Source organism: Capra hircus, chromosome 6, assembly GCF_001704415.2.
Source record: "Capra hircus breed San Clemente chromosome 6, ASM170441v1, whole genome shotgun sequence".
NCBI lineage: Eukaryota > Metazoa > Chordata > Mammalia > Artiodactyla > Bovidae > Capra > Capra hircus.
In genome coordinates this window covers 63807341-63879429 of record NC_030813.1, presented here as the reverse complement: position 1 = coordinate 63879429, position 72089 = coordinate 63807341, and the positions used below count along the sequence as shown (strand labels likewise).

The 72089-nt window shown below is 37.1% G+C and overlaps 2 protein-coding genes across 6 annotated transcripts in view; one reads left to right on the top strand and one right to left on the bottom strand.

The window, feature by feature from the left end:
- Positions 1–16660, bottom strand: part of GUF1 (GUF1 homolog, GTPase) — a 22535-nt gene extending 5875 nt beyond the window's left edge. For 2 of the 3 annotated variants that reach the window (XM_013964619.2, XM_013964621.2), the window contains exons 1-12: positions 16285–16660; positions 14351–14462; positions 14034–14182; positions 13676–13756; positions 12683–12760; positions 10932–11015; positions 5962–6026; positions 5020–5223; positions 3413–3552; positions 2207–2330; positions 1721–1853; positions 762–905 (exon numbers count right to left, since the gene is read on the bottom strand). In XM_013964619.2, coding sequence (XP_013820073.2) covers positions 762–905; positions 1721–1853; positions 2207–2330; positions 3413–3552; positions 5020–5223; positions 5962–6026; positions 10932–11015; positions 12683–12760; positions 13676–13756; positions 14034–14182; positions 14351–14462; positions 16285–16449 — 1479 coding nt within the window. In that variant the 5' untranslated portion in view covers positions 16450–16660. The remainder of the gene's footprint in view (positions 1–761; positions 906–1720; positions 1854–2206; positions 2331–3412; positions 3553–5019; positions 5224–5961; positions 6027–10931; positions 11016–12682; positions 12761–13675; positions 13757–14033; positions 14183–14350; positions 14463–16284) is intronic. The other variant, XM_013964620.2, reaches the window with a different exon arrangement.
- On the top strand, positions 32953–62749 carry YIPF7 (Yip1 domain family member 7). Of its 3 annotated transcripts, none has more exons than XM_018049416.1 (6): positions 32953–33063; positions 35290–35396; positions 36405–36521; positions 52209–52354; positions 59069–59250; positions 62329–62749. In XM_018049416.1, exons 2-6 carry the CDS (start codon positions 35363–35365, stop codon positions 62489–62491), a joined length of 642 nt encoding a protein of 213 aa, XP_017904905.1. In that variant the 5' UTR covers positions 32953–33063; positions 35290–35362; the 3' UTR covers positions 62492–62749. The 3 variants fall into 3 exon arrangements, with proteins under 3 accessions (XP_017904905.1, XP_017904903.1, XP_017904904.1); XM_018049414.1 differs by lacking the exon at positions 35290–35396 and adding an exon at positions 42144–42304 and having other exon boundaries at positions 32954–33063; XM_018049415.1 differs by lacking the exon at positions 32953–33063 and adding an exon at positions 42144–42304 and having other exon boundaries at positions 35328–35396.

The following is a 72089-nucleotide window of genomic DNA, read 5'->3' as shown; positions in this document are numbered from 1 at the left end:
TAATACAGGGAGAACCATTTTATATTTCAATTATAATATACTTCCTACCAAAACTTTTAACCTTTTGTTTTTAATCAAATAAGTCTCTTTTTAAATTATACAATATTCCACTTAACAATAAATCAAATTAGCTACAGGTGGAGTCAAGCTCTGATTTCTTATTTTACAAATAAAAGAAATTTAGATCCAGAGAAATTAAGCGACTAAAGTTACATCTTTTATGGGACAAGACAATAAAAATTCAAGTCCACTAGTCGTCACTTGAGAGTTCTTTCCAATATGTCAGAATATTTTAAATATGTACTTTCTCATGACTATATCAAATTTATGGATCAAATCATTTATTACAGTGTAGCAAGAACTAAAGCAAAATGAGGAATACCTTTCAATCAAAGGTCTCTAAAGTATTGTAATTATCTTTCAAATAATACCCAATTTCAAATAGTCAAAAAAGGCAAAAGGAAACTATATTTTTAGCTACTCAAGATGAAAAAAAGCATCAAATCTCTCTGCTTTAAGCTAAAATATAAATTCAAGATGATGAAAAATTCTGGCTCTGTTTTCTTATTTAAAAGTCAAAAATACTGTAATTATATGTATGTATATCTAAACAGATAAAATATATGAAGATCTTTATGAAAATTTCTTTTGTTCAATTCAACAGGCTCTGTAGAGACAGAAATCATTCAAAACCTAAGCTGGGTACCACTGTTTGAGAAGACTAAAATGTACTTTTATATCAAACTGTATTACATTTATACCTGGCAAAGCATCATTATTTTCCCAGTATATTCATCTGGTGTGATAATGGTGCCCAAAACAACTGGCTCCAAATATTCTATTACTTTTGACTTATCAGGGAACTGTGCAGGATTGATGATTGTAATCTCCTTTTCTCTGTATTCCTAAAAAATAAGAAAAATCACCAATAGTTAAAAAGAAATCTTAGTAGTTACCATGTTTTTTAATTTGCTACTAACATAGGTTAGAATTTTTGTTATTAAATGTGTTGGCATTAATAAAAAACAAAAGAATTCCTAAAGGTTAGAATATTATCTTATCACACTTTAGATTCAAAAGAGAAAAACTCCCCAAAATAATATTTAATAACAATTATTAATATATTCTGATTATTGATATTTACTAAAATCATTTTATATACCACTTAGAAAAAATATGATATAAGAATACATTTCAATCTGTCCCATGTACATCACTGTAATTAGTTTCCTAAGTTAATCTGTTGGAAAATATTTACAGATGCTAAAGTTAATATTTGTTTAAAACAAAGATATTGTAACTTACATTGAATACACTGTTGTTTCTACTGTTAACCTGAAATCTAAAATTTCCCACAATCATATAGGAAAGAATGCTTTACTAATCCTAAGATGAATTACTTATGCCCAAAATCACACTCTTATTTTTTGTGCTGAATTTAGAACAGTATTTTCAGAACTAATTATACTTTTTACTCTTAGTAACAGACTAGTGTTGATAATGTGGAGATTTCATCAGGTTAAGAAAAATATGCATAATTAGTTCTGAAGAAACTTGTCTATCATAAGTTAATTCAACTTTTATTACTATGAATCAATAAATATTTAGTTTTAATAGCTAGTCAGCTACTGGTATACTAAAATGTGTCTCATATTCTGCATATACATACACACACATATATTTATTTAGTTTTCTTATGTATGCTAGCTCACAACAGTACCTTTATCAATTTTGCTGATGAAAGAACAGCCTTATATGGAACAGTAGGGGTTGTCAAAATAACAGAGGCATTATATTCTTGTTCTAGTCTCTGGTTGAAAACTTCCATATGCAAAAGTCCAAGAAATCCTAACCTGAGAGAGAAAAAGCCAAACTCCAAAATGTTTATGTCCCATGGGCTCTATTTTCTTTGATTTGATATTACTATCTTGTGGGGGAAGGGTGGAATCAAAAGTCATTCAATCAATTCACATAATTAAAACCTAGCATAAATTCATTAAATAAGATAAAATCTTCCATTGGGATTCTATTTAAAGTAGCTATAAAACTAATCCATACAATAAGCATCCACAGGGAGAAACAGGCAGACATGTTTTAGTTCATTTTACACTAATATGAACTGATCTTCAAAAACGGTCAAAACCAGTAAGCCATTTAAACTTTATTTTCAATAAAAATGGAATCCTACAACATAATTGAAGCTTACCTCCAGCCAGCACCTAGAGCAAGGCTACTATCCCGATGAACCATCACACTGGAATCATTTAGTGTCAGTTTTTCTATAGCACTCTTCAGGTTATTATATTCAGATTGGTCTACAGGGAACACTCCTGGGGACACAGTGATTTCTAATTATTACATGTGACACTCTGCCCAGAAAACCTAATATGCATTGCTGCAAAGTTTAAAATTAATCAGTTAGCTTTTAAACTACTTTCTGTATTTCACTGACCAAAATATTGGTTTGCTAAGAAAACTATGACTATTAAATTAAATTGGCTTCAAAGTATTTTACAAGTTTTACAAACTTTGAATTTACCACTAGATTTATATTCAAAGTGATGTTTCTGCTTTTGCAAAAAGAATAGGGAAAACAAAAAAGAACAATGGGAATTACACCTAAAAAGAAAATACATCATCTTTATTTTCAAAACAAAAGTGCAAGATATCCCACAACCACAAAGAAAATCCCATTAGCAGATCAGTGTCTCTTTTACATCAAACCCAAGTCCTCACACCATTTTAGTCCTTCAAACTCTAAATGACTGACTGACTTTGTCTTAACAGGGGCATTAATATTAATTACAAATTAATATTTGTAATTCCCAATGAGATACAAAAGGGAGAAAACAAGGACTGGATACCCAGCACAGAGTAATCTGATAACCTTCAGTCAGGTCTTCCTTTTTCAAATGCCTGTAATATCACACAGAAGTAACAGGTTCTGAAGTTATGTATACATGAGGTGACACTCTTCTTTGCTATGCTGACACTAGCACAACAGTACAGTATTAAAGAAAGGCCAGCTAAGGGGAAGGCACTCAGAAAATGACTGATAATTAGTCATGAAAACACCCTATGTAGAAGAGTATTCAAATATAATGACCTACTCCCTAGTGAAACAAGAAGGAAATGCATATTACTGTGCTCCTCTAATTTATCAGAGGGCTTGTTTCAAACAGCTATTTTTTTAAGAGTCCTTAAATTTAGGAGGAAATGATCTCCCATATAAAGTTGTATCATATATATATAATTAACTGGTATCTAAATATCATACCCACAAAAAAAATTTTAAAAACAGAGTAGCTGTTATTTAAACAGAAATTGATTATTTAAAGTGAGTATTCCTAATAATTATTATTTCTGCTTAGAATAAATTGGCCCTTATCCTTTGAATATGTGAGCTCCTCACCTGCAAATACCATTGGCTTCGCTGATTTAAACCCAGGCAAGGGTTCCACTGGTTGTTTATGTAAATATAATGTATCTCCTATTTGTGCTTCAGTGACATCTTTCATCCCAGCAATCAGATAGCCCACCTGTCCTGCATATCTAAATAAAATTATTACATGGAAATATTTACTATTTTAGTGTTTCATATGCATACTCACAATTAGCTCTACTTCTCCAAGAAATGATTGCACTTTCCAAACAAAACCTCACCAAGCTAAAACTAGGTGCTGCATTCTAGTTAACGGTCTAATTCTCATCTCTAAGAACTGTCAGCAAAAGAACATCCCAAGTCTTACAATCCATGACCAAGGACCTCTGCAACGCAAGCCTAGGGACCTTCTTCATGACTCTGCCCATCTCTGCATATAAAACAATAGTGAAACTGATAGATACAGAAACATAAAACACTCCTTGTGACATTTAGTAGTGAATTATATTACAAATGTCCTTTAAAAAAGGAAGAAAAAGCAAAAACGTTTTTAACCTAGCAAATAAAAATGTGAACTCTCTACAAATCTGATACCTATTTGATGTGCCTCTTACAGGAAAAGAGCAAATCCAAAGATTTCAGAGTTTTAGCTTTTGTTTTTTTAAAGCAAATTTCCTATATGATAATTTACATTTAGGATGAAATACAAAAATCATACTGAAGATGCAATAATGATCAATATATGTGACAGAATATAGACAGACTTTGTATAGCACAGGGAATTATAGCTATTATCTGTAATAACTTTTGATGATGTATAATCTGTAAAAATAATCACAATGCTGTATACTTGAAATTAACATGATACTGTAATGATCAACTATACTTAAGTAATTAAGAATACAGACAAACTTTAGAAATAGTTGAGTAAAATTACAATAAACCTTATGACTTTCAATTACATAAAAAAATGACAAAATAGTGGTAGTTTTAGACATACAACATTAAGCTATCAAGTAAGACCTGGTTCAATCTTAAATTTGACAAATGAAGAAATAAAGACCTTAGAAAACTATTTGCCCAAGGTAATCGATGTTATTAGTTTCTAGAGTACTGATGGAACAGGCACTCAATAAATACTTTATAAGTGAACTCAGAACTCAGTTTTATAAGGTACACTACTATGCTAATCTCATGCCATAAATTCTAGTTAATCAAAGTTTTACCATGAATTCCATACTAAACAAAATAATTATCAAGTTTTCTTCACTATTCTATGCTGAAAATCTAACTACAAAAAAATTAACTATCAAAGATTGATACCAAGTATGGATATGCATGAGAGAACTCTCTCTTTCACTGTCAAATCAAATATATCAATGTTGGACCCAGTCGCAACTAGAAAATAAAATCAGTTATGGCCAAAAAGAATAAAAAACACATCAAATTCCTACTGTTCCTCACCCATGAGATTCTGAAAGAGCATTCACTACATAGCTGCATTAAACAATCAAGTTTTGTTTTTTGTTTTTTTCCTAAATTACCAAATTAGGATCATCCTAAAAACACCAAATTAAGAAAATCAGCAACAAAAACACATACCGAGTGCCTTTTAATTACTAATGCAGATTACTTACAGTTTATGAGTTGGCTGCTCATTAGGATTCAGAACTCCTACTTCATTAACTTCATATGTCTTTTGAGTGTGTGCAGATACAATTTTATCTCCTTTCGAAACCATTCCATCAAATAATGCTACACTGGCAATCACACCCCTATATTGGTCAAAGGTGGAGTCAAATACCAAAGCTCTCAGGGGATTTCTGCAATGTGCTTTAGGGCTATTAAAAATAAGTAAAGAACAAATACTAGTAATTTAAAATTAAATAATAAATAAAAATCTTAACAAAATGCCTAACTCAAATATTATGTTTAATTTACTCTAGTACTTGAGAAAGATTAACTGACAGCCCAAATAAAAGGACCTTTCTGTAAGGTATAATGCCTATATTTATATTCATTTTAATTCACTCTTGAGTTTTAAATACATTTTGTTAGTTGCTCAGTTATGTCCAACTCTGCAACCCCATGGACTATAGCCCATCAGGCTCCTCTGTCCATTGAATTCTCCAGGCAAGAATACTGGAGTGGGTAGCCACTTCCTTCTCCTGGGGATCTTCCTGACCCAGGGATGGAAGCCAGGTCTCCTGCACTGCAGGCAGATTCTTTACCACCTGAGCCACCAGGAAAACCCTAAATTACATTTTAAATAACCATTTTTAAACTATTTATGAAATGGATGAAATACATTTGTTCAGGATTAAATCAAAAACAATAATTACCAATGTATTCAAGTCTGTTACAATAATTAAGAGATCCCTATTATCTTTTTTTCCTATCTGTATTTGCCTTCTATGTGTTACTAGATATAAATTTAAAATGTATTCTCACTGACCACCAAGAGTATATTTGTCATAACAACTAAGTTAAAATAACTAAGTTAAAGTAACAGATCAAACTGATGGACTTTTACTATTAAAGATAAACAAGTAGTATACACAGAGCAGCAGAATACTCACGAGGGTATCCTTTTGATGACTGCATCAAGAACACTTTCAACATTCGTTCCAAGTTTAGCAGAAATCTGAAAATATGTATGTGAAACAAACACTTAAGACTTTACTTTTCTATCCTGTGACTGAGCTGTACGATTAGAAAAAAGAAACAACTCTAAAAGTCATCAATTTGCTTGAAAAGCTTGGTAAAAGGAAGCACACACCATATTATCTATTGACAACTGCCCTTCCATTACGGTTAGGTGGATTCTCTAGATTACGGTTAGGTGATTCTCTGATTTCTCTACAAAAGCATTCTGACTGTGGTACTGAAAGAGCACTGGACTAAGAGTTCAAAATATCTGGGTTATAACTGTGACTCTACTTGTAATACATGACTTTAGCCAATACATGTTTTCTTCAAGCTTCAAGTTCTTCATCGACAAATAAAGTGATTATTCATATTTTACATAAACCTCAAGGCTGCTGTGTGAATAAACAATATATGTGGATGGCATACAGCTAAGGCTAACTGTAAGGTATAGTACCACTATTGTTCTTACACTGAAAAGGCAGCCAAAACACTTAAAACATGCTCATCTGACTCACCTATGCCATTACCAGGAACTGAACTATCTCTGAAATCTTTATTCAAACTCAGTTCCCTGAATTCTTCCTCTTGCCCTTCAAAGTCCCTCTAGATCAGAGTTTCTCAACTCAGCACTAAGGACACTTTGACCTGGATAACTCTTTGTTTGGGGGGCTGTTCTATGCGCTCACTGCAAGATGCATAACAGCATCCATGGATTCTCAGCCACTCACTATTCCCCAGCGTGACAACAGAAAAGGTCTTCATACATTGCCAAATGTTTCCTGAGAGGCAAAACTACTTCCTAATAAGAATGATGCTTTAGACTCTAGTACACTCTTTGCAACAATCCTTAAAGATCACAATTTCTAATTTATTGAATGGACTTTTTTTTCATTATCTATGTTGCCCCCCTGCCTCTTTTCCCAGCTGAGACTCCAAGGGCCCACTATTGGTAATCATTCCATTCAACTACTTTCTATTGTCTCTCATAAGCATTTGGTATTAATAAAAACTTAACTGCAACTGCATCCAACTATGTGCCTTTTCTATGCTTATAATCAGAGCAGCTCAACATTACTGGAGAACAGTCAAGTAACTGGTCTGGTTGGTTTCTGTAAGTTCATGACACAGATCTCAGTGTGCAGTTAAGATCTGCTGGCTGTTCAAGGACACATCCTTTACTAAATTCACATTAACACTAATTAAGATAATTCACACCACCTTCCTTTTCAATCTACACACTTTCCCTGTGGCCAATTCACTCTTATTTGATAACATCACCTCTTACTTCATTCAAGGAAACAGAAGATATCAAAAACTCCTTTATTCAAATATACAAATCCATCTGCACTATATCCACAACCTCTTTGCCTTCTCTCCTGCTACAATTTGTTTTCCCACCTTTCTGAAAACTCAATCCTCACACCCTTATCTTCTGAATCCTACTCTAATCCTTCTCAAACTCTTATTCATAACACTCTACAAATTGAGAATAATGTAGAATGGTTTCTAGGATCTCTTTTCTACTTACATTTTCTCCCTAGGAAATGGCATCCATTCCCATGGCATCAATGCTACATACACACTATGACTTAAATATCTCTGACTCTACCCTCTCCACAAATGCCAAAATTGTGTAGATTTAAAGCTGGTTTTAGAAAAGGAGGAACCAGAGATCAAATTGCCATCATCCGCTGGATCATCAAAAAAGCAAGAGAGTTCCAGAAAAACATCTATTTCTGCTTTATTGACTATGCCAAAGCCTTTGACTGTGTGGATCAAAATAAACTGTGGGAAATTCTGAAAGAGATGGGAATACCAGACCACCTGACCTGCCTCTTGAGAAACCTATATACAGGTCAGGAAGCAACAGTTAGAACTGGACATGGAACAACAGACCGGTTCCAAATAGGAAAAGGAGTTCGTCAAGGCTATATATTGTCACCCTGCTTATTTAACTTATATGCAGAGTACATCATGAGAAACACTGGGCTGGAGGAAGCACAAGCTGGAATCAAGATTGCCAGGAGAAATATCAATAACCTCAGATATGCAGATGACACCACCCTTATGGCAGAAAGTGAAGAGAACTAAAGAGCCTCTTGAAAATGAAAGAGGAGAATGAAAAAGTTGGCTTAAAGCTCACCATTCAGAAAACTAAGATCATGGCATCTGGTCCCATCACTTCATGGCAAATAAATGGGGAAACAGTGGAAACAGTATCAGACTTTATTTTTGGGGGCTCCAAAATCACTGCAGATGGTGACTGCAGACATGAAATTAAAAGACACTTGCTCCTTTGAAGAAAAGTTATGACCAACCTAGACAGCATATTAAAAAGCAGACATGAATTACTTTGCCAACAGAGGTCCATCTAGTCAAGGCTACGGTTTTTCCAGTAGTCATGTATGGGTGTGAGAGGTGGACTATAAAGAAAGCTGAGTCCCAAAGAATTGATGCTTCTGAACTGTGGTGTTGGAGAAGACTCTTGAGAATCCCTTGGACTGCAAGGAGATCCAACCAGTCCATCCTAAAGGAGATCAGTCCTGGGTGTTCATTGGAAGGACTGATGTTGAAGCTGAAACTCTAATACTTTGGCCATCTGATGCAAAGAATTGACTCATTGGAAAAGATCCTGATGCTGGAAAGGATTGGAGGCAGGAGGAGAAGGGGACGACAGAGGATGAGATGGTTGGACGGCATCACCAACTCAATGGACATGAAGTTGGGTAAACTCTGGGAGTTGGTGATAAACATGGAGGCCTGGCGTGCTGCAGTTCATGGGGTCCCATAGAGTCAGACAGGAGTGAACGACTGAACTGAACACATAACACACCAGCAAAATCTACCATATCCACAAAACACACATCAAATTTGGCCACTTATTAAAATATCGGCATCACATACTTAGCCGCCACCATTTTGCCCCTGGACTACTACTGCAAACTGGTTGCCCTGTATCTTTTCTTACCCTTTACTAATCTATTCTCTGAATGATCAGTTTTCCTCTCTTGCTTTGTAATCCTTTCATTATCTTAAAAGTTTTCCAACTCTTTAGCATAGCAAAAATCCCAGAATAACTTGACCCCTGCCTCTCCCTACAAAGCCATCTCATCTAACTTGCCTTCTTTCTGTTCCTTAAACATGTCAAACCTTCCCAAACATTCCAAGCCTTTCCACTTGCTCTTTTCTCTTTCAGAAATTATTTCTCCCTTTCTTTTTTTTCTTCAAGTCTCAGTTCATCAGAGAAAAATTCCCTAAGTTACTCTGCATCATAGCTCTTCTCTAAGAAAAAGACTTTTTTTCAGTTAGGTATGGTAATTCTACCTGGAACAATACACTCTGTTGAATGTTCCTTGAAAACATTGGTCTCATTCACTAATTACTATACTTCCTTCTTTTTTTATTTAATGAGTGCCTCCCCAAGTAGAATATAAAAACAACAAGACAGATGTCTTGCCTGTACTGTTCACTGCTTCATCCCTAGCTGGGACACACCAAATTAAGTGTATGAATGAATTTTCAGCTAAATATACTTTAACATAATTCCAGTCATGATACCATAATTTCAGGACTGCCTTACAATGAGGTCCCTCTTAATAAAAAACATTAAATTCTATGTATGTATCCAAGGAAAAAAAATTATTGCTTTTTCCAAGTTGTATATAACCAACCAATGTGTTAAAGTTTAAAAAACAAGCAAAAAATCCACTTCATCAGCTGAAACTTGCTTTTTCAAAAGTTAAACATGCCTGAAAATAAAAGCTAAACATTATTACACTGATATACTTACTACACAAGCATGTAGAATAGTACAGTTTAGCTATGGCTATTTAACAATCACTGCACATAGTGACCGCAGCCATGAAATTAAAAGACACTTGCTCCTTGGAAGAAAAGCTATGACCAACCTAGACAGCATATTAAAAAGCAGAAACATTACTTTGCCGACAAAGGGCTGTCTAATCAAAATTATGGTTTTTCCAATAGTTAAGTATGTATGTGAGAGTTGAACTATAAAGAAAGCTGAGTGCCAAAGAATTGATATTTTGAACTGTAGTGTTAGAGAAGATTCTTGGGAGTCCCTTGGGCTGCAAAGAAGTCATACCAGTCAATCCTAAAGGAAAGCAGTACTGAATATTCACTGGAAGGACTGATGCTGAAGCTGAAACTCCAATACTTTGGCCACATGATGTGAAGAACTGACTCACTGGAAAAGACCCTTATGCTGGGAAAGATTGAAGGCAGGAGGACAAGGGGACGACAGAGGATAAGATGGCTGGATAGCATCACCAACTTGATGGACGTGAGTTGGAGTAAGCTCTGGGAGTTGGTGATGGACAGGGAAGGCTGATGTGCTTCAGTCCATGGGGTTGCAAAGAGTCGGACACAACTGAGTGACTGAGCTGAACTGATTTAACACTCAACTATCATTTAAAAGATAGATTTAAAAATTTTAATTTAAAATATTATCAACTTTGATTTACATTAAATATAGTTCTAAGAATGATATCTATGATGCCTTGAAATTAGTCTGACCCTACTCTTCAAGGAAAATATTTCCATAGAGGCAAAATGGCATATAAGAAATATTACAAAGAGTTGCAAAAGACCTACATTTTAGTCCTGGCACATTAGCTAACTAGATCTATAAAGTGATAAAATCTTTCAGTTTTCATCCTTTCAACTGTATCATAAGAGAAATTTCTATCTGTCCTAACCATGTAGTAAGGATTTTTGGCAAAGATCAAGTGAAATATCAGTGAAAAGAACTTTGTAAAACTATAATATTATAATTACACAATATAATAATGATGTGCTATCAAATACTATGAAATTTTACTTAAGCCAATTACCTGAGAGTTTGGAAAGTAAAATCAAGTCTTCTAAAAAAAAAATTTACCTTAATACATTCATCACCTGGAATATCAAACACCTTTTCAATTTGTTTTTCAACCCTTTCAGGGTCAGCATTCTTCAAATCTATCTTAAAAAGAAAAAAATCACCACGTCTTAATATAATGAAATTAAAATGTATTACATATTAATATTTGGAGATAGACACATACTTGCTTTTGAACTAACTGACCCCTTAACAATTTTATTTTCAAAAGTATTGATAGAAAAATAATGACAAAAAGGTAATAAAATTTTAACACTCATGGCCACTGAAATTAGAAGGCAGACAGCAAAGCAAGCAAGAAATTGAGGTCATTAGCTACTCAGAGCCAAAGAGATCAATAACAACATCATGTACACTGATTTTATGTTATATATAACTTATAACAACAAACTGTCTTTCTTTGCTCCCTTTAAACCTATCTTCAATATCAAAAAATAAAACTGAATGCAAAGCAGATTAATTAAGATTCTTGATTAATTTTAAAACATAAAAGTTAAGCTTTATCAACACTGTTCTCAGTTTAGCACTTAACTGTTAAGCATCCTGTGTTACACTGTTTCATCCTACTTCATAATGTCCTTTTCTTTTCCTCTACAGTTTAGTTTAACAGACTATTTGGCCTGCCCTGCCCTTTCCTACAGAAACAGCCTCTCCATCGCTCCATGTAATTCAGGGAGACTATCTTCTCAACTACATGCCAGGATACAGGAGTTAAGAGTTGAAATTTTATCATATGCAATTCAAAGAAATCCCAATATACAACTGACCTTGAATAATAAAGAGTTTCAACTGCATGGGCCCACTTATCTGCAGATTTTTTTCAATAAATATGTAAAACTACACTTGTAGAATATCAGGTGCAAGACTTGTATTGAGGTGGATAGCTTATCCCTAACAAAGGCATAAGTGATATTTAACATAAAATTAATAATGTGCTGGTTTTCAGTTTTATAACTTTGCTTTCAAGGAACTACATTACCATTCAGTATGCCTCTCATAATTAGAGAAAATATCAGCCTATAATTACAGATAAACATTTTTTACTGTAACAATGTTTCCAATACTGTTATGAATGTGACTATAATATTGTATACTATAAAAACTTTAATGAATCTTTCCTTAGTGTATACACTAAGTTACCATGAAGCAGTCACATAATGTCATAGCATAAAGCAATATTTCTGCTTCATTGTTATCAATGCATCAATCATTTACCTATAAATAAATGTGAAGTTCCTTTTCACGTTATCTTTTAATTGTTGACTTTTGTGTCAGTAATACATATAACATCTATGGTGTTTTGTTATCACATAAGACAATACTGATGTAAGTATTGAGAGAGGATTCACCTTATAAAAGATGATGTAAACTCAGGGTATTGATAAACAGAGTACTGTAAATGTATTTTCTCCTCTTTATGATTTGATTAGCATTTTCTCTATCTTATTGTAAGAACACTATATACAATACATATAATATACAAAGTATGTGTTAACAGCCTGTTTAAGTTATTGGTAAGATTGTAGTCAATAAGAGGATATTAGTAGTTAAGTCTGTGTGAAGTCAAAAGTTACATGCAGATTTTTGACTGCACAGGAGTTTTGTGTCAACCTCCATGATGTTCAATAGTCAATTCCATTTAATAAATGCCTGAAGATTTTCATATAAAAAATAGTACAAGTGATACTCAAACACTAAATTTACCTTTAGAAAGTAAAATAACAAATGGCACTGTTGTGCTAACAAATTACCTTGTTTATAACTGGAATTATTGATAGCTGTGCTTCAAAGGCAAGAAAAAAATTCGCTACCGTTTGGGCTTGAATACCCTATGAAGAACAGCAGACAAGAAGACAGAAGACACTAAGATAATCATTCTATTATCTATCACAAAAGCTGACATTTAAGACCATTCCACATATCTTCATCAAAAGCAAAGGTACAAGGTAAACTATGGTATCTATACTTGTATGCATCTGGATCATTCCCTGTGAAAATTCCTTTCAGTTCTAGAAACATTTTTTAGAGGGTACTGTGTTAAGCTTTGGAAACAAAGCAGTAACACATGGATCCTTAAGGACCTCGAAGCCTCCTAAAGGACTATGAGACATATTTTATAAAGCCAAGTATATGTATGTTAAGGTAGAGATTGACTGTCCTTGACAGGATTAGGGAGGATTTAACACAATAAAAAAATCCTTGGGTTTTGAATGAAAAGTCCATGAAAACTGAAGTATATCAAAAGCTTACTATAAATAGTATATCATGGCTCTTATACTATCACCTCAGTATGTTTTCATGGTTATGTTCACAACAGAGAACTTGGTAATGTTATTGACATGTTTCTTTAAATGTAACATTTCTCAAATTATTACCTTAAAAACACCCAAAATGACATCAAAGATAGATTTTCTAGTTCTGCTAAAAACTGAAACCACAGATTAAGTGCTTAAAACTGGGGTTTTTTTTTTTTTTGGTAGGATGTATATACGACATACTTCCAAAATCTTTTGAACCATTCCTCTGATGAGCTTAAAAATTTTAAAGGATGAATTAGTCAATTTCACAGGCCATTTTAGTGTAATAAAACTTAAAATTAACAAGACCAAAACATAATTTTGGTTAAATAATAAAATAATTCTTACTTTCTTCAAACACAAAAATTCTATTTCCAAACATCTTAAAAGAAAAATCTTGGAACAACAAAACAGCATATCACATCATATAAAATTAAATGTACCTACCTCATTTGCATCAACCACAAGTAAAACACCTTGGCAAGCAGAGAGTGACCTGGATACTTCATAACTAAAATCAACATGACCCTGAGAAACAAAAAATATTAAAACCTCTAAATGTTAAAGAGTTTAAATGTTTCTTAGGGAGAGGCATTTTGGCAAATCTACTGACTCCACTGAATAAAAAGTTATTAAGCTTCTTTTAGCCTATTCTTATGAAATAATTTCACTAATCTAAGAACACAGAGAAAAAAAAAAGCGAAGTGTTTAATGTTCAGTTTAAAAACTGAAAAAAAGGATTTGCTTGTACTATTAATACAAAGCTGACTTTAACAACAGAGACAAAATTGATATTAAAACTTACTGGTGTATCGATAAGATTTAAAAGGTACTGCTTTCCTTCGTAGTTATAGAAAAGAGATGCTGTCTGTGCTTTAACAGTGATTCCTCTTTCTCGTTCCACTTGCAATTTATCAAGAACTTGTTTATTATTTTCTGTTTTATCAATTGCCCCTAAAAATAGAAATGTGCATTGATATTTCTATAAGCTTTTAAAAATAGACAATACTGCATATAAACTTAAAACCAAAATTTTAAAAAACATAGTAAAAGTATGCTAGTAAAAGTAACTATCAATTACTCATTGCCATTAATTAGGTGTAGACTATAAAACGAAAATACCTGTTAGTTCCAGGAGCCTGTCTGCTAAAGTACTTTTGCCATGATCCACATGTGCAATGATACTGAAATTTCTAGTGTTTTCAACGGGAAAACAAGACATATCAATTTTTTCCTAGAAAAGGGGAAGGAAATATTACATTTATGAGTATAAATTATCTACAATATGAAACAAGTACACTAAATAAAAGACTACTCTTTTAGTCTTCTTTTAACAACTTTATTTATAGCATTCATATTGTTTATATTATTTCTCTGACAGTAAAGAGATGTATGGTTAAAGTCATATTACAAGCAATGGATTACAACAGGGCCCATCAAATATATTAGTTTTACTGACAAAGGCTTATGACCATATACAGACCATATGGTAAACAAAAGTCCCTTATAATATTTTCACCATTTCAAAGGAGCTGAATGTATTTTCACAAATGGAGAACACAAGATACTTAGAACTCCTCTACAGCCTTAGAGCACCTGGTCTAACAAAATTTCTTTAACTAAAAGAAGCTACAGAGAAGCTGAAAGAAAAAAAAATTTTTTTCTGGCCCCCATCACATATTTAATCAACAGAGTCAGTTCTACTTAGAAATTTGTGCTCCTAACAGAGCCTTCAAAAGTTTAATTTAGATGACTTTGTTACTTAACAACTTCTCTGGAGAGAGAAGGGGAAAAAATTATATTATCAGGAAAAAAAGGCTCACTTTCCACTTAAATTTTTAAAGTACTTTAAAAAGTTAATTTGTGATTTTCAGTTGCACATAGAATATGTCATTTTTTTGGACCCAGAAAGTTTCACTTTTCCAATCAAATTTATATCTCATAATGAGAAAAAAAAGTGAAATTACAACGAAATACAAAATTTTCATGAGGTTTCCTTTTTTTATGCCAGTAAGCGCTTCAATACAAGTGCAACTATACCTGAAAGATATTCTGCAAAAATCTAAACCTGAATTGTCTGCCCTGTGATTTTTCCATCCATCATTCAAAAGGTACTGCACCGTTTTTAGTCTTACAATTGCAACATAAATCCATTCTACAGGCATTTTAGAAAAGAGTAAAACTGAATAATGATAGTCTTTTTCTTTCTCCAGTTACTCATAACTTTCATTCAAGTACTTTACTGCCTAAACCGTTTCTCTTCACAACTATAACGAAGTATCTTTTTAGGGTTCGCTGAAGCTTCCCAGGTGGCGCCAGTGGTAAAGAATCCTGCCAGTGTAAGAAACACAAGAAACGCGGTTTCCGTGCCTTGTTCACCAAGATCCTATGGAGTAGGAAATGGCAACCTACTCCAGGATTCTTGCCAGGAAAATTCTGTGGACAGAAAAGCTGCGGGTTACAGTCCGTGGGACCGCAGAGTCGGTCGTGACTGAGGAGCTAAAAGCCCCACCTCCTCCAACCACGGCGACAGAATGAGCACGCGTCTGCTCTAGCTGAGTTAAGAGGAAATAATAAAGAGAAGCTAAGGCATACCCAGCACCTCTTAGATTCTAGGTATTGAACTAAAAGTTCTATGCCTCACTTCGCGCAAGTCTCACAGCCACTCAACGTTTTTTTATAAGCATCTCATTCAACAAATGAAGAAACAGAGAAAGGTCAGGTAACTTGCCTAGGTCACGTGGCTAAAAAGTCGCAAGAAAATGGAACTAGAAGCTTCCTCAATACGCTTTTAAAACTAAATACATGCTGAGAACAATCCCTCGCATAAACAAAGATCCTGATATTACCAATGAGGAAAGTGAGGACACGACTTGTCCAAGGTCACACTGGTGAGCACTGTGGTCCGAAACGGAAGCGCACCCCCGCGCTCCGAGCCCTGCCTCCCTCACAGCAGTGCAACCTGCATTCTCAAGCAGTCAGTACTAAGAAGCCCTCACTAATTCACCAGGAGCACCCTCCCTAGGTTTAAAATGTGAATGACTCAAGGCGGTCACCTTGCGGTTTGCAGAGCTGTAGCGCCGGTCCGGAGCCCTGGACTCGGCTGCAGTCCCCCGGGCCGGCGCGAGGTGAGGCCAGAGAAGCCCCTTACGCGCCGCCTCGGTGACCCAGGCCGCGAGCGCGCGTCCGCGCCACCAACCCTGACCTGCAAGCGTCCACATTCCCCTGCGCAGCGGAGGCGTCAGGAGAAGGTCCCGGGACGCAATGGCGCCATCACCCAGGCTCCGGTTTCTTCAAAACTGCCCCCTCGCTAAGAGGTGGCGGACAGGATTCAAACACACTTCGGCCACCCGCGGAAAAAACGTGAGGAACCAACACGCCACATCTAGCTGCAGGGACCAGACGACAGAGAACAGCGCCGCTCGCCGACGTTTGCACGACGCATTACGTCGTGACGTCTGCATACGTCAGCGCGATCGCTTGAGCGAAGGTTTAGCGCGGTGCGAGTTGTCCTCTTACGAAGGTTGCTTTTTAACCAACTGCCAGATGGCAACATACTAGAGTAATTTTTAAAATTACTGCTGCATTCTCCATGTTGCCTGCAACATCGCTAATGTTGAAATGCATCTGAATGGAAACGGGCAGTAAAATTGATAGCAATAATATATCTTAGGGCTTCCCTGGTGGCTCACTGGAGAAGAATCTGCCTGCTAATGCATCGGAGGCGTGTTCCATCCCTGTGTTGGGAAGCTTCCCCAGAGAAGGAAATGGTAACCCACTCCATTATTCTTGCCTGGGAAATCCGTTGGACAGAGGAGCCTGGTGGGCTACAGTCCATGGGTTCACAAAAGAGTCAGACATGACTTAGCAACTAAACAACAATGTATCGTAGGAAAATTTGGGCCGGAAGTGAAAGTGGAAAAAAGTTGCATCCTGAAAGTCCTGGAGTTTTCGTGACCTTTGGGTTACTAATTAAACAATGTTTACCTTGCAGGGGAGAGAGTTCTGGCTAAGGATAAAGATAAGAGATAATAAGACAGTATCTAGTGTCTCCCAGAGCCCCTGCCCCCCTCGCCCCATTTTCTTTTTTGCAATATTCAGGGGAAAAAGCGGCAACTGTTGAGTTCACCATTATATTGTTTCTAGTTCATTTAGGGGACTGCTATATATATTAAAACAGTAACTGTACATCACAATTTGCTACTCTCTTCTTTGTTAGAGAGTGAACTTAAGAACCACCTTGAAATGTATTGAGCACAATCATTCCTAATATAGTTCATATAAGTTAGTTGCCTGAAACTTCAGTAAGTTACTTATTATCCTTAGTGATTTTCACCATGTCCACACCTCTATTATATCCATAACATTTTTCTTTAAATCAATTTACCTCTTACACTTGAATGGGTTTCTTTTAAAAGAAGAAAAATGTGTTATTTTCTGTAAGTGGAAAAAGAGCTGTTAGCTGTCACAAATTTAAAAGTAAAAATAAGTATAATTAATAAAAAATGTGATTCAGTTTCAATAGATGTTACCTGACAAAGGCTCAGAATCTTTTTTGATTAAAACTGGAAATTAACAAGCATTAAGGAATTTGAAAACAGCACCAAAATGAGAGTTTTCTTCTTGACATAATCAGAAGTATTGAAATAAAATTGAAAGGAGAATTTTCTCTGTATGGTTCAGTGTCCTTAGTGTCAGTCTGTGTCTCACCAGAATAATCTTGGTACCTTCACTACTCCCACACTTTGGGAATACTGCAGTATGTTAGGTAGTTGATATTATACTCCTAGATCCACAGATGAAACACATGTTTACTAAAAAAAAAAATACTGAACATCACTGTGTCATGTAATGTGCTAGATGTGGAAACTCAGACAAATTAGACAAATTGTCTGAAATTGTATAATAGGTAAATGGAAAAAAATTTATGTTTGAATCCAGATTACTAAAAATCAAAGCTCAAACCTCTATAATACCTTTGATAACACAAAATGATTTAGCGCTGAACCTAGGAATAAAGAGGAAGTGGAATCATTGAAGTTTCAGAGTTGAGGTTTCATTTTTTTTTCCCCCCGGGCCTTGAAGGTTATAAAGTTTTTCTGAAAGAGATAACTGGAGCCTAATCAAGCAGAGTGATCATTTCCAGCATAATTGCACATACTATATATACACTTTGTATATATCAACTCATTTAATCCTTACAGAGAACGCTAGTGCATGTACTCTTATGATTCTTTCTGTAGTACACATCTCTGAGAAAAAAATATGGCGCTAGCTTTTTAAGTAACTGCCTAAGTTGTACATGTAGTTACTGGCCTCGGCATCAACACCCTTAACCATGCCCAAAAAGCTCTGCTGAGTGAGGATAAATGAGTAAAAAGGTATGACATATTGAGTTAATACTGAGAAAAGAAACACGGCCAGAATTTGGAACAGTGGCATTTTACTTGAGGCAAGGATTTCTGAAGAGCACACATAATTAAAAACTCGCATAAGCCAAGGCTTATTTCCCCATACAATGAATGTTTAATAGGGAAGCTACAGTCTTGCATAGTACACTAAACCACAGCTGTTTTGTTTATGCTTTTAAAGGCATTTAAAGGGTCTATTTGTTTGCTAAGGCTATAATAACAAAGCACTGTAGACTGGGTGGCATAAACAAATTTATTTTCTCGCAATTCTGGAGGCTACAAGTTCAAGATCAACATGTCAGCAGTGTTAGTTTCTTCTGAGGCCTCCCTCCTTTGCTTATGAATGAGGATCCTCTTCCTGTGTTTTCACGTGGTCTTTTCTCAATACCTGTCCCTTCTTTATCTCTCCTGATAGGGATATCAGTTGTATTATATTTGGGCCCACTCTAATGACCATTTTTTAACTTAATTACCTGTTTAAAGACTTTATTATTTTTTTAATGAAAATAAATTTGCAGGAGACTTGGAAAATACAGAACAAAGTTACATATAGTTCCACTGTATATTACAATTACTTTTTAAGCAGATAAATTAAGATTTTTAGTTGGAGTTTTAATATCAAACTCTCAAAAATTAATATAATGAAAATACAGAAAAGTAGAAAGATACAGTAAACCAAAAAATACTATGAATGAATTAAACATAATTAAGATTTATACAGTTTTCACACAACAGTAGGATGCAAATTCTATTTAAGTTCCCATAGACTGTAAACTAGGAAACACTGAAACATATCCAGGGATGTAAGACCAGGTACAAATATTTGATTGTCTAAATTTATTGAGATCATACAGAATCTGTTCTCATATCACTCGGTATTATTTTAGAGCTCAATATCAAAAAATATTTTAAAATAACCCACATATTTACAAGTGCAGTGTGACTTTTACCAAGAGAAATCTTTAACTAAGCCATTGAAATCTCAATAAAGTTAGAAGACTGAAAAAACAGAGAGTGTGATTGCAGAGAAGAAAACCATTTAAATGAGAAATTAATATCAAAATGAGAAATTACTATCAAAAATACTTTAAAAATCCCGTGTATTTGGAAATTATGTCCACTTTTAAATGATAGCTGTGTCTAAGATGCCACAAGGAAATAGAAAATATTTGTAATAGAATGAAAATGTAAAGAGAGTTTACCAAATTTTGTTGCATACAGCTGAAGCTGCTCAATGCAATTAAATGCACTGTGGAGTCTTGAATAAGGTATGAAAACAAATAATGCACACTAGCATAAAATTTTCTGAAAATTGAACAAAATCTTTAGTTAATAATACTCTGTCACATTAATTTCTAGCTTTTTTTTTTTTGTAACGGTATTTCTTTATATTCTTAGAATTGGATTGGAAGTTTTAAGCCTCATTCAAAAAAATTTTTAAATCACTTAAGATAAACTTTCTAGACATCTAGCAGTAATGCTGCTGCTGCTGCTAAGTCACTTCAGTCATGTCCGGCTCCGTGCGACCCCATAGACTGGCAGACCTCCCGTCTGGGACGCTCCTCCATCCCTGGGATTCTCCAGGCAAGAACACTGGAGTGGGTTGCCATGTCCTTCTCCAATGCATGAAAGTGAAAAGTGAAAGTAAAGTCGCTCAGTCGTGTCCGACTTTTTACGACCCCATGAATCACAGCACGCCAGGCCTCCCTGTCCATCACCAACTCCCGGAGTTCACGCAGACTCATGACCATCGAGTCAGTGATGCCATCCAGCCATCTCATCCTCTGTCGCCCCCTTCTCCTCCTGCCCCCAATCCCTCCCAGCATCAGTCTTTTCCAATGAGTCAGCTCTTCGCATGGGGTGGCCAGAGTATTGGAGGTTCAGCTTCAGCATTAGTCCTTCCAAAGAACACTCAGGACTAATCTCCTTTAGAATGGACTGGTTGGATCTCCTTGCAGTCCAAGGGACTCTCAAGAGTCGTCTCCAACACCACAGTTCAAAAGCATCAATTCTGTTTCCCCATCTATTTCCCATGAAGTGATGGGACCAGATGCCATGATCTTCGTTTTCTGAATGTTGAGCTTGAAGCCAACTTTTTCACTCTCCTCTTTCACTTTCATCAAGAGGCTTTTTAGTTCCTCTTCACTTTCTGCCATAAGGGTGATGTCTTCTGCATATCTGAGGTTACTGATATTTCTCCCAGAAATCTTGATTCCAGCTTGTGCTTCTTCCTACCCCACAATTCTCATGATGTACTCTGCATAGAAGTTAAATAAGCAGGGTGACAATATATAGCCTTTTCCTATTTGGAACCAGTCTGTTGTTCCATGTCCAGTTCTAACTGTTGCTTCCTGACCTGCATATAGGTTTCTCAAGAGACAGGTCAGGTGGTCTGATATTCCCATCTCTCTTAGAATTTTCCACGTTTATTGTGATCCACACAGTCAAAGGCTTTGGCATAGTCAATAAAGCAGAAATAAATGTTTTTCTGGAACTCTCTTGCTTTTTCCATTTTCCAGTGGATGTTGGCAATTTGATCTCTGGTTCCTCTGCCTTTGCTAAAACCAGCTTGAACATCTGGAAGTTCACGGTTCACATATTGCTGAAGCCTGGCTTGGAGAATTTTGAGCATTACTTTACTAGTGTGTGAGATGAGTGCAATTGTGCAGTAGTTTGAGCATTCTTTGGTATTGCCTTTCTTTGGAATTGGAATGAAAAGTGACCTTTTCCAGTTCTGTGGCCACTGCTGAGTTTTCCGAATTTGCTGGCATATTGAGTGCAGCACTTTCACGGCATCATCTTTCAGGATTTGAAATAGCTCAACTGGAATTCCATCACCTCCATTAGCTTGTTCATAGTGATGCTTTCTAAGGCCCACTTGACTTCACATTCCAGGATGTCTGGCTCTAGGTGAGTGATCACACCATCATGATTATCTGGGTCATGAAGATCTTTTTTGTACAGTTCTTCCATTAATCTTGCCACCTCTTCTTAATATCTTCTTCTTCTGTTAAGTCCATACCATTTCTGTCCTTTATTGAGCCCATCTTTGCATAAAATGTTCCCTTGGTATCTCTAATTTTCTTGAAGAGATCTCTGATCTTTCCCATTCTGTTGTTTTCCTCTATTTCTTTGCATTGATCACTGAGGAAGGCTTTCTTATCTCTCCTTGCTATTCTTTGGAACTCTGCATTCAGATGCTAATATCTTTCCTTTTCTCCTTGGCTTTTCGCTTCTCTTCACAGCTATTTTTAAGGCCTCCCCAGACAGCCGTTTTTCTTTTTTGCATTTCTTTTCCATGGGGATGGTCTTGATCCCTGTCTCCTGTACAATGTCACAAACCTCCATCCATAGTTCATCAGGCACTCTGTCAGATCTAGTCCCTTCAAAATATTTTTCACTTCCACTGTATAATCATAAGAGATTTGATTTAGGTCATACCTGAATGGTCTAGTGGTTTTCCCTACTTTCTTCAATTGAAGTTTGAATTTGGCAATAAGGAGTTCATGATCCTACCCACAGTTAGCTCCCGGTCTTGTTTTTCTGACTGTATAGAGCTTCTCTATCTTTGGCTGCAAAGAATAGAATCAGTCTGATTTCGGTGTTAACCATCTGGTGATGTCCATGTGTAGAGTCGTCTCTTGTGTTTTGGAAGAGGGTGTTTCTGTGACGGTGCGTTTTCTTGGCAAAACTCTATTAACCTTTGACCTGCTCCATTCTGTATTCCTAGGCCAAATTTGCCTGTTATTCCAGGTGTTTCTTGACGTCCTACTTTTGCATTCCAGTCCCCTATAATGAAAAGGACATCTTTTTTGGGTGTTAGTTCTAAAAAGTCTTGTAGTCTTCATAGAACCGTTCAACTTCAGCTTCTTCAGTGTTACTGCTTGGGGCATAGACTTGGATTACTGTGATATTGAATGGTTTGCCTTGGAAATGAACAAAGATCATTCTGTCATTTTTGAGATTGCATCCAAGTACTGCATTTTGGACTCTTTTGTTGACCATGATGGCTACTCCATTTCTTCTAAGGGATTCCTGCCCACAGTAGTAGATATAATGGTCATCTGAGTTAAATGCACCCATTCCAGTCCATTTTAGTTTGCTGATTCCTAGAATGTCGACGTTCACTCTTGCCATCTCCTGTTTGACCACTTCCAATTTGCCTTGATTCATGGACCTAACATTCCAGGTTCCTATGCAATATTGCTCTTTACAGCATCTGGCCTTGCTTCTATCACCAGTCACATCCACAACTGGGAATTGTTTTTGCTCCATCCCTTCATTCTTTCTGGAGTTAACAGTAGGTATTACAATGTTTCTTCCAAATGTGCTGTCATTCTAGTCAGAATCACATAACTCACCAAGTCACCAGGGTGTTCTCCAAAGGAAAAACTGGGTGCTGACAGGAAAGAAAAATGAACCTGGATACTGGGGAGCAATAAATGCCCATTACAAGAATAAAGGAATAAAGGATACAAGCCAAGAAAGTACATTCCTAAGTGCACAAATGCCAAGAAAAATAGATCTTTATTCCTGAAGGGAATTAACTTTTCTGTGACTACATTTATCTTAGAAAATCATATTAGCATCCAGCTATCATCTGCTTAATTTTTTGCTTCTCTGACATCTCTTATTCTTTCTTTGTGAATCATTATTTGCTTATTAATTTTCCCATTCTAATTACTTTGATTCTTAATATTAGTTTTAGATTTATTAAACACCTCAAATAAATATTTACTTATTTGAAAGGGAGTTAGTTATGTTTGGAACAGTATCTTTTCCAAAATTCTGCGATTATTTCTCTTTGGCAGTTGTGGAACATTTTCTTTCTTGCTCCCAAGGAAAAAAATTATCACATTAAAGAGAATAAGAAGAATAAACTCTTTTAAAGTTATTCTAGGAAGATGAAAAAATATACAACTGTTCAAAAAAAAGTATAAGACTCCACTGAAAATGATCTCTGTAGATTGCAGTAGATTTAAACTTAAAGTCAAATGTGTGAGCAGAAATATTGTTGTTGCTGACAAGTGTAATCATAATAATCATAACTAGTAATATTTATTGAGTGTTTGCAACTTGCCCCTGCCTGTGTTAACTGTTCCTGTTCAAAATTCGATTTAATCCTCACATTTTATACACATTTATATATACATGTACATATATGTTATATTTACCTTGATTTAGGTATATTATGAAGTTTAGGTATATTATGAAACACAGAGAAAAATAAAATTAAGTGGTTGAGATCAAGATAAAATACATACTACCTAAGAGACAGGTAGAAATTTTATTTTTGTTTTATGCATGAAGGAGCTGAATATCCTTGCAGTTAGATAACTTGTGGCAGAATATATGTAATTCCTAGGAAATTTTTCTATAAAAATTAATTATATCAGTAGGGTAAATTTATATTATATAAAAATTTATTACATTTTGAAATTATTATTATGAAAATGTACTAATTAACTACCACTCATATCAATTTTCATAATTTCAGGTGTATATTATGTTTTTGCTAACATTTACTCGCTATCAAACTGAAAACTTGTACATGTTCAGTAATAATTCTGCTAGATTCCGATTTTTCTTCTAAGACAAAAGTGGAAGCTAATAAGAAATAGCCAAATTAAAAGTCAAGGTAATTATGTTCATATTAATGAAGGAAAACCCTGTAATTTTCTTTTCGTGTCATAGGACATATTGAACTCTTTAAAATTCATTCAATGAAGCGGAATTTATGCCCACTTTCATGTGACTGTGGCTCATAAAATAGAAGCAGCATGGTCTTTAAAGGGCAGATGATCTTGAACAAATCTTATGTGGTATTAGCAAAAGGAGCATGTAGAGAACACTGAGCAAAATGTATTTTTAAAAAATTAATGGAACACAACATGTATTTTTTCTGCCTTAATAAGAGTAGTAATTTATAGTATAGAGACATTAAGCTGCAATATAGACTGCCAAAATAATTACTTGATAAACACTGATAAAAAACAAACCTATTTCTCTGTCACCAGAGGTAGAAAATGATGACATATCTATCTCTTGGCTCATTAGCAGCTCTGTTTAGCTGAAAAATATTTGCTGGAGGTTGTAAATAAATATTGTTTAATATTTCCAAACAGATACACCCTAACATTGGTACTTTAGATAACCATAAGTAGTCTTCTAAGAAATGAAAATTAATGAAAGGAAATGGGGCTGACAGAACTGAATTTCCACATTCGATCTGTTACACATTAAATGTGTGACTGTGCAGAAGTCACTTAACCTCTTTGAGCCTCTATTTTTATATTGAAAAATTGCAGTAATGAATGTCATAATCATATGTTATGCTTGCTGCTGCTAAGTTGCTTCAGTCATGTCCGACTCTGTGTGACCCCACAGACAGCAGCCCACCAAGCTCTGCCGTCCCTGGGATTCTTCAGGCAAGAACATTGGAGTGGGTTGCCATTTCCTTCTCCAATGCATGAAAGTGAAAAATGAAAGTGAAGTCACTCAGTTGACTCTTTGCGACCCCATGGACTGCAGCCCACCAGGCTCCTCCGCCCATGGGATTTTCCAGGCAAGAGTACTGGAGTGGGGTGCCATTGATTTACACAATTGAAACACTGGTTTCTGAGTAAGCTAAATTAATAGTAGTGATCATTCATCCATCTATGTAAACTTTCATCCTTTAATTTAACATAAATATGTATGCATAATTGTCAGATAGAGGGCAACTTGTTTCAGATATAGCTGTTGACCAACTCACAGTCTTTTGACATTTGACAGGTCACCAGAGAGATTAAGAAATTATGGATGGAAATTCTCCTTATTCCCACTGGAAGTTGCAGTCAGCAACCACAGAAGAAACTTTGTCCCTATTTGGCAAGTTACTGTGCCATTAATGGTATGATTTTTACAGTCTTGATCATGTAAACTTGTATGACCACCTGCTGGATCTGCTACTTTAAAAGGAGTATTTCACTTTATTGAATAGAAGTCCAAGTGGGAGAACACAGCAGTATACATCGGGGTGATGGCAGTTGTGATGGAGAGAATTAGTTAGTGGGAGATATGTTTTAGAGATAGAATCTATCCAATTCACCAAAGGATTAGATAATTTCTGATTTGAATGAGTGGCTTGTGATACCATCTTCCAAAATGGAGAAAACAGTGTTGGTTTGGAGAAGGTAGAAGGTAAAAGAAAAGTTTGGATTATGTTACAATTATTTGAATTGTCTATATGATATGAAATAGTTTGAAGCTGAGAAGATAGATGAGGGCTGCATATGTGACATGACTCTGTCTATACAGATGGTCTATCAAGTCAGGGGAGTGGATGAGATCACCTTAGAAGAGGGTTTAGAGAGAGGACAGAGAAAAAGGTGGAAAGATAAAGGGAAGGAGAAAGGGAAAGGAACAGAAACTTGCTGTGAATAGAATGTGGTGCTCTTTACATCAGGTGAGAATCCTTATTCTTATTATCCAGCTTTTTTGATCATTCAGAACCCAGAAATAAGTAAATGAACTAAAGTAATTCATTGATCATTATAATATCAATTTTAACTCTGTCCTTCAACATAAGTAAGTAAGTATTAGTTGCTCAGTTGTGCCCAACTCTGCAACCCCATGGACTGCAGCCCGCCAGGCTCCTCTGTCTATGAGATTTTCCAGGCAAGGATACTGGAATGGGTTGCCATTTCCTTCTCCAGGGGATCTTCCCAACCCAGGGATTGAACCCAAGTGTCCTGCGCTGCAGGCAGATTCTTTACCGACTAAATTACAAGGGAACATTGTAACAATTAGATGATTCATTAATGGAAAAAGATTTAAATGCATGTTTTATATACATATGGTGTTACATGTATAAGAGTAGTTTCAAAGTATTTTGATGTATGTATTAAAGGGCATGACAGAGGATGAGTTAGTTGGATGGCATCACCAAATCAATGGGCATCAGTTTGAGCAAACTCCAGGAGATAGTGAAGGACAGGAAGCCTGGTGTGCTGCTATCCATGGGGTCACAGAGTCAAAAGTGACTGAGCAACTGAATGACAACAGAAGTCACTTGTCAGGAGAGTGAAGTCATTTGGTCTTCAATGTTTCATACCTTATAGCTCACTTGAGGTTTAGATTAATTTCATTTTTATATGCCATGTCAGTTCACATTTTTCTGCAATTCATCTAATCAAGCTAGTTTCCATAAACTAAAAAAAACTAAGTTGAAAAATACAAAACCACAAAGTAAGTTTAAAATCCAACTAAATGAACTAAGATTGAAAATGTTATTATCTTTGGCAAACTTTTCAGTGACTTTATATGTCAAAAGAAAGAGGTACTCTGAGTCCTTGCTGTTATAGGAAGGGACCTTGCCGGGGTCCAGCCCTGGTGGATCCAGGGTGATTCGAAGGGGAGACAGAGTAGGCGAGGAAAAAACTTATTTATTTATTTAATCAGAAATATAAGATTAGATTAGGAAGAAATAGTGTAGTAGGAAAACTAAGTGGAGAAAAGAGGCTGAATAATTTGATTTACTTGGAAAGCCAATAAAGTTCCAGACAAGGAACTTGCACCATTTACGTTAGGCCGCCGGCGTCCTCTTGAGTAGTGAGGGAGTGCCCCATCTTGGGCTCCCTCTCTCGTGGATCTTAGAAGCCGGGGCAAGTAAGTAGACATGGTGAGCCTCCATGCCCCAGATGTGAATTCAGCCAGAAAATAGAGTAAAGAAGAGACACGGGGGAAACCAGTCCTTCCAATGACTGGTCCAGCCTCTATTGTCTAGAAAGGCCTTTTATACCTTTTTGATTGTACATAGAGATCAATGGGTAATACAAAATTATGCAGCGTTAGCAGCCCAGACTCTTATCAAAACCAGGCTTTTCTCTCTGCATACCTAGTTGTATATACAAGTCTTAGGTGATTTACATCATCTTCCGGCCAAAAGGGCCAATAAGGGTTTGTCAACCAGAAGACTTATTTGTGTTGTTCTTCTCAAAGTCTGGTGCCACTGTCAGAAAACACTAAATAAAGTTACATTCTTACATAGCAGAGATACAGCAGTTTATAACAAGTAAAAGGAGTACAGTGATTTATACAAAAGAAAAGTAATTAACTCAAAAGTCTAGTGTTGCTAACATCAAAACTACTATATACCTTTTTCCATATCCCGATTACATTGATTAATATCCTCCCAGGTGCCTAATAGATAATGAATATGGAGGCCTTGCAGCAATCATTGAGTCAACAGTGAAATCCATTAACAATATGATTTTTAGCTCTTTAGAAGAGGCTGTGTATCTTTAAGATGTTTTAATCTTTGTGCCTCTCGTGACTGGGGGGCTGTAGGCAATTCACAAGCTGTAAAAAGTCCAGGGGAACCTGTTAGGCAAGCTAGAGAGTTATCAGAGGGGGTTTGAACTGAAACATCCCTTTCCAATGCAGAAGACTAAAGCCCTGAGTTAACTTTTTCCAGAGTGTGTCAGAAGAGTGGAAAAGCACAGTACAATAAGGCAAGCAGATTCTGGTTTTGGGGGTACATGCTCAGGAAATTCCAGGGGGATACCCTGAGGCCTGATTTGCCTTGCCCATCAGGCCTCTCTGCATGACCTTGTCATGGTGGGATTCCTCACGCTGGCTCCCAGCAGGACCTAGCTTCTCTCATAAAGGCCTTTGAAAGAAGATATAGAAAGTATGATAATCTAAATTTGGCTACCATATAACAATCTGGCCTTTTTCCATAAACTTGATGCCTTAGGATGGGGAAGTCATTAGGATTCTATAAATTATCTTCAATAATTATCCCTCTCTTCTCCCTCTTGAAAGTTAAAGTCACTCAGTCATGTCAGACTCTTTGCAACCCCATGGACTATACAGTCCATGGATTCTCCAGGCCAGAATACTTGAGTGGGTAGCCTTTCCCATCTCCAGGGGATCTTCCAAACCCAGGGGTCAAACCCAGGTCTCCCGTATTGCAGGTGGATTCTTTACCAGCTGAGCCACAAGGGAAACCCAAGAACACTGGAGTGGGTAGCCTATCCCTTCTCCAGCGGATCTTCCAGACCCAGGAATTGAACCGGGGTCTCCTGCATTGCAGGCAGAGTCTTTACCAACTGAGCTATCAGGGAAGCCCAAGATAGAAAGGGGGGCAGTTTGTCTTATTTTTTTAAACTCCCATCTAGTCAAAGCTATGGTTTTTCCTGTAGTCCTATATGGATGTGAGAGTTGGACTATAAAGAAAGCTGAGCTCCAAAGAATTGATGCTTTTGAACTGTGGTGTTAGAGAAGACTCTTGAGAGTTCCTTGGACTGCAAGGAGATACCAGTCCATCCTAAAGGAAATCAGTCCTGAATATTCACTGGAAGAACTGATGCTGAAGCTGAAACTCCAATTCTTTGGGCCCCTGATGCAAAGAACGGACTCATTGGAAAAGACCCTGATGTTGGGAAAGATTGAAGGCAGGTCAAGAAGGGGACAACAGAGAATGAGATGGTTGGATGGCATCACCGACTCGGTGAACATAAGTCTGAGTAAGTTCCAGGAGTTGGTGATGGACAGGGAAGCCTGGCTTGCTGCAGTCAATGGGGTCGCAAAGAGTTGAACACGACTGAGCGACTGAACTGAACTGAACTGAGTCACTGAGTCATGCCTGACTCTGTGACCCCACGGACTGTAGCACGCCAGGCTCCTCTCTCCATGGATTTCCCAGGCAAGAATACTGGAGTAGTTTGCCATTCCCTTCTCCAGGGGATCTTCCCCAACCAGGAATCCAACCCAAGTCTCCTGAATTTTAGGCAGATTCTTTACCGGCTGAGCCACCAGGGAAGCCTCTTAGCCAATGGAAACTAAACCCTATAAAAATCTTCTTCCCATATATCTTTTGTACCTGATTGGTCCTCTTCATCTGCATTGGACCTTTCCCAGTTCAGACAACATCACATCATTTCCCTGGAATGAACTGTCTTCTGACTTCAGCACTGGTCTTGTCCTGATCCCTTCAATTCATTCTTCCCTCAGCTGCCAAGATTTTCTGCCAGTTCTCCCACTTCCACTGCTACCCTAGTCCAAGCTACCTTTATGTCATGCATTTGTTACTGGCACAACATCCTCCTAATGAGTTTCCCTTTTCAATTTCTGCATAAGATTGATCATATAGTGAAGTCACTCAGTCGTGTCCAACTCTTTGTGACCCGTGGACTGTAGCCTACCAGGCTCCTCTGTCCATGGGATTTTCCAGGCAATAGTCCTGGAGTGGATTGCCAATTCCTTCTCCAGGGGATCTTCCCAACCCAGGGATCGAACCCGGGTCTCCTGCATTGTAGACAGATGCTTTACTGTCTGCGCCACCAGGGAAGTCTTGATCATATTCCATGTTTAAAACCCTGCAGTGGCGTCTTATTTCAATTATTATAAAATCTATATTCCTTGCCAAGGCTTTTATGATCTGGCCTCTACCTCTACCTTTAACCTCATCTTCTTCAACTTTCCTTTGATTCAAAACCATAACCACATGGCTTTTTTTTCTAAGCTATAACCTGCCAATTCCTTGCCACCACAGAGTGCTTGCTTTATACCCTCTTCACATAGTCTTTCAAATGGCTTCTTCTCATCAACCAGGTCTCAATTCAAATGACTTTCTTAAGAGGACTTCACTGAATACCCTAACTTTCTCCCCTTTGAGTTCTCCATCTTAATAGTTTATGCTCACTTCTTGATAGATTTTGGCTAATTCCTGCCATTGTTTTGGATAGATTGTGAATTCTGGAGTTAGCCTACTAGGTTGTGAATAGTGGCTTTTTTCTACCTACTAGCTTCCATCTGGGCAAGTTATTTAATCTCTACTTATTTTTCTGTAAAATGGAATAATAATACTTTATAAGGTTGATGCACAAGTTCAATGACTTAAACCTTAAATTCAAAGACCTGTACCAGGCTGGTCATTGTTTTCTGTTGTAGATAGAGTAGGATTGATATTAAAATATGTCTGTTGAAGTACAAGTCTACTCCTACTTCGTAGTTTGTCTACTTCTATAACTCCAAATCTAGAACACAGTCTGGTATTCAATAGATCCTCAAAAAAAACCCACATGATTTATTGTGACCTGACTAGTGACCTGGTAAAAGACAGCTCGGATTAAAGATTTTCGAATTCCAAATTTTTAAACAGTGTGGAGAAATTTACTTTTCTATCTGCCACTGGCTCTAGCAGAAATTTCCAAAGTGCAACATAACCTTGAACAGCAGATTTCAGTTACTGAGAGCTAGATACATGAGAAATCTCAAGTACTATAAAGGAGAATCAGTAAGCAGATCACAGGAGAACTTGACCTCCAGCCTTGATGCTGATATTAGTGACGAAACCACCAGATCCAGATAGAAATTGGGAGTATTAGCCAGGTAACCTGAGTCAGAACTAGGAAGACGCCTCCTTGAAGTAATCCTTGAATGTAAAGGGAACCAACTCAGGCAGTTTCCTGGAAGAATGGATCTGGCAGTAAGTTATTTGTGGCCCCAATTCCAACAAGTTACAGGGAGTAAGTTTCTACGCAGCACCAAATAATTCTTGGAACATCATTTGGGTGTCCAACAATTCAACTCAATTCTTAAGAATCCTAATAGACTATTAGCTTCCCTCTCTACTCCCATCAAGTATCAAGTATCAAGTCTAGGTTGTGCCCTGTACTTCTAACCTATAAATTGGTACTTCTGGCCTATAAATTGGCTATAAATTGGTGGTTCCCAGGATTACCTCCTTCAGTTCAGTTCAGTTCAGTCTTTCAGTCGTGTCCGACTCTTTGCAACCCCATGAATCGCAGCACGCCAGGCCTCCCTGTCCATCACCAACTCCCGGAGTTCACTCGAACTCATGTCCATCAAGTTGGTGATGCCATCCAGCCATCCCATCCTCTGTCATTCCCTTTTCCTCCTCCCAGCATCAGGGTCTTTTTCAAAGAGTCAACTCTTCGCATGAGGTGGCCAAAGTACCGGAGTTTCAGCTTTAGCATCATTCCTTCCAAAGAACACCCAGGACTGATCTCCTTTAGAATTGGTTTATTAGCTAGAGAGGTTCTCAGAGAAGCCATATACTTACTGGATCACTGGTTTATTATAGAAGGATATAACTCAGGAACAGCCAGATGGAAGAAATACATAGGACAAGAGAGTGGGGAACGGAGAGAAGCTTCCACGCCCTCTCTATGAGGGTGCCATTCTCCCAGCACGTCCACCTTCTGGGTTTGCCAACCCAGAAGCTCTCCAAACCCCATCCTTTTGAGGCTTTATAAAGGTTTCAGTAATCAGCATAATTGGTTGTTATTGACCTGCTGCTGCTGCTGCTGCTGCTAAGTTGCTTCAGTCGTGTCCAACTCTATGCGACCCCACAGATGGCAGCACACCAGGCTACCTCTGTCCCTAGGATTCTCCAGGCAAGAACACTGGAGTGGGTTGCCATTGCCTTCTCCTGTCATTGACCATAGGCAATTAATTCAACATCCCAGCCCTCTTCCCTCCTCAGAGATTGAGAATGGGGTTGAATGTTCCAACCCTCTATTCATGTTATTGGCTCCATTGACAACCAGCCCCCATCATTAGATAGGTCCCCAAATCACCTGATTAACATACCAAGAGACACCTTTGACACTCTCAACACTTAGAAAATTCCAAGGGTTTTAGGAGCCATGAGTCAGGAACCATGGACAAAGACCAAATATAATGAGAAAGATGTTTTGGTCAACTAAATTACCAGATATATATTTTCCTTATAAAACACAATATCATAGATGTCTTTCATGATCAAGATTGGCTCAAAAATGGGGCAGAACATGCCCTATGAACGATCATATTAGTATATCCATCTTGGGCTGTGATGGAGAAGTAAGAAGCAGGGAAAAGATCAGATGTAGACTATGGAGAGTCTTTCTCAGTGTTGTTTATATAAATTGAATGATTCAGATTTGGATAAAATTGATCACACATTTTGAGATTGTTGCTAAGATTGTTATGTTAAGTTCATGTACCATATGTTGGTTTTTACCATGTTATTAGAAAATCTTGTGAAGGCTGAATATATTCTTCTAGGCTAAGAAGCAGAAGGAGTGTTAGGCCTCTTTATTGTTAGCCTCAAATAAATGATTTTAAATCAGAGTTCAATGGTACATTAGTCACACAAGGAAGCTGAATCTACCATTTACTTTATCAAATTGTCTCTGCACCATTCACTGTGTTTGTACACTGTAACAAGTGTTATAAAATACTGTGTTTGGCTTTTGGCAGCCTTTTTCTTTTTTTTTTTTTGGCTGTAGCATCTGTTCAGAGTGTCAGAGTACAAATTTAGAAGTTTATATATAGACTCAGCAGGTCATCTTTTCATGAGCTGATTTGTTAAAAATTTCTCAAGTAAAGCTACATTTGTTGGAGGATCTTTCAACATAAAATAATATAAAGGTATGTGTCTGATCCTTCTAAAGAATTTGGCATTTAAACAAAGTACAATTCTAGGTTATATGAGGACTGTAAAACCAATAATCATATTAACATAAAGTTTTGCATGTTCTGAAAACTTAGTGTACTTTCAGTAAAATTATTGCCTATGCTTTATAATAACATATTTTCATTGACTGAAAAAGTTTTGCTCTTAAATTCTAAATTTTTTAAATTATAAGTTATTAAAAGATTTTATATTCTCCAAGTCCTGATTTTAGTTTACATAATTTATAGCTACTTTTATGCATATTACTAATGAAAAATCTTGATTTATTATATCAAATGTATGAGTCTAATTTTAGAGTAGCTTTCTGCATTTTTACTGAGCTGAAAAGTGATATATTTGACAATTGTTACTTGAATATTTCTGATTAATGAGGCCCTTAGAGCTCAAGCTGTTTATGTAATTTCATTTGAAATGTATTATAAGTAGTGGACCACAGATTATTATATGAACTACTCCTAGTGATTTTCAAATTCTTCTTTTGAAATAGAAAGCTTTTCAAAGGAAAGTAAAGGTTAAAATGTTGAGTTGAAAAGATTTCTTACTCCATTTCTCTAATTTCCAAAGAGACACTATTACGCACTTCGCTATTACTTTCTTCCCCCACCTTTTTCTCCGTCAAGTCTTTCTTTCCACCCCCGCCCCCCCCCCCCCCCCCCCGGTATTCTAGCCCTTAGGTCTCAATCAAGACTACATGCACTGCTCTTCATTCCCAGTAGTGAGTAGAAACTATGTAGAGAGTGTATGAGTCGGACACGACTGAGCAACTTCCCTTTCACGCATTGGAGAAGGAAATGGCAGTCCACTACAGTGTTCTTGCCCGGAGAATCCCAGGGACGGTGGAGCCTGGTGGGCTGCCATCTATGGGGTCGCACAGAGTCGGACGCGACTGAGGTGACTTAGCAGCAGCAGCAGAGAGTGTATGGAAACAGGCTCTTTTCCTGTAGCCAAATCAAGCCTTTCTTCCTCTGACTCAGCAGAAGCCCTGGTGCAGCAGACAGGGCAAGAGAAAAAGAAAATGTTCCAAACACCATTTAAGAATTAGAAAGTGGAACTGGAAGATTAGTTTTGAGTGTTTTATCTTTGTTTTGGGGAGTAGAGAGGCTGTTAGCACACTTTAAAGCTCTATGAATAAATCAAGCTTATATATTATTATCAGCCATTTACTTCCTGGCTTCACAAAGAGTACAGATAGATGATACACACACACACACACACACACACACTATTAGGTTAGTGCAAAAGTAATTGCAATATTGCATTGTTGAACTTTGCTGTTTGATATTGGAATACATTCTTAAATGTGATTATGTTATACATTATTTTAATGTGCATTTATTGCTTTATGTTTTTTTGCTAATGACATTACTTTCTGTGTATTTTATATATATACAAATTGGGCTACAAAGTTTTGCCTCATCTGCTATATTCACCTGACCGCTTGCCAACTGACTACCACTTCTTCAAGCATTTCAGCAACTTTGTATGGAAAACTGGAGAAGGAAATGGCAACCTACTCCAGTATTCTTGGCTGGAGAATACCAGGGACAGAGGAGCCTGGTGGGCCAACATCTATGGGGTTGCACAGAGTCTGACATGACTGAAGCGACTTAGCAGCAGCAGAAGTAGCATGGAAAAATACTTCCACAACCAGCAAGGGGCAGAAAATGCTTTCCAAGAGTTCACTGAATCCAGAAGCACAAATTTTTATGCTACAAGAGTAAACCAACTTATTTCTTGTTGGCAAAAATGTGTTGATTATAATGGTTCCTATTTCAATTAATAAAGATTTGTTTGAACCTAGTTATAATGATTTAAAATTCAAAGTCTGAAACTGCAATTACATTTCTCCCAACCTGAAGTGAAGTGAAGTGAAAGTAGCTCAGTTGTGTCCCACTCTGCTACCCCATGGCTAGTCAGTGGAATTCTCCAGGCCAGAATCTGGAGTGGATAGCCATTCCCTTCTCCAGGGGAATCTTCCCAACCCAGGAATTGAACTGAGGTCTCCTACATTGCAGGCAGATTCTTTACCAGCTGAGCCGCCAGGAAAGCCCTTGCCCCAACCTAAATATGTATAATGCATGTGTGTGTGTAATACACACAAACACACACACACACACACACACACACACACACATATATATATATGATATATATTTTCTTGTGCTTAAAAATCACTGCAGGTGGTGACTGTTGCCATGAAGTTAAAAGGTGCTTGCTACTTAGAAAAGAAGTTATGACAAGCCTAGACAGCATATGAAAAAGCAGAGACATTACTTTGCCAATAAAGGTCCGTATAGTCAAAGCTATGGTTTTTCCCACAGTCATGTATGGATGTGAGAGTTGGATTATAAACAACGCTGAGTGCCTGAGAACTAATGCTTGTTGGATGAGACTCTTGAGAGTCCCTTGGACTGCAAGAGAATCAAACCAGGATTGCCTAAAGTAAATCAGTCCTGAACATTCTGAAGAGCTGACGCTGAAGCTCCGATACTTTGGCCACCTGATGTGAAGAGCCTATTCATTAGAAAAGACCCTAATGCTGGGAAGTATTGAAGGCAGAGAAGGAGATGACAGAGGACAATATAGTTGGATGGCATCACTGACTCAATGGACATGAGTTTGAGCAAGCTTGGGAGATGATGAAGGACAGGGAAGCCTGTAGTGCTGCAGTCCGTGAGGTCGCAAAGAGCCGGACATGGCTGAGGGACTGAACAACAACAAATATGTATATATATATATATATATATGGATATGGATATGGATATGTATGTGTATATCTATCTATATATGTATTTTTAAAGTAAGGAAATAACATTATTTAAGGGAAAATCTTCAAGATGTATACCAACTTTTAAACTTTTTCTCTTAAACTGCTGAGAACAAGGTATTAGGTGAAGAATTTTTTTTCAGATAATTAAAATCAATTTTGGAGAAGGAAATGGCAACTCTCTCCAGTATTCTTGCCAGCAGAATCCCATGGACAGAGATGACTGGTGGGCTATGGTCCATAGGATCACAAAGAGTCAAACACAACTGAAGTGACTTTGCACACCCAGAGGCAAAGTCAATTTAGTCACAGTCCTACTTAGTGAAAACTTCAGAAAAGTTAATTGGAGGTATATAGGTTTTGTAAACGGCTTTCTAGCATGCATTTCCATACCTTTCCCCCATTCAGAGAATACCTTGTTTTCTAATAGGAATCCAGCCATAATCATATTGTCTATTGATCCTGTAAATACCTCAAAAGAAATTTTATTGCTTCGAATCTTCTCCATTTTTCACTCATATTTTTCAGGATGTCAAACTGGGGACAATTTGACTCTGACTTTTACCAATCTAATTACACCATTGATAATCAGGAGCAGACTTGTAACGATTCTAATGCCTGTGGAAATCTTTATGGATCTAGAAAGTAAGTACTTGACATGGAGAAAATGTGTTCTCATTTTAAAAAGTCATAATATTTTGACATGGGTTTTCAGGTAGGGTGGTTTCCTTGGGGGACGATAAACCTCTCCCCATTATTTCTCAGTAAAATGTCCAAGAAGAAATGTCAGGAAAGGGCAGGGAAATGAATTCAGTTCTCCATGAATGCCTTTGATTGCTGCAGGCCCATTTATAGGTGAAGGGCTTGTCTCCTCTTTTCAAAATATCACTTAACAGGGAGTGTGAATACAGGCCTTGGGCAAACAAAACATTTTCTTTTTACCTGATATTTTCCAGGATATCCCTCAAGAAACAGCTTTTATTCAATTTAATAAATATTTATTTAGTGCCTGCTCGTGCGTCAGGAATTAAGGAAGGTGCTATAAGCCCAAAGATAAAGAAAAAATCCATAATCTTTTCCCACACAATATTTAAAAATTTATGTTGAAGGGGACAATTAAATATGCTATTATAATGCAATGTGGCAATTCCTGAATGAAATCTAGATATACATAATTCAGGATGTGTTAGCTATTTAAGTTGATAGTTCAATGTGAGTCGAAAATAAATTTAAAGATGATTAAGAATTTAGTATTTATCCTTTACTAATGCCCCAAATAGGGCAGGTAGGATTAGAAGAATTTGGTTTAAGTTCTGGCTCTAACATTCATTTTTTGTCGCTTTAAGAAAGACAACTTCCCTGACTGTCTTAAACTGAGAAATAAGGATATTAATAATGAGTTAATAATAAGTTAATTCTCTACCTCATGAGAATTATCTAAAAGCAATTTTGATAATGTATGGGAAAGTGTATGTGAAGGTAAAAACATTATAGAAATGTTATTTTTTCATATAACTATAGTTTGTAGAGGCAATGGATACTTTGTTGCAAAGTCACTTAAACATTGTATTTGGTTATACAGTTGGTTCTTTAAATATTCTTCTGTGGGTCTAGATTAGTGAAAGGTGAGAAGGAATACAGAGAGATTAAAGAACTTTTCCAAGGTCATATAGCCAGTAAAAAACGAGGTTAGCCTACTAGGCCTAGGCTATTGGATTAGAGCCAGAACTAAGGTAGTCATATAATTTATTATAAAATCAAGACATTCTGAGAGTAAAATGTGTGTTATTGGTAACAATGTTGATACAATAAGAATAAACGGGATCATCTTAGGAAAACTGGGATGTGTGTTTCTTATGCCATTCCAACAAGTTTAGGGCAAAAAACTTCATAGCAAACGTTTCAAATGTATTAATTCTTGAAGTTTATTTTTCACACACAGATAAGTACCTTGAAAACTTCAGAATAAAGAGAAAAAGAAAACAGAATAAATACAACTGGCAGTGGTGACTCTTCTGTTCCAACTACACTACACCCTGGACAATCTTGACATTGTTTTCATGGGCTGATGACTCCTACAGACACAGGCAGATACGCGCTGTTTTCAGAAGCTGTGTCTTAAGGGCTGATGCTGAACTGCTGCTGTGAAGCAATAGGGAAAACCTTTGGTCCATAACATTTTCTTAAAATGGTTAAAGTTAAATATTTGGAATTTTATCTCATTATGCCCCTAGTCTGTGTTGTCTAGCGTTAGTCAAGCTGCCATAAGAATTTCTTAGGATGAAAAAAATCCATCCATCTCTCTACGAAAGTGAAAGTGTTAGTCGCTCTGTCATGTCCCACTCTTTGCGACCCTATGGACTTTAGCCTGCCAGGCTCCTCTGTCCATGGGATTTTTCAGGCAAGAATACTGGAGTGGGTTGCCATGCCCTCCTCCAGGGGATCTTCCTGACCTAGGGATTAAACCCAGGTCTCCTGCACTGCAGGCAGATCCTTTACTGTCTGAGCCATCATATCTGAATATTACCCGGCAAATTAAATATATTTAAAATATTTATAGGAAAAATAAGGGAGAAGGAATAGGCTGTCTAGAATTGGCTCATTGCAAAATTATTCAACAACGGGAAAAGAACTTTATTTCTTTTATGACTTACGATTTGCAGTCAGGAAAAAACAGAAAAGTATGTGATGGCGCAGAAGTAGTTTGAGCATGAAGGTATTACAAGAGGGTAGCTCAAAATATATAACCCACACGAGAGCTATCTAACAGGACTTTTCAGCTCTGTGCTCCTGTTTTGTTGAAAGAATCCAGTCACCTGCTGTTTCTTTTCTCTCTTCTCCAGATGGAATAAGCACCTGGGTAGGGTCTGCAATCTACGTTTTCAGACTAAACAAAGCTAAAATGTCTGATAAAATAGAAACAAAGCTCTGTCCTTAATCAGGGACTCAAACTAGAGCCTTCTCTTCTACCCTACCCCACCCTGTTTGTTTTTTTTTTCCCATTTTTTTTTCATTGCCCATATCAACAGAAGTTGAGGTGACAAGAAGATGAAAATTAATATAACCGAGTGAGGACAAATTATGATTACATTATCAAGTTGATGGCTTAGCCTACTTCAGATGCTTAGCATTTAAATCCAAGTTCTGATTTGAATTGTGGCAACCCTAAATTCCAACCCATGCTTCAAGTCTCAGGAATTAGAAAAGGGTATATTAACGGTTGTACTTTTATGAGGTACATAAAACATGGAGTCAGGTCAGTGATTTACCAGTTTGCATCAGATGACTTGACATTTGATCTTTTATTTGTACAGTGAATAGTTCAATTAAAATATATCCCAAATCAGAACAAGATGCTCACCATACTGGCAAAAGACATAGGAATCCAGTAGTAGGTTATAATGAATATGTCTGTTTTTCTCATTCTGCCCCCTGCCCCATCCTCTCCTCTCCAATATGAAATCACATCCAAAAAAAAACTCATTCTGCTCAATGAATGGCATTGTGATCTGAAGCTGGTTGAATGTGTTTATTATGAATAAATATATTTGTATAAAGTTTTCTTAGTTTAATGTGGAGTTTTCTCACTAAAAAGCTTAACCGTCCAGTCATTCAGATAGACATTATTTTCAGTGCTTGTAGCCAATTATCTAGGCTGTATTTTCTCACTGTAGTTTTCCAGTTTTTGAAATATCTTCCAATTATTTAGAGTAATAAACTTGGTTTCTGAAGAAAGGTGACAACAACTGGAAAACTCCATTGAAAAGTTTCAGGAGGCCTTCAGCAAATACATACTGAATCAGCTTTTCTGAATCCCTAGAGATCTCTGTCAATGCCACATAGCTATGTGTACCTGCTGACTGAGCCAGGATCTGGGCATGTTAAACAAGCCAAACCCCCTGGCAACCATATCCTAAAACACACTGCCATCAAACTCACCATGTATAATCAAGGATACTTAGAATGTCTGTTTACTGGCTTAACTGGAGACTTATATAGATAAAATGGGACGCTGGGAGTCAGTGCACCCCCCGCATTCCCCTGGGATCAGACTGACAAAGGAAAGTAGCATCAATCAACCATCATGATAGAAGTCCATATAGTTTTGGACTTCCATCTAATAAAATATGTAGCTAGTGATCATATGATGGGACACAGAAACCTGACTACAAGAAACATAATTCTGCAACCACAGAAATTATAATGGAGTCACCTAACAGTGACCTTCTATCTTCCATGTTTACATTGGGAGGTGAATGTTAAGTCCTATTGCTACAGAAACAGGTAAAAACATTTTCCCCATGGAGGCCATGCCATATCTCAACACAATATCACCTAAGTAAAGACAAGTCTCTTCAGGCTGGTTGGAACTGTATAACCCCAGCTATAGGTGGTGAAAAGGGGAGTTCTGAAGAATTAGTGAGCACTCAGAGGGTTTGTATATGGACCAGGTATGGCCATTGCTTCAGGGGTTGTGGATAGAAATCCTGGCATGTGTATAGTGGAGATTCTCCTGGTAGGCAAACACAGGTTGGGTGGTATGTTGTGAAAGTCAGGGTGGGTGTTCCAGGGGAACCGAAGTGGGAAAAAGCTAGAGATGATCAGCACAGAAGGAATACAAGCTCTTGGACTCTGATTAATGTTGTTTTCTATGAGGAAGTGGCAGACTAGAAAACAACTACTTACAAATATAGAAAATGCTGTTCCAGGGAGTGAGGGAGGTGTCTAGAATGCTTCAGAGTCAGTCTCAGGAAGAGGACATACGATCACTTAGCTAATGTTTATTGATTGCTTCTTATATGCCCAGCACTAATCTAAGTGCTTTATTTATTTCAGATAATTTAATTCATAATAACCTTATTGGTTCTATTGTCCTCATTTTACAGATGAAGAAACAGAGACATAGGAGGTGAAACAGTTTACCTAAGAGTATAAAATTAGGATTTGAACGCAGGCATTTGGACTCCAGCAGTCCTGTTTGCTAACCAATTTACTTGGTTCAGAGTACATCCCACCATGGGACTATCATTACAGGCAGAAATATAATACATAGAATCAGAAAGTAAAAGAAGGGAAATGTGATCAAAATGTTGCCAGTTGTTCTAAAGGAACTTTTTGCAGTCACTTCGCAGTTGTTTGGAATGATTTTTAGAAGAGATGCCTGCTAACCAAGGTAATGTTTAAATCCCACCTGCCAGAGTCCAGTGTTTATTTTGGTCTAATTCAGTAATTTGGAATAATATGCTGGGTTTTAAATCATTGAAATTTTATTATTTACCTTCCCAAAGGGCTAAGATGCTCTATAATCAAGGACCATTCTTTATGTTTCTTTCCTTTCCTTTAGTTAAAAACAATTTGAAATGACCAAATAACATTGTAGACTAGCCCCCATTTCTTCCTTCCATTCTCTAGCTTTAAGAATTTATTTACTAAGATTATTTTTCTCACATAAATGGTAAAATAAAAAAAAAATAAAAGCACAATCAAGGAAATGTTGAAACATTATGTTTTGATAAAACTAAATCGCATATTTCAAGAGAGAACAGTGAAGCCAGCTATGAAAGACTTTTAGTCAGGGACTCAAAGATAATTTGATTGGAAATAACTGTCTGGGAAGGGCCAGAGCTTTTCTATGTCTCAGGGTCTATTTCTGTTTTGTAAATAAGTTCATTTGTTAGATTCCACATATAAGCAATATTACATGATATTTGTCTTTGTCTGGTTTGCTTTGTTAGTATGACTGTGATTTTTTTAAATTGCTCTTTGCCCAGATTTACAGGGAATGTCCTATTTGGGGATAGTTCCTGAAAATCAGTAGAAAAGGAGCATCACGTAGGGAGAAGTGCACTGCTCGGACAGACAGCTTCAGTTCACTGTCCAACACTTGAATTTTTTGTATGTTGCCAGACAAGTCATTCAGTGTCCATGAATCTGTATTTCTTTTTCTGTAAGATGAGATTAAAACCACAGTTTTTACTTTGCAGAGTATTAATTAAGTGAGAAAATGTGAAGGGTCCAACACATTGCAAATAATCAATGCATGTTAGTCAGTATGGATCATTCTTCTATAGAGTTTTCTCACAACTAGTTACTTTTCATTTTTTTGTTTGTTTGTTTAGGTTAAACTTTAAGCAAGTTAATTTTTTCATGGATAAATAGTCATAAAAACCAGGAGAAATTATAAAAGGAAAATTGTAGTTTCCTTCCTCGCTTGATCATGATATCCCTTTCTTAGATGTATCAGTATCAATATTTTCCTTTTTCTAGACAACAAGCCAGTGAGCAGCCTCAGCCTGCCTTTGTCCCAGCAGAGATGCTCGTGTCCTCAGCTTACTCAGGGCAGTTTTTTCAGCCAGCATCCAACCAGGATTATTATTCACCATCTTCTTACATTGACAGCTTTGATGAAGAGCCTCCTTTACTAGAAGATAAGTTAAGGAAGTGCTATTAATGTGTGTACAGCTTGAAGAATAACAGCAATAATCAGCACTTAATGCATACTATCAGCATGCTGCATATAGTGTTTTATATGATTGTTCCACATATAAACGAGAGTCTGCCAGACAGATACATTTAAACCAATGGGAGATGGTCTCCTGTTTGCGTGGGGAAAATCTGAAGTAGATAAGCGCTAACACTATGTTGGTCTCGCAGTTTTTAAATGTTTCTTCACTGTTTCTTACATGTGGACTCCCTGGCCGTCTCTAGACAACAGTGAACATTTTTGGGCAAAGTAATTATATCAAAGTAACCACTCTTCCCACCTAGTTAATGAAGCTACTTTATAGCTGCATGTTTTACTATTTTCTGCTATTGTTGCCTGCGGGCAACAGGGGTAGTTTCTCAATATACTTTTTTTGTTATCATGGAGAAGCAAGTCTTTTTTTTTTTTTTTTCCTCCTTCCTGGCTCATGTGAGCCCCCTCACCTCATCTAGGTAGGACTAAGTAAGGAGGAATATGACTCCAGTAAGTAGCACTGCTGGTGGCAAGGAAACCTGGGGACCCTTGCAGATGAACGTTTCCTCCAAAGATTTCAGGGATCTCCCATCCTTTGATTTTTTTTTTTTTAATTTTTAAGATTCAGCCAACTTATATCTGCTACTTCTGTTCCTATGGCATGTCAACATGATGCTAGAAAACTAAAATTCAAGGAGATTTAAATTTGGGAGCCAAGGAGAAATATTCACTGGCTAACTGCTCTCTTTTCTATGAGGGCCAATGAAAACAGATGGGCTAACATTCCCAGTATTTTAGATCAAAAGATTGCTGTTTGGACACAGCCAGCCACCTGATATTAAAACATTCTTCTCCGTTTGCCTTCAAAATTAAGAAGAGGGTAAAGATGTAAACTAGTCAGAAAAGTACAGAGAATTATATAATCAATTTGTTGGAACTTTAGAGGCCAGTTAAATTTTTGCATCTTTTATGCTTAACCATGCATTCTAAGTTGCCTCTACATCTGATACCTAACACCTGAAAGTTATAAGCTATTTTCATTAGGCATCTGCCATGACCCTGCCAAGATCTCTACTTAAAAAATAAAAAAAAACTTATCAATTGTCTAATTATAAAAGTAATCCATATACAGAAATAGAAATTTGGAAAATATAGAAACATATGAATAAAAATATAAAGTCACTGAAAATTTTGTTTCTGAGACATGACTATCATTAATGATTTGACAATATTTATTCCAGCCTTTATTCTATTTTCTATGAATATATATATATATACACACTTAAAAATGAAATGCTGCCTCTCTTTGAATATATATATTTGTAAATACTTAAAAATTGGATCATACTATGGATATGAAGGTTTTTTTTTAAGTTACCTTATATCATAAGCATTTTTATCTTTGCATTCTTTAAAGTCATTAAATATTGTTTGAAAACATGATCTATTATATACAAGTGCATGCATGGTCAGTCACTAAGTCATGTCCAACTCATTGTGACCCGATAGACTATAGCCTGCCACACTCCTATGTCCATGGGATTGTCCAGGCGGGAATAGTAGAATGGGCTGTCATTTCCTTCCCCAGGAGATCCTCCTGACTGAGGAATCAAACCCATATCTGCTGCACTGGCAGGCAGATTCCTTACCACTGAGCCACCTGGGAAGCCCATTCTATACAAATGTCATAACTTAAATCTGGCTCAGCAGTAAAAAATCCATCTGCAATGCAGGAGACACAGGTTCGATCCCTGAGTCAGGAAGATCCCCTGGAGAAGGAAATGGTAGCCTGCTCCAGTTTTCTGGCCTGGAAAATCCCATGGACAGAGGAGACTAGTCTGTGGGGTCGCAAGAGTTGTACACAACTTAGTGACTTAACCACCACCATAATTTAAATCTTAAATATTGTTCCTTTATAATAGATAATGCTTTGGTGAACATTACATTAGATAACTTTGACCTGTACAGAATCTGTCCTCAGGATCGATCTATAATGTTGGGATTGCTGGGTCAAAGGCATTTACACTGTCAGAGTCATCTGGAAAAATGATGAGCCGATACACCTATACAGTAGAATAGTAAATGTCTTTGTTAATTTGATAGACAAAACAGGCAAAAAAATAATACTTTTTATTTCTTGGTTACTAGAGAAGTTAGACTTTCTTTTCATGTTCGTTGACTTTTACATCTTTCTGCTTTTAAAATCTTAAGACTTTTCCTTTCTTTTTTATTTCTAGAGATATTTATATGGTAAAGATATTTATTATTGTCTGGAATATGTATTTCATGCTTTTTTCATAGATTGTGTTTGCCATCTAATTTATTTATGGGATATTAGAGCATATAGACATTTTAATATTTATGTTTTCAACCCCACAATATTTTTCTTTGTAACTTTTTTCCAATTGTTCTTTGTTTAGACTATATTTCTCCAGCTCTAAAGCCAAAAAGATATATCCTCTTATAGATTCCTAAATTTTTAAATTATCTTTTTGTTCTGGACTTAAATTTTTGATTCATTGAAAATTGTTTTAAGTAGTATGTGAAGCAGAATTTAACTTTTTTATGGTTGATCAATTTTTCCTATAGCATTTATTGAATATAATATTTTCTACTTGCCACAAATACTTCCATTCCGATATTCTAAACTATAATACATTCTCCTGTAATGTCTTCTCAAATTTCAAATAGTAAATATATTAGATTTCCCCTCCTCCTTTTTACAGCTCAGAGAAATTCCTAGAATTTTTTTCTCTTTGTGATTATACTCACCAAATATATATATTAGAAATAACAGTACCTAATATAATTTTCCATTTTGAGTCTATGAAATTTCTGGACTCTAATCCAATATGCTCTTCAGCCAGGGTGACTTTGTGAAGCCTTAAGCCTTATCTGTCTAAAAGGAATAAAAAGACCATATGCAAGATTTCTAGGATAAGATGATAAATGATATTCGCTAGTTTTTATTGAGTGTACACCAAAACAATCTATAAAATTATGAAGCTATAATAATTACCCCTTGCACAAAAACATGCTATTTGAAAATATGTTTGTTTATTCCTCAGTTTGCTTGCTAAAAAGCTCATTTTCGCTTGCTTTTCTGTAAGAATGATAACTTTTGCTATGTGATAATGTGCAATCAATGTGTTAACAAATGCATCTTGATAAATAATAGTCAATTCAAATCTGTCAGACTAGAAAAATTACTGTGACATTTGGTATTTATATTTGTAGCATAGCCTGATGTTCATATTTGAAAGGCCAATGCCATAATTTGCATAGAAAACAAAGGTATTAATTCATTTTTATAGCGTATGTATGGTATACTTTACTACCACTAGATGACAGCAAAACAATAAATTTTGCATTCAAATTTCATAACAGTTTCATCTTTTTTATCTTGTAAAACAAGGTGTTATATTAGAGTACTATAATTGATAAATACATATAGTCTCATTTGCATACCATGTAATAAATTTTAAAACAAAACATTATGGAAATGTATTTTGGTAAAAAACACATAAGATATTTTTTCTTTTTTTTTAATTTTACTTTATTTTACTTTACAATACTGTATTGGTTTTGTCATACATCAACATGAATCCGCCACGGGTGTACATGTATGAAAAAATTTGTTAGATCTTGTGTTCATTTACTGTTTCATGACTCAGCGTTGAAAAGTGCAAAAGTTAATTATGCCATTAAATAAGTGCCTGAAATCAGTAATAATGTCTTGTAAAACATTTTTATCTGGGTTTCTTCAAGCATAATAATTACACTTTTTGAGGAAAAAGTTATTTTAAATTAAAAGTCACTTTATTGTAGTAAAAACTGAAAGCACATTGTTAATGTAAATGTATAAATTGAAAATAAAATTTGAAAACAACATAAGTCTCAGGTGACATCAACTTCAACTTAAGCATTTGTCAACTTTTAAAATCTTCTGCTATTTTAAATATCACATTAGACAGCCTACGCGATTTTAAATTGACGAACTGCTCATATTTTCCAAAGTATATGTTCATTAAGAAGTATATAAATACACTGTAAAAGTGAAAAAGGAAGTTGAAATGTAAAATTGTTTGCTCACTATTAATTTAGTTCAAATTAAATTCATATTCTTTCTTTTCAAGTTTGGGTGGCCAGCGCTTGTCACCCTGGATGTGGAAAGAGTGAAAGATACACCTTCTATCCTAACTGAGGTCATGTCTGGCTGATATTCTGAACATGCCTAGGTCCCTGTTGGAGCAAGACCCCTCTATGCCATGGCAATCATTGAAATTTCATCTGATACCCTGTGTGTAGAATGTTAGCTCTGCAAGGTGTTTAGGTACATGCCACTATAGAAGAAACTGAACTATACCCTGTCTTTGACCAAAGAGGGTTACTAAATCCTGTGAAGGGAAGTTAAATGCCGGGTACCAATGATTTGGGAATACAATCCTTCACATGGGAGAACTGAGCACACTTTAAAAAATACAAACATTATCAGATTAGATGCACACTGACTCAATCAAAGCTATGGTTAAAAGGGTGGGTTCTTTTCTGCTTTTCTAACCTTTTACCAATCTCTTCCTACTTTCCCTACGCCATGGCAACCACTTTTCTACTCTGACTCTGTAAGTTTGACTTAAAAAAATTTTTAGACTCCACATAACAAGTGATACTGTGCAATATTTGGCTTTTTATTTCTGGCTTATTTCACTTAGAAAAATGCCCTCAAGTTCCATTCATATTGTTACAAATGGTAGAATTTCCTCATTTTTTATGACTGAATAGTAATCCTGTGTGTGTGTGTGTGTGTGTGTGTGTGTGTGTACACGCACATGCGCGCACTTAGTTGCTCAGCTGTGTCCAACCTTTTGTGACCCCATGGACTGTAGCCCACCAGGCAGCTCTGTCCATAGGGATTCTCCAGGCAGGAATACTGGAGTGGGTTGCCATGACCTCGTCCAGGGGATTTTCCCAACCCAGGGATTGAACCCAAGTCTCACACACTGCAGGTAGATTATCATCTGAGACACCAGAGAAACCCATGAATACTGGAGTTGGTAGCCTATCCCTTCCCCAGGGGATCTTCCCAACCCAGGAATTGAACTGGAGTCTCCTGCATTGCAGGCAGATTCTTTACCAGCTGAGCTACCAAGGAAGCCCTCCATAGTGTGTGTGTGTGTGTGTGTGTATATATATATATATACACACACTATAACTTTTAAATCTATTCATCCATCAATGAACACTTAGGTTGTTTTGACTATTGTATCCAATGCTGCTATCTTCACAGGTGGCACTAATAGTATATAACCCACCCTTGTCTGAAGAATCTCATGGACGCCTGGCAGGCTATGGTACATAGGGTCATTAAGAGTCGGATACAAGTGAAGTGACTTGGCACGTGCACACACACAGTGCTGCCATCAAAGTGGAGGTGCAGGTATCTTTCTGATATCCTGTTTTTGTTTCCTTCATATATATTCCCAGCAGTGGCATAGCTGGATCATATGGTAGTTCTATTTTTTAATAGTATTTGAGGAACCCCCATAGTGCTTTCCATAGTGGCTATACCAACTAACAGTCCCACCAACAATATTGAAGGGTTGCCTTTTCTCCATATCCTCACCAATACTTACTTCTTTTCGATGTTAGCCATTCTAACAGGTGTGAAATGATTTTGTGATTTTGATTTGTATTTTCTTGATGATTAATGGTGCTAAGCACGTTTTCATGTACCTCTTGGCCATTTGGATGTCTTGTTTGGAAAAATGTCTATTCAATTCCTCTATCTATCCTTTAAATCGGACTGTTATCTATTTATTTGTTTGAAAAGTATGAGTTCTTGGGTCAGATTCTCCAGTGCTGGAACCTAAATTTTCTATTACTGGCTTTGTGACTTTGGAAAACTTACTTTATCTCCCCAGACTTCAACCATCTAACACACAAAGTAGAAATAAACTAACAGTACTTGCCTCAGTGCCTGTCAGAAAGACCAACACATGTAAATCTTGCAGGGCTTACAGCAAAATTCAGTAAAAACATTCAGCTAAAAGATTTCCACTCTTTCCAACTGAAATGCATGTACTTTATAGTAGTTTAGCATCAGTTTTTCCTGACCCCCACCTCACTCTTATTCAAATTTAAAATGATAGCAGGAGGGAAATCAGCTAAATTACTGGTTCCTAAGTAGAAAAGTTACATTCTTCTTCCTTATAAATGTTCTTTTTTTTCTACATCTTAAAGTTTATCAGAGTGGTAAGAAAAGTAACTGATGTAATCCTGGAATTTATTTCATATTCAGTGTATGTCAAATGTCTGAGTGTTTTTCTTTTCTTTTTTTATGAAAAATATATAAGAGGAACAGAATCTAGCAGAGGGGTATGTAGTATGTAATGCGGCAGTCACAATTCTTTGAAAAATAAGGCACTGGAAAAAATTAGAAACATATAAATGAGTTTAGACTCACAGACACTGGGCCTCAGTGATTTTGGTTATTTTTCTTTTATCATCACTACTCAAAAAAGAGAAAGGTTAATTGTCTCAAGAATTCAGTCTCTGAATACACACACTCAACAACACAGAGCTTTGGCCTGATTAAAATACGTGTGCACACATGATTGCTGTTACTTGCTGAAAGAACCTTTTCTCTTCCATGGAGTTTTACATAGTTAGCATAGCATTGCTCATTAGGAAGAGTGGAAGTAAGTGTCTTCAGATTAAATAACACTGCTAATTGAAAATTAGATATCCTTTTCATCATACGGGTCTAGAATGCAAAAGTAGGAAGTCAAGAGATACCTGGAGTAACAGGCAAGTTTGGCCTTGAAGTACAAAATGAAACAAGGCAAAGACTAACAGAGTTTGCCCAGAGAACACACTGGTCATACCAAATACCTTCTTCCAACAAAACAAAAGACGACTGTACATGTGGACATCACCAGATAGTCAATACTGAGATCAGATTGACTATATACTATGCAGCCGAAGATGGAGAAGCTCTATACAGTTAGCAAAAACAAGACCAGGAGCTGACTGTGCCTCAGATTATGAACTCCTTATTGCTAAATTCAGATATAGATTGAAGAAAATAGGGAAAACCACTAGACCATTCAGGTGACCTAAATCAAATCCCTTATGATTATACAGTGGAAATGACAAATATTTTCAAGTGATTAGATCTGATAGATAAAGCATCTGAAGAACTATGGATGGAGGAGGCAGTGATCAAAACCATCTCCAAGAAGAAAAATGCAAAAAGGTAAAATGGTTGTCTGAGGAGACCTTACAGTTAGCTGAGAAAAAAGAAGCAAAAGGCAAAGGGGAAACAGAAAGATATATCCGTATTAATGCAGAGTTCCAAAGAATAGCAAGGAGAGATAAGAAAGCTTTCCTCACTGATCAATGCAAAGAAATAGAGGAAAACAATACAATGGGAAAGACTAGAGACTCTTAAAGAAAATAGACATACCAAGGGAACATTTCATACAGAGGTGGGCACAAGGAAGGACAGAAACCGTATGGACCTAAGAGAAGCAGAAGATATTAAAAAGAGGTGGCAAGAATACACAGAAGAACTATGCAAAAAAGATCTTAAACACCCAGATAACCACAATGGTGTGATCACTCACCTAGAGCCAGACATCCTGGAATGTGAAGTTGAGTGGGCCCTAGAGAGCATCATAGCAAACAAAGCTAGTGGGGCTGATGGAATTCCAGTTGAGCTGCTCAAATCCTAAAAGATGATGCTGTGAAAGTGCTGCACTCAATATGCCAGCAAATTTGGAAAACTCAGCAGTGGCCACAGGACTGGAAAAGGTCAGTTTTCATTCCAATCCCAAAGAAGGGCTATGCCAAAGAATGTTCATACTACCACACAATTGCACTCATCTACACTCTAGCAAATAAACACTCAAAATTCTCCAAGCTAGGCTTCAACAGTACATGAGCCGAGAACTTCCAGATGTCCAAGCTGGATTTAGAAAAGGCAGAGGAACCAGAGATCAAATTGCTAACACCCAGTGGATCATGGAAATAGCAAGAGAATTTTGGAAAAATATCTACTTTTGCTTCATTGACCATGCTAAAGTCTTTGACTGTGGGAATCCCAGCAAACTGTGGAAAATTCTTCAAGAGATGGGAATACCAGGCCACCTGACCTGCCTCTTGAGAAATCTGCATGCAGGTCAAGAAGCAACAGTTTGAATCAGACATGGAAAAATGGACTGGTTCCAAGTCGGAAAAGGAGTACGTCAAGGCTGTATATCGTCACCCTGCTTATTTAACTTAATGCAGAGTTAATTTCCTTCTCCAATGCATGAAAGTGAAAAGTGAAAGTGAAGTCACTCAGTCGTGTCTGACTTCGCAACCCCATGGACTGCAGCCTACCAGGCTCCTCCATCCATGGGATTTTCCAGGTGAGAGTACTGGAGTAGGGTGCCATTGCCTTCTCCATAATGCAGAGTACATCATGCTAAATGCTTGACAGAGTGAAGCACAAGCTGGAATCAAGATTGCCAGAAGAAATAACAATAACCTCATATATGCAGATGACACCACCCTTAGGCAGAAAGCAAAGAGGAACTAAAGAGCTTCTTGATGAAAGTGAAGGAGGAGAGTGAAAAAGCTGGCTTAAAACTCAATATTCAATAAATAAAGATTATGGCATCCGGTCCAATCATTTTGTGGCAAATAGATGGGGAAACAACGGAAACACTGACAGACTTTATTTTCTTGTGCTCCAAAATCACTGCAGATGGTGACTGCAGCCATGAAATTAAAAGATTCTTGCTCCTTGGAAAAAAAGCTGTGACCAAAGTAGATAACATTTTAAAAAGCAGAGATATTACTTTGCCAATAAGTATCCGTCTAGTCAAAGTATGGTTTTTCCATAAGTCACATGTGGATGTGAAAGCTGGACTATAAAGAATGCTGAGCACTCAAGAGTTGATAATTTTGAATTGTGGTGTTGAAGAAGACTCTTGAGAGTCCCTTGGACTGCAAGGAGATCCAATCAGTCCATCCTAAAGGAAATCAGTCCTGAATATTCATTGTAAAGACTGATGCTGAAGCTGAAGCTCCAATACTTTGGCCACCTGATGCGAAGAACTGACTCATTTGAAAAGTCCCTGATGCTGGGAATGATTGAAGGCGGGAGGAGAAGGGGACAACAGAAGATGAGATGGTTGGATGGCATCACAGAGTCAACGGACATGAGTTTGAGCAAACTCCGGAAGTTGGTGTTGAACAGGGAAGCCTGGAATGCTGTAGTCCATGGGGTCACAAATAGTCGGACACTAGTGAGCAACTGAACTGAACTGATCTGAAAATGATGCATGTTTCATAGAACAAGTTTCAAAAGTGTTAGCAGTTGGAAACACAGGAAAAAGGAATAACAAAATGTGCAATAAGATGGGACTTTTGGTTTGTTGCTGCTGCTGCTGCTGCTAAGTCACTTTAGTCACGTCCAACTCTGTGTGACCCCAGAGATGGCAGCCCACCAGGCTCCCCCATCCCTGGGATTCTCCAGGCAAGAACACTGGAGTGGGTTGTTAGCTACCATTATATTTTATATCTTTACTGAAAATGTCCATTTCTTCACTTTTGGCTAGATTTTAACCATATATTTGCTGAAGAAGGCAGAAATTTTTTCCTTGACTATGTCTCTAAAATATATCCTCTAGGACACTGTGTGGGAATATACATTCTTTTTGTTTGTTTTAAGGTTGCTCTGTATTATATATATTACATAGAACTTTAGACTAGGATGGTATAACAAACAGATTAAAGTGCTTTGTAAATTAATAAGTTAACTTTAATTAAAGAATATTACTCATGTTTATTTTTCTATATTTATGTTATCTCTTTTTCTTTTTTTGCAGAACTTGGAATTAATTTTGATCACATATGGCAAAAAACCTTGACAGTGTTAAACCCAATGAAGCCAGCAGATGGCAGCATTATGAATGAAACAGATCTCACTGGGCCCATCCTGTTCTGCGTGGCTCTAGGAGCCACCCTACTTTTGGTAATGAACAGCAGCCAGTTCATGATTTTTTTTCTTTTTTAATTGAGGTAACATTGGTTTACAGCATAATCTGAGTTTCATGTTTATAATATCGTATTTCTACTTCTGTATACATGACAGCCAAGAATCAGATTTTAATGTATGTCCTAATAATGTTATTTGTGGAAGTTGTCTTTGTAAACACAGAAAGTAGTATATCACTTTATAAACTGAAAATTGTTTGTTTAATTCATGACTACATTTTTTTGGTAAGAGAGACATATCTACTTGAACCATAATGGCAAAAAGAGACTGTCATCACTTCTTACGACAAATAAAAAAGTGTAAATTTAAATAGAATTGTGAAAATCAAATCACCAACTCAGGTTTTCAACAAAGCAGGAAATCATATAAATGATTTTCTTATTGTTAAGCCTTTTTCTGTTGTTTAGAAAAGACTATCAATCTGAAAAAGTTGAAGGAACATGAGGAATTTGGAAATAATAGGGCCGAAATTTTATTTCTTGCTTTCTGTGTGATTTCTGTTGTAACACTAGACAAATATCCGCTATTTACTCAATATTTTCTTTTCTGGATGGTGTCTCCAGACTATTGCAGATATTCTGTGAGGTCTGAGGTGAGTCTCCTTGTTTCTGGTTAGGCTACTATGATAAACAGACTTGCATTTATAAGCAGTGATTTGTTTGTTCGACCTGTATATTTCCCCCGTCATTTTAGTTTTCTGTTTTTTATGAAGGCATTTCCCATCCTAACTTCACCATTTGTCTTGTGTTTGGGTCTCTTTCATTCTTTAAATTTGGGAGCAATGACATTCAGTTCTTCAGTTCAGTCGCTCAGTCTTGTCCGACTCTTTGCAACCCCATGGATTGCAGCATGCCAGGCCTCCCTGTCCATCACCAATTCCCGGAGTCCACCCAAACCCATGTCCACTGAGTTGGTGATGCCATCCAGCCGTCTCATCCTCTGTCATCCCCTTCTCCTCCTGCCCCTAATCCCTTCCAGCATCAGAGTCCTTTCCAATGAGTGAACTCTTCACATGAGGTGGCCAAAGTATTGGAGCTTCAGCTTTAGCATCAGTCCTTCCAATGAACACCCAGGACTGATCTCCTTTAGCATGGACTGGTTGGATCTCCTTGCAGTCCAAGGGATTCTCAAGAGTCTTCTCCAACACCACAGTTCAAAAGCATCAATTCTTCGGTGCTCAGCTTTCTTCACAGTCCAACTCTCACATCCATACATGACCACAGGAAAAACCATAGCCTTGACTAGCCGGACCTTTGTTGGCAAACTAATGTCTCTGCTTTAGAATATGCTATCTAGGTTGGTCATAACTTTCCTTCCACGGAGTAAGCGTCTTTCAATTTCATGGCTGCAGTTACCATCTGCAGTGATTTTTGAGCCCCAGAAAATAAAGCCTGACACTGTTTCCACTGTTTCCCCATCTACTTCCCATGAAGTGATGGGACCAGATGCCATGATCTGAGTTTTCTGAATGTTGAGCTTTAAGCCAACTGTCTCACTCTCCTCTTTCACTTTCATTAGAGGCTTTTGAGTTCCTCTTCACTTTCTGCCATAAGGGTGGTGTCATCTGCATATCTGAGGTTATTGATATTTCTCCTGGCAATCTTGATTTCAGTTTGTGCTTCTTCCAGCCCAGCGTTTCTCATGATGTATTCTGCATATAAGTTAAATAAGCAGGGTGACAACATACAGCCTTGATGTACTCCTTTTCCTACCTGGAACCAGCCTGTTGTTCCATGTCCGGTTCTAATTGTTGCTTCTTGACCTGCATACAGGTTTCTCAAGAAGCAGGTCAGGTGGTCTGGTATTCCCATCTCTTTCAGAATTCTCCACAGTTTATTGTGATCCACATAGTCAAAGGCTTTGGCATAGTCAATAAAGCAGAAATAGATGTTTTTCTGGAACTCTCTTGCTTTTTCCATGATCCAGCGGATGATGGCAATTTGATCTCTGGTTCCTCTGCCTTTTCTAAAACCAGCTTGAACATCTTGAAGTTCACGGTTCACGTATTGCTGAAGCCTGGCTTGGAGAATTTTGAGCATTACTTTTCTAGCATGTGAGATGAGTGTAATTGTGCGGTAGTTTGAGCATTCTTTGGCATTGCCTTTCTTTGGTATTGGAATGAAAACTGACCTTTTCCAGTCCTGTGGCCACTGCTGAGTTTTCCAAATTTGCTGGCATATTGAGTGCAGCACTTTCACGGCATCATCTTTCAGGACTGGAAATAGCTCAACTGGAATTCCATCACCTCCACTAGCTTTGTTCATAGTGATGCTTTCTAAGGCCCACTTGACTTCACATTCCAGGATGTCTGGCTCTAGGTGAGTGATCATACCATTGTGATTATCTGGGTCACAAAGGCCTTTTTGTATAATTCTTCTGTGTATTCTTGCCACCTCTTCTTAATATCTTCTGCTTCTGTTAGGTCCATACCATTTCTGTCCTTGATCGAGCCCATTTTTGCATGAACTATTCCCTTGGTATCTCTAATTTTCTTGAAGAGATCTCTAGTCTTTCCCATTCTGTTGTTTTCCTCTATTTCTTTGTATTGATCGCTGAAGAAGGCTTTCTTATCTCTCCTTGCTATTCTTTGGAACTCTGCATTCAGATGCTTTTATCTTTGCTTTTTTCCTCTGCTTTTCGCTTCTCTTTTCACAGCTATTTGTAAGGCCTCCCCAGACAGCCATTTTGCTTTTTTGTATTTCTTTTCCATGGGGCATTAGGAGTCACCAAAAAAGAACATTTTTCCTCCCAAGTAAAGTTTAGAAGACATTCTAGCTCATACTTTAGAAAAATGTTTTCTCCCCCTCAAAATAGGGGAGAAAAAGAAGAAATAGGAAAGGTCTATGATTTTACATTAAGGAGGTAGTGACAGCACATTAAAAGCAGAGGATGAAAAAGATGGTCAAGCCAGTCTGACAAGTACAGTTTCATTAAGGCACAAAATGGTAAACTTGGCAAGAGAGATGATATAGAAAATTTAAGATGCTAGGAAAAGTCCTTAAATTAATTATTCAGTTCACGTCTGTTTTTTACAGCTATCCACTCCCCTAATGCAGCTATACTTCTCAAAAGGTAGCTATGAAATGTATTTGCAAGTAAATTAATTTTCACTTTGCATTACTAAACACATATTACTAATCAAAATTCTGGTAGAAATCTAGTTTGTACATTGTAACTTGGTCAATAAGTACGTCATGTTTATCCAATACAAGAGTACTTAGTTATGGAGTCTTATTTCTTCCTTTGAACTACAGCAAATGCAAATACCCTGCAAGTATAACGCTATATCAACTAGAGTTTTAATTTAGTTTCAAACGTTCCTTCTGTCTTTGCCACAGTAATTTGATAATATTAGATTAAGTTGCAAGTAAGACCATGTTAATTAATCAAAGAGTCAGAAACAATTAATTTAACATATTAACTCTTGTTTCTTTTTCAGGTAATTTGTAATATAACAGCTGTTGGTTTTTTTGTAGAAAATATTACTATTACCATCTCCTAAAGGAAAAAAATTAATCCCATTAAGATCTTTTTTGGGTACATAATGTTAGTTGGAATTATTTAAATATCCTCAGTTTTAAGTGTAAAACAATACAAAGAACTCAACTGAGAATGAAAAATTTGTATCTACCCCTAACTTTGCCTCTAGATAAGATCCTGAACCTTTTATTTCTTATTTCTAGGCCTTCATTTTTTTCACTTTGAAGACAAAAAAAAAAAAAAGCTTATGCAAGTGATTCTTAAGGTTCATTTCAAATCTGAAATTTTGGGAAATGTGTAAAAATTCATATTTTCTCAAAGATTTTAGGCAGCTAGTTTCACTTCAACTTTACCATCACATGCAGTTACTCCAGAATTGATTCTGATACATGTAAAACAATAAGGACCAAAAAACTCAGCTGGATATTAATAGAGCCAGATTTAACTCAGAGTCGATTTGAGGCTATTAACCCTGTTCTGGATATCTGAAATTAAAATGTAAAAGATGACTTTATGAGCTGGTAGTGCACTGTAATAAAGAAAACAAGACTCAATCCAGAAACAATATTCAAATCTGCTCATTATCTCCAGAGGTGTAATATTCATAGTCACATGCTCATCATTTTTATGATTTATGTTGATATAAAGCACAATATCTTTTAGTGGACTTTCTTCATGTTGCAGGAAGCAAACCAGAAAGAACAGCTTCAAACACTCAACACAGATTTAATTTTACTTATTCTTCTTCTTAAAATTATTTTCAACCCCGAAACCATATACACAAGTGTTTTAAAACTATGGCTCCATTTAATTTTTCTAGTAGAGCTATAAGTGTGATCTGGAAAAGGGATATGCATGGCCAACATAAAAGCATAAGCAAGAAGAAGAAGTATTTCAAATAAAGATGTAGTAATGGTACAAGGATGATCTCAAACATTTGAAATGTAAAAAGAAACTGAACATTTATCTTCCACTTCAATTACAAACCCTTATTAGAATTTGAAACAAATTAAAAAATGAGAATGGCCCCTGCCAAATGGAATTAAGCCTCAAACTGGATAATCTAACAAGAGAAAGAGATAGAGAAGTCAGTAACTGATATGAAAAAGGACAATTTTACTACCAAATAAATTTAATCCACCCTCTGTTTACCCCATTCACAAAACTGGTTAGGGTCACGAGCCAGCTATGTGTCCTTTGAGTGTAGGGAAGTTGTGTGTCACCATTACAACTATTTGTATCTCTGAATTATCCCATCCAGTTAAATGTCAAGTAAAATGTTACTCTAACACATGAAAGTTATTTGAAATTGTCACTATTTTCCAAGTGGAACAAACTCACCCAATAGTGCAGTACACAACGGATGTGTTTCTTTTAGCATACCCATTAGCATTATTAGCATTACTTCACAGAATAGCCAGAAGAACTTATTATGGCTAATGCAGGAGAGAATGCTGCGGCATAGCCCAGGGACATTTTGTGAAAGGATTTAGTAGTGATCAACTTCCCTAACTGCAGAGGAAGAAAAATTCAAAATAGCTTGACAGTTTTGAACAATAAAATGGTTATGATATTCTCCGGTAATTGACTACAAAATAAATATCTCTTTATTCTGTAAAGATATAAGGACTTATTCTGTAAGATATAAGGACTTCATGAATAACAGCTATGGAAAAGAAAAAATGACAGCTAAAAAAACTCTCTCTCTGTGGATCAGTTTTGTTGGTTTTGTATAATTTCCCTGAAAATCAGAGTCAGACTCTTCAATCTAGAATCTAGAATTTCTAACCAGCTTAATGTATATATAAAAATGACATGCATTTTTTACTGGAGATTTGGCATCCTCAGATAGCAAACATTAAAATATCTTCTGTTGAATCAACAATAGTTTGTGACTTTCCCTGGATGAGTTTAATGGAGCTGCTTCAGCAACAAGTCTCCAGTACTGTGTGGGTGACGGCTATCTGATGAATCCTCAGATCAGTGGTCTATCCTGAATACTTCAGTCTGACTTCCTTTAACAGTGCCTTTATGATTCACTATTGCTTGCTTTATGTAAATCAGTTTTTCATAAAGTCTGTTCAATTAAGCTGGTAACAGGCATTATGAAAACATAGGATTCTCTGGTCACGTAAGTTTGGGATATGCTAGCTTGCATGTGTGTGCATTCTCAGTTGTGTCCACCTCTTTGGGACACCACAGACTAAGGCAGCCAGGCTCCTCTGTCCATGGGATTTTTCCCAGCAAGAATACTGGAGTGGGTTGCCATTTCCTCTTTCAGGGAATCTCTCTGACCCAGAGATTGAACTCATGTGTCCTACATCTCCTGCGTTGGAAGATGTATTTGTGGCTCAGCTGAGAAAGAATCCGCCTACAATGTAGGAGACTTGGGTTCTATTCTTGGGTTGGAAAGATTCCCTGGAGAAGGGAATGGCTACCCACTCCAGTATTCTGGCCTGGAGAATTCCATGGAAAGTATATCCATGGTGTCACAAAAAGTCAGAGATGACTGAGCGACTTTCACTTTCATTTTCTTTACTACTGCGCCACCTGGGTCCCCTTGTTTTGTCACTTGTTGGAGCTTCTGCAGGTATTAAGGGCCTAAATTGTAGAGCCAGACTGCCTGGGTTCAAGCCAAGCCTCACTGCTTAGCATTATTTTATTTTAGGCAAGTTCCATAATCTCTTTGCACCTCAGTTTCTTCCTGTGTATAATGGGTACAACAATGATACCTACTCACTATATTGTGTGGATTAAATAATTTATGTGCAATCTCGAGAACAGGACCTAAGATAGTAAATGCAACAGATGTTTGCTAATATTACTATTATGTCTTATAAATCTCTAAGACTAAATCAGAATTTTTTTTATTCATTTATTCATTCATTTAATTGTTCAACAAATATGGGAAGAAAATATATCCTTACCTATGCCTAGTACCCCAACAGGCAATCTATAATAAAAATATCAGTCTGGGAATGTAAGAATGCTTGTGCCATCCCATGTATAGAGGAGGGGATTGTTTTCATGACCTGAATCCGTATCACAATCAGTGTTTTCTTTAGAGCTCCCAGTCTCCTGATGATTATACTCCAAAGGCATGAACAACATTGAGCTGAATAATTCGAAAGTATTCTCTGCTTTGTTGACAATCTGATTTCTTCTTGATGTTCATTGTGTATCCAAACTGTTTTCTTCCCATTGTTTCAGGCAGGAAAAGTCCAGTTTGGTTATGTGTATGGCATGAGTGCCATTGGCTGCCTAGGTATTCATGCCTTACTGAACTTGATGAGCTCTTCAAGAGTGTCCTATGGCTGCGTGGCGAGTGTGCTGGGTTACTGCCTGCTCCCCATGGTCATGCTCTCCAGCTGCGCCATCTTCTTTTCACTGCAGTAAGTGTCTGTGTTACTAATTGACCCCACATGCACAAACATCGCTGAAGCTTGCCGCATCAGTGCAACAGTTAACCTCTTTCTGATCATTTTAGTAGGAAGATTGGAGAAACTGGCTATTAAAAGCTACTTACAGTTTCGGGAAAGTAGGTCGGTTTTGGCTCAGGTGCTGTTCCTATTTCAATGATTTAAAAAATAAATTAAACCAAGCTATCTTTAAAGTTGGTACTTCGTTTGTAGTCACATTCTTCAATATGAACTATTGCCATGGGTAATATAACCAACTACAGAAAATTCACTTGTTTGAATTAGGAAGAGTAAGTGCCTGGTGAACCCTGACAAATTGCTTCAGCTCCCAGGCATTCTGCCTTCTAGGAGGGAAACAACTGTTCTTTCTCAGCTGGGCTCCTTGTAGTGCAGAATTCCCAGGAACCCTGGTGAGGATATTGATGCTAGAGAACTTCATAGTATATACACTCAGTCAATATTTTTTTTTCTTTTTTACTTCCTGGGCAGTTAGTATTTATAATTCAAAAATACACATAAGGATTCAGTGAATACACTTCTGTTGGGCACTTTCCTAGGGCACATACAGAGCACTACCACTTTGGGCTGGGGAGAGCAAGTAATTCCATAGTTCTTTGTCACCTCCCATGCTCCAAACACAATTAGAAATAAACATTTGCCACCAGTGCTCATTTTTCCATATAGACACAATTCACATTTTTTTCTTGGATGATCCAAGTTTTAGGTTATTAACACTATATTGGATAGGTTATTATATACAGACATTGTCAATGCCAGATAAACATTTTAGAAAGACTAATATTTTTGTTTAGATATAATCTCAGATACTTTCTTTTTAACATTATTGAGAATTGCATAGATAGAAGTGCTTTTCTGTTTTAATATGGTTTCATTTTGAAAACAACCGTCTTTTAAAAAAAAGATTATTGTAAGATACAACATTGACTTACAATGTTGTGTTAGTTTCAGTTGTACAGCAAAGTGAATCTGTTGTACATATATCCACTATTGTTTGCATTCTTTTCCCATATAGGCTAGTACAGGGTATTAAATATATCTCAATAAATATACCTCGAGCTCACATTGTGGGCTTCCCTTCCCAGGGAAGGGGGAACGATTTCCCTCTACAGAGCAGAGTTCCCTGTACTGTACAGTAGGTTCTTATTAGTTATCTATTTTATATGTAATAGTGTGTATATGTCATTCACAATCTTCTAATTTATATCTCCCGCTCTTTACCCCCTGGTAACCCTAAGTTTATTGGAAGTAACGGTCTTCAGAATAACATAGAGCAAACCCTTACTTTACCAGTGAGTACTCAACACTTAAAAAAGAGGAATACAATGGCAAATGGGAACCGTGAATGTGTAAGTACAATGTGAAAAGTGAATGAATGTCACTCAGTCGTGTCCAGTTCTTTGTGATTCCATGGACTGTAGCCTGCCAGGCTCCTCTGTCCATGGGATTCTCCAGACCAGAATACTGGAATGGTTAACCATTCCCTTCTCCAAGGTGTCTTCCCAACCCAGGGACAGAACCCTGGTCTCCTGCATTGCAGGAAGATCCTTTAGTGTCTGAGCCACCAGCAAAGCCCACAATGTGAGTTAGGTGGATATTTACTGGGCCTTGTCCCTGACTTTTGCATATCATTTTCTTTAACTAGCTCTTCTGTTTACCATGTTGTTTAATATGGATGTTTGACATGTTACTACAGAGTTCAGTTTTACAATTTCTATTTTGTCAGATGCTTTTGTCAAAGAATACTATAATGATCTGCCATTTGAAATTTTTTTTTTATGTTTTAGACATTATTTCTAGCAAAGGTGAGCTTTGGGGCATCTTAAATCACCCCAGATTATTAGAACAACAAAATAAAAACTACAACTTGAATTTTGAGAATCATCAGTAGTCTGATATTTTTCATTAGATTTTCATTCTGAAATGTATAGGATGATTTAAGAATCCATTAAGTTTTATTAATAAAGAACAAGTAACTGATCCCTAAAGACCATGAAACTGAAATTACCTTTTTGGGCATATCACTATAACATTCAAATGAATCATATATAATCTCACATTTTTGTTCACAAAAACTGGTAAATTGAATCCTCTAAATTTTATTTCTAACAGCATTAATTAAGCCAATAGACATAATATTTTTTAGAGCGCTTTAAAATATGTTTGGTTTATTTATCAAAGCCATTGCAAACTACACAGTGTACCTTTTCACTTGTTTTGCTTTGGTTCAACTATTAAGAGTAGGTATTTCTGTCATTCTCACAAATAATAAGCACAATTCTCAATTTCAGATTGAACCAGATCAGGTGAGGCAGGGCAAACAGAACAATATGCTGGGAGTTAGGAGCTCTTGACTTAATAGCCATCTTCTTGCAATTTTTGCCAAGTCACTTCGTTCTCCTTTCTTCCTAAAGAACCAATTGCCTCCACAGTTACTTTTTGAAGATACCAAATTGAACAAACCCATTTCAATATTATAAAAATCTACACCCACACCAACCAAAGGGATCTTCAGCAATGAATTGGGAGGCCACACACATCTGTGCCTTCCTGCTCCATCTGTTCCCTCCCTGAGCCGTGTCAGGCTTTGCTGTCTCAGACAAAAACCCAGGACATGGCCCTGGAGCACTGTGGGGTGGGAACCCCACTGGAATTCAAGTCCAGTCACTTTTCTGCTCATATAGTGGGTAAATTTAGGAAGAAAGCAGGGAATAGAAATTTGTAGTTATAAAAGAAGTCTCTAAACATAGTTCATATAAAAGAATTTTAGTAATTGCAATTTTGACTTATGAAAGTGACTGCAGGTCAATCCTATTTCCAGTAACCTGAGTTTTGACCTACCTATGAAATATTTAGCTTCTAATGGTGAACTTGACTCAAAATTCTAACTGGCCGAGGCCTTCAGTTCCTATGGCCCTTCACCCTCATTTTACAAATGGAGGAAATATACCAAGGACATTTTAGAGGCAGTGTGGTTCAATAACTTCTTTCTCTCCTGGTATAAGATAACCATCTCTTTGGTCTCTGCTGTAGGGGCACCTTTGGAACTGTGTCGGCACTGGTCATCATTGGCTGGTGTAGTCTCTCAGCCTCCAAAATCTTCATGTCAGCTTTGGCCATGGAAGGACAGCAGCTTCTCATTGCCTATCCTTGTGCCTTACTTTATGGACTCTTTGCCCTCTTAACAGTTTTCTGAAGAGTGTTCAAGATGGCATTACAGGATTCTATTTGTTTGCTGATGTTCAGGTTATCTTGGAAATGGTTTAGCATTCACATTTGGTCATATGATTTCTGTTTTTATCGCTGTTAAGAGAACAATAAGCAGAGAGACAAAACAGCACTTAAGGATGGGACTCTAATAGGCTGTTTGGTTTGAATGATGATTTGCTTTTTGGTTGATGCTAATTAAAACAATTTAAAATACTTTAAAATAAAAGGATATATAGTTGTTGTACTGATGGACTCTATTTTTCTTAATGGATGCATTTCTGAGAAATTGTAAGTAAAATCATATGCTGACTGGGTAGAGGAAATCTACACTGAGCCTTTTGAGAAATCTTCATGACATTTCAAGCTGTGTACAACTGGTTAAAGTCACACTGTGCAGGACCTTTGGAGAATTGCAGGGGAGGATTATTTAGAGTTTTATTCACCTGAGAAATGAATCTCCTGTCTCTGTTCATTTACTTCCCCAACTGTTGTTTGGTTCCATTTGAACAATGCATTCATTCACCAGTTTGAAGCCCTCATTTCCTTCTTAGCTTAGATACCATGGTTCATTACTATAATTTTTTCCTTGAACATGTATGTCCTCAGTAACCTTGCCATTTGCTCCCTGAATAGATGAATATGAATGAAAGAAATCCTACTTGTTTCTCCTTTATTATAGTACTACATCTTAAGTGGCTGCTCTGCACTACCTTTCAAATCCTACTGTATTACCCTACTAAATTCACTTCTTTACTTTCTGAGATAATTGTTTCAAACAATTTCTCCACTAGGGCTTTCCCAATGCCTCAGTGGTAAAGAATCTGCCTGCAGTGCAGGAGACGTAGGTTCAGTCCTTGGGTTGGGAAGATCCCCTGGAGAAGCAAGTAGCAACCCACTTCAATAGTCTTGCTTTGGAAATCCCATGAGAAGCGCCTGTCAGGCTATAGCCCATGGGATTGAAGGAGTCAGACACAACTTAGCGACTAAACAGTGGCAACAACAATTTCTTCACTATTCAGATCTCTAATACTCTTTTCTGTTAGTTGATGACTTTTCTTATTTTATTGAAAAAAAAAAAGAAACATCTAGAAAAAAATTACATCTTCCCATCATCAGATCTATCAACCTACATGCATCTTTATAGATATATGTATATACCTATGCATTTGTGTGTATACATATGTGTATATTTATATAAACACATTTCCCCTTTAAAAGCCAGAGAACTGGGCCATCATTGGAGAGTGATGTTGAATTAAAGAATTTTTATTTTAAGGTAAGAGACATTGAAAGATGCTTTTGTGCTAATATAAATGATAGGTCAAGAGGAAAACACTGATTGTGCAGGTGGAGGGGCTGGGTGCGGAGGGGAAAGGAGACAATGACAAGGGGGAACGTGTGATGCGTGAATGTGTGAAAGACCCGTGCATATGGCAGGGCACATACATAATTACCAAACATCTGCTCCTGTGATTGTCCTGTGAATTACCCCTCTGCCCTTTGAAGCTCCAGACCCCTATCCCATTCCTTAGCTCAGGATGGCACGTAAGCCTCAGTTGCTCAACTTGCTTTTGAGTCTTGTATCTTTGGGGCTTCTATATGAATGAAATTAAATTTGTTTTCTCTTGTTAATCTATCTTATGTTAACTTAATTATTTGGCCAGTCAAAGAACCTAGAAGGGAAGAAAGAAAAAATTTTCCTCCTCTACAGTAGGTGTTGATCATTGCAGTAAAGGAGAAAAAAATGGCTGCAGCCTGAATAGAAATTGCATTGGGAGTGGGGGAAAAATAGACAATAAAAAGTAAGCAATGAATAAACAAGATAATTACAGAATTATGAGAAGGATACTACGGAGGAACATGTAGAGGAGAAGGCAGTGATGTGGTGTTAAACCTCTGTACTTTATAACTAATAAATGAATCTGTTAACTAATCATGGTGTTTCCTTAAGTTCTTGCTTTTTCTACTTGGACTAAATTGGTCTTACTCACGGTTTGTTTAAGGGAGATGAAGCAAAAATGCTGTTTATGATAATAATTTTTCTATGATATTATCCTACCAATTTCTTAGAGGTATATTTATATTACAGATTTTAATTTTTTACCTTTTAGAAAGTATTTTAATTTTAAAAAAACTATAGGTAAAAGTTGCTCTAAATTTAGGATTTAGGTTCACATGGTTTTTCTGTGCATAAAAAAAGTTATACCCAAAAAATGTTTGATTCTTTTACTATGAAAAATGATAACATCTGTATAAAAAAACACCATAAACAAAACACTAAATATTTTGTAACAGCAAGGAATAAGAATAAATTCATTTAATAGTTCCTAACAGCAGAATTTTAAAATACCTAAGAATTAATGTAAAAATAAATATAAATGGTGTCTATGAAAGTAATTATAAAATATTAGAGGCACTTTTTAAAAAGATCAGATATGTTGACAGATATCCTATATCCCAGGATGAGAAAATTAGACTTTGTAAAATAATGTCCTCCAAATAAATGTATAGGCTTAACATAATTCCAATTTAAAAAATTCAGGGAGTATTTTTCTTGGAAACTAGCAATGACTTTAATGTTAATCTGAAAAACAAATGTGTAACTGTGAAAAATTGAAACAATAAAAAAATATGTTACAATAGGCAATAAGTTAAATCAGGTTTTGTTCATCTCGATGGTTGAATGCTAGGCAACTCCATGAAACTATTTTGGAAAAATGATACATGAGAAAATGCATGTGCAAAATTTTCATAGTTTTGTTATTCACTGAAGACTTAACTATGGTTTGACCTAGAAGCTTTACATTATTAACTCCCTTAATGCTCACCATAACTCCATGAAGTTTTCTTATTATCACCTCTGTTTTACAGATGAGGCTACTAGTTACAGATTGGCCAAATAACTTGCCCAAGATTACTCAGTTGATAACCAGGATTTCAATCAGAACTGAATTCCAGTGTCCATAACCACAACATAACCCTCCTGTTACTGAGCAAAAACTGCTTTGCACTTTCCAATGAGCGTCAACATGTCTGATACTTCTACTCAGATCATCCTTTTCCCTTAACCTTAGCCACTACTAGAAAGAGCCAAAGACCTTACTTGCGAGGGAATAATAATAAAATAATAAGATAAAAGAAGAATCCAGAGTGTCTAACAGGAATAAAGTGACACCTTCATGACTCCTGGGTTCATTTCTGAACTCTAGTTGAAATAAGCTATGCAGAGTCAGACCTAGTTGGCATTTGAATTAAAAAATCTCATGAAGTATATAAGGCTTTCCTCTCATTCCAAGTAGGGTTTGCATTTTATGGATTTGTATGGATTGGAGATATTTTCCTTTGTTAATAGTGCTGTTTATGGTCAGTAGGATGCGTTAGAGAACAAATGATAAAGTGAAAGGCACTTAGGGTACACAACTAGAAATACATGTTTTTGGTTGAATAAATAAGTATTAGTCGCTCAGTCATGTCCAACTCTGCGATCCCATGGACTGTAGCCCCTCCAGGCTCCTCTGTCTATGGAATTCTCCAGGTAAAAATACTGGAGTGGGTTGCCCTTCCCTTCTCCAGGGGATCTTCCCCACCCAGAGATCAAACCTGGGTCTCCTATATTGCAGGCAGATTCTTTACCATCTGAGCTACAGGGAAGAACCCACTTTATTTTGGTGTAATAAACCCTAAAAAACTTTTTCCCTTTTGCTCAAATGCTTTCAATTTATTTTATCTGAGAATGTAACATTTTCCACTTTTCTGTTTTTACTCTTGAATGAAAGTTGCAGGTTATGTGTAAAAGTTAAATGGCACATTTGGAATCAAGAGATGGCCTTCATTTCTACAGGAATGAATGGGGACATGTGCTGAAAATAAAAGTCCTGAATTACTGAGACTCAAGTGCCCCAGTTCACAGTGGTTTAACTAGGGCAGTGGCCTTTGCAACATTTGATGACAGATGCCTTTCTACTTTGCTCTGGCTCCCAGTGAAGAATGTTAAATGTAAAACCACACTGACAATCTCCTGCTCCGCTTTCTCTTAGAGCACCGTAGGTTCTGTTCTATTTTTCAGCAACACAATGAAGGATCTATCTTTTCAAATCACTTTTCACTTATGAGTACAAGTCTGGAGCGATTTTAAATGAGTGTTCTGGCAAGGAGAACAAGCAATTCTTGGACATCTGTAGGAAGTTCGAGAGTTCAACTCTGACACCATATACCCAGCGGCAGCATCAGATGCCACAGGTCTTAGCCTAATCCTTCTCCTACTTCAACCCCAAGCCCATATTTTTGGGCTGTACTTCTGACTGACTGGCTATGAATCAGGGGTTCCCCCTCTTAGGATTAATTTACTAGAGCATTTCACAGAATTCACTTACTAGATTACTGGTTTATTATGAAAGGATATAATATAGGATACAGATAAAAATCCACATGAGTGCGATGTGTAGGGCAATGCATGGTGAAGGGAGCCTCCATACTCTCTCAAAGGGTGCCACTGTCTCCAAATCTCCACGTGTTTACCAACCAGAAACTCTCGGAACGCAGTCTTTTTGAGTGTTTTGCTGTTGTAGTTGTTCAGTTACTCAGTCATGTCTGACTCTTTGCGACCCATGTACTCTGGCCCTCCAGGCTCCTCTGTCCATGAGATTTCCCATTCAAGAATACTAGAATACTAGAGTGGGTTGCCATTTCCTTCTCCAAAAGATCTTCCTGACTCAGGGATTGAACCCACACCTGCATTAGCAGGCAGATTCTTTACCACTGAGTCACTAGGGAAGTCCCATTTTGGGTGTTCATAAAGGCTTTATTTATATGAAAAGAAATAGAGGAAAACAATAGAATGGGAAAGACTGGAAATTTTCTTCAAGAAAATTAGAGATACCAAGGAACATTTCATGCAAAATGGGCTCGATAAACAATGGAAGTGGTATGGACCTAACAAAAGATACTAAGAAGAGGTGGCAAGAATATGCAGAAGGGCTATACAAAACAGATCTTCATGACCCAGATAATCACAATAGTATGATCACTAACTTAGAGCCAGACATCCTGGAATGCAAACTCAAATGTGTCTTAGGAAGCATCACTACGAACAAAGCTAGTGGAGGTGATGGGATTCCAGAGCTACTACAAATCCTAAAAGATGCTGCTGAGAAAGTGCTGCACTCAATATGCCAGCAATTTTGGAAAACTCAACAGTGGCCAGAGGACCAGAAAAGGTCACTTTTCATTCCAATTCCAAAGAAAGGCAATGCCAAAGAAAGCTCAAACTACCATACAATTGCACTCATCTCCCATGCTAGCAAAGTAATGCTTAAAATTCTCCAAGCCAGGCTTCAACGGTATGTGAATCGAACCTCCAGATGTTCAAGCTGAACTTAGAAAAGGCAAAGGAACCAAAGATCAAATTGCCAACATCCATTGGACCATCAAAAAAGCAAAAGAGTTCCAGAAAAACATCTACTTCAGCTTTATTGACTATGCCAAAGCCTTTTACTATGTGGATCACCATAAACTGTGGAGAATTCTGAAAGAGATGGAAATACCAGACCACCTGACCTGCCTCCTGAGAAACCTGTACGCAGGTCAAGAAGCAACAGTTAGAATTGGACATGGAACAACAGACTGGTTTCAAATCTGGAAAGGAGTATGTCAAGGCTATATATTGTCACCCTGTTTATTTAACTTATATGCAGAGTACATCATGAGAAATGCTGGACTGGATGAAGCACAAGCTCAAATCAAGATTCTGGGAGAAATATCAATAAGCTCAGATATACAGATGACACCACTCTTATGGTGGAAAGTGAAGAACTAAAGAGCCTCTTGATGAAAGTGAAAGAGGAGAGTGAAAAAGTTGGCTTAAAACTCAACATTCAGAAAATTAACATCACAGCATCCAGTCCCATCACTTCATGTGAAATAGATGGGGAAACAATGGAAACAGTGACAGACTTTATTTTGGGGGGCTCTGGAGTCACTGCAGATGTTGATTGCAGCCATGCAATTAAAAAATGCTTATTCCTTGGAAGGAAAGTTATGACCAACCTAGACAGCATATTAAAAGCCAGAGACATAGCTTTGCCAACAAAGGCCCATCTAATCAAAGCTTTGGTTTTTCCAGTGGTCATGTATGGATGTGAGAGTTGGACCATAAAGAAAGCTGAGTGCCAAAGAATTGATGCTTTCGAAATGTGGTGTTGGAGAAGACTCTTGAGAGTCCCTTGGAGTGCAAGGAGATCCAACCAGTTCCTCCTAAAGGAAATCTCCTGAATATTCATTGGAAGGACTGATGCTGAAGCTGAAACTCCAATACTTTGGCCACCTGATGGGAAGAACTGACTCATTTGAAAAAACTCTGATGCTGGGAATGATTGAAGGCGGGAGGAGAAGGGGACAACAGAATATGAGATGGTTGGATGGCATCAGGTACTCAATGGACATGAGTTTGAATAAACTATGGGAGTTGGTGATGGACAGGGAAGCCTAGTGTGCTGCAGTCTATGGGTCACAAAGACTCAGACATGACTGAACTGAACTGAACTGAAAGGCTTTATTGCATAGTCATGGTTGATTAAATCATTTGCCATTGTAGATTGATTTAACTTCCAGCCCCTCTCCCCTCCCCAGAAGTGGGAGGGTAGGACTGAAAGCTTCAATTTTCTAATTGTATGGTTGGTTCTCCTGACAACCAGCTTGAGTGAGATCCAAAAGTCACCTCATTAGCAAAGGAAGAGACACCCTTGTTGCACTTATCATTTCTAAGGTGTTTTTAAAAAAATTATAATTATTTTATTGCATACATATATTCCAAAGTTATATATATATATATAATTATTATAGATTTTTTAAGTTTAAAAAGCCAGCTAGGTTGTGTGTATATTCAGTCCACTCAAGACAGCTGTTCTCTTGCTCTCTGTACATCTCCTGCTCAACTAATGTCTGTTTCACCTACACTCTACTCAGATGATTGACCTTCCTACATACTGTCCCTCATCCCAGCTAGTGATTGTTCTTAATAAAGGTGATGAGGGGTGTGCCCCTCTGCTAGTCTCTCTGGTAACCAATGAGCTAATTTCATGTCAATTCCCCCTATAACTAGCAATTTTCTCTTCCCTCAGAGCAGACTTGCCGCCATGTCCTGCCTGCCATCACCTTACACTGTAGAGTATCACTCCAGGGCCTTGTTTCAGATGTGTGAGCTCCCCTGATTCAATAAACCATTAATGTCTCTGTTGCTTACTTTGGCCTCTTTCCTCAGTCCTGAAGCTGGGCAGGCACAAGGCTTGTAAGTCTGTGGGGTGCAGCCCATAGAGAATCCATGATTATGGTAACCAAATACATATTTTCAGAAAGGAAATCTTAGATTCTAGTCCTGCCTCTGCATATAAACAGCTTGGTGACTTTGAGACCATGATGTACCTTTCTGAATCTCATTTTCTTCACAAATGATACAGAGTTTGCAAAAAGTCCTTCCAAACTTGCTAGGTGCTTTGGGAGTTCACTTTGCTAAAGGCTCAGACAGTAAAGAGTCTGTCCCCAATGCAGGAGACTCAGGTTCGATCCCTAGGTTGGGAGGATCCCCTTGAGAAAGGGATGGCAACCTACTCCAATATTCTTGAATGGAGAATTCCGTGGACAGAGGAATCTATTGGGCTACAGTCAATGGGGTCACAAAGAGTCAGACACGACTGAGCTACTAACACTTTCACTTTCTATGAGGATGAACAAGGATGCTGCACATAATTTACCTAGATCAGTGCCTGGAATATAGTAGTTACTCAATAAGTGAAAATTTACCCATAGAACCTCTGGGGTAAAATTATAATAAATACTGTTTGATACTCCACATATCTTGAATGAAATTGTAAGTAAAGGATGATGACTTTTATTGGTATACATAAATATAGTGGAAAACATTTTTTTTTTTTTGCATAGTAGTGCCATTCGTGAGAAGACCATGTCAAAGACAGCTAAACATTTTTGTGTTATTAGAAATATTAACACAATTTTATGAACTTGAAAAAGGGTCTTTGCTGAAGTTTTATTATTAATATTTGGCTACTGAGCATCTGAACCTCCTTATAATGTTAAGGGTATTCTCCATCTCCCAAAATAGAAAATAAAGTAGATGGCTATATCCTCTCATTGATTCACTTCCCTGGTGGCTCAGAGGTTAAAGTGTCTGCCTGGAATGCAGGAGAGCAGAGTTTGATCCCTGGGTTGGGAAGATCCCCTGGAGAAGGAAATGGCAACCCACTCCAGTACTCTTGCCTGGAGAATGCCATGGAGAGAGGAGCCTGGTATGCTATAGTCCATGGGGTTGCAAAGAGTCGGACACGACTGAGCAACTTCACTCCCTTTCACTTTCTCATTGATTCATGTGAGTTAGTAGCATGTGAACAAAGGTCAGCCTATTATTTAATAGATCCTCTTGTTTAGTACTTGGAATCCTGATCAAGTGATGCAGGAACAGAGGGACACTTAGAAGTACTCATGGAAACAGAGGCAGGACATAGATAGCTAGGGTTACATATAGACTAGACTTTCTTTCTGACAAGACCTGGGCCATGTTCTCTGCCTGGTCTCTTTTGAATTATGTCCTTTTCACAAGCTTGTTCCTCTTGCCCTAAAATTGATTCTATGATCTATCCTATGCATGCTCAGTTGCTTAGTCGTGTCAGACTCTTTATGACCCCATGGACTGTAGCCCTTCAAGCTCCTCTGTCTATGGAATTCTCCAAGCAAGAATAGTGGAGTGGGTTGCCATTTCCTCCCCCAGGGAATCTTCCCAACCCAGGGATTGAATCTGCGTCTCCTAAGGCTCCTACACTGCAGGCCAATTCTTTACCGCTAAGCCACTCACCAGAGTAGCCCTGATATATCCTCCATCTTTCTTTAAAATCCTACTTTCTTTTTTCCATTTTTTAAAAATTTATTTTGGCTGAGCCTGTTCTTAGTTGTGGCACGTGGGATCTTTAAAGTTGCAATACGTGAGATCTAGTTCCCTGATCAAGGATTGGACTTGGGTTCCCTGCATTCAGAACGAAGGAGTCTTAGCCACTGGACCCCCAGGGAAGTGCCCCCATTTCCTTTTATATTAACCAAAATCGTTTCCTATTGTTTACCATCAAGAACTCCAAGGAATTAGTTAACTAGTGAATATTTCTTTTCAGTATCACCTAACCTTTGGAATATAAATTTCATTATCATAACATGGAGGGCTCAAATAAATGTACTCTCTGCATTGTCCAAGAAGACAACTATAGCTAACTCTCACATGCAGAGCAATCAGCACCTAAGCTGTCACCGTGCAGGACGCATCATGCAAAGTGACACCAAGAAAACGGCGCTTGAAACTTACTGTAATCTGAGGAGAGGAGTTTGGTAACTAAAGTATAATTCCCAGACTCTGGTATACATTAAGAAGATGGGCTTTATCTGCCCCACCACTAAACTTTCTGAGACCGTAGTTGGCTGTGTAGAATGTGGTACAGAGGGAGAAGCCGTGCTAGAATGGCTAAAGGCAGCAAGTGAGAAGGAACACATTGAATGCGGAACGCAGGCAGGGGCAGAAGGAGTGAGAA

Bases quoted from the DNA above. Each gene is read 5' to 3' on its own strand.
- YIPF7 (XM_018049414.1), top strand. From the start codon at position 36,406: ATGTCAAACTGGGGACAATTTGACTCTGACTTTTACCAATCTAATTAC. The intron at 52,355-59,068 runs GTAATGAACAGC...CCATTGTTTCAG, and splicing joins TAGGAGCCACCCTACTTTTG to GCAGGAAAAGTCCAGTTTGG. The intron at 59,251-62,328 runs GTAAGTGTCTGT...TCTCTGCTGTAG, and splicing joins GCCATCTTCTTTTCACTGCA to GGGCACCTTTGGAACTGTGT.